General features: G+C 36.3%; 4 protein-coding genes across 5 annotated transcripts in view; 1 reads left to right on the top strand and 3 right to left on the bottom strand.

Moving 5' to 3' along the window:
* Nucleotides 1-12,434, bottom strand: part of LOC117342810 (neurogenic locus notch homolog protein 2-like) — a 40,450-nt gene extending 28,016 nt beyond the window's left edge. Inside the window, exons 1-2 of one of the 2 annotated variants that reach the window (XM_033905068.1) lie at nucleotides 11,922-12,434; nucleotides 1-100 (exon numbers count right to left, since the gene is read on the bottom strand). The exon at nucleotides 1-100 is cut by the window's left edge and continues 207 nt beyond it. In XM_033905068.1, the coding sequence (XP_033760959.1) occupies nucleotides 1-100; nucleotides 11,922-12,011 (190 nt within the window). In that variant the 5' untranslated portion in view covers nucleotides 12,012-12,434. The remainder of the gene's footprint in view (nucleotides 101-11,921) is intronic. The other variant, XM_033905067.1, reaches the window with a different exon arrangement.
* A 5,177-nt stretch (nucleotides 12,435-17,611) lies between these two features.
* On the bottom strand, nucleotides 17,612-20,920 carry LOC117341813 (centromere protein M-like). Its single transcript, XM_033903676.1, has 6 exons — nucleotides 20,846-20,920; nucleotides 20,471-20,550; nucleotides 19,693-19,791; nucleotides 18,930-19,009; nucleotides 18,106-18,197; nucleotides 17,612-17,737 (listed from the first exon to the last, which is right to left on the bottom strand). The coding sequence occupies exons 1-6, from the start codon at nucleotides 20,918-20,920 to the stop codon at nucleotides 17,612-17,614; spliced, it is 552 nt and encodes a 183-aa protein (XP_033759567.1).
* A 1,296-nt stretch (nucleotides 20,921-22,216) lies between these two features.
* LOC117342809 (leucine-rich repeat protein soc-2 homolog) lies at nucleotides 22,217-45,626 on the bottom strand. The gene is made up of 2 exons (XM_033905065.1): nucleotides 45,514-45,626; nucleotides 22,217-27,744 (listed from the first exon to the last, which is right to left on the bottom strand). The coding sequence occupies exon 2, from the start codon at nucleotides 27,674-27,676 to the stop codon at nucleotides 25,256-25,258; it is 2,421 nt and encodes an 806-aa protein (XP_033760956.1). The 5' UTR covers nucleotides 27,677-27,744; nucleotides 45,514-45,626; the 3' UTR covers nucleotides 22,217-25,255.
* A 6,099-nt stretch (nucleotides 45,627-51,725) lies between these two features.
* LOC117342808 (von Willebrand factor C domain-containing protein 2-like) lies at nucleotides 51,726-60,876 on the top strand. Its single transcript, XM_033905064.1, has 3 exons — nucleotides 51,726-52,055; nucleotides 53,018-53,317; nucleotides 60,668-60,876. The coding sequence occupies exons 1-3, from the start codon at nucleotides 51,800-51,802 to the stop codon at nucleotides 60,829-60,831; spliced, it is 720 nt and encodes a 239-aa protein (XP_033760955.1). The 5' UTR covers nucleotides 51,726-51,799; the 3' UTR covers nucleotides 60,832-60,876.
* Nucleotides 60,877-72,089: the final 11,213 nt, after the last annotated feature.

The following is a 72,089-nucleotide window of genomic DNA, read 5'->3' as shown; positions in this document are numbered from 1 at the left end:
TGTGGGTATTATAGTGATGGTGGTGGCGATGTTTCTCTGTTCTGTGATAATTGCCAAATTCATCTTCATAACCATCGTTGTCATGGTAACGTCTTTGTAACTGTAAAGAAAGAAAGTAAATATAAATACAAACCATATACATTAAAGCAACCATATACTGTAAACGTGGAAATTGACGCGAGGGGATATTTACGCGAATTACGCGGAGACCTTTTGATCGCGAAAATTTTCCCAAAGCGTATTAACTTGATATCAATTTGTACAAATCTACAAATAGGTGGATCGTTCTCGCCCAACGCGTATTAAACAAATGGAGATCGAGAAATTAAACCCCCGCAAAAATAATCATGTGTACAGTATATGAAATGAACCATATACATTTAATTAAATCAATCATTGTGATTTGTATACCTGCTTCGGATTAAATATTTTTAAGTATTTCGTTTGTTCATGATAAATTGAATAAATATCACAACAGTTTCTGCAGGAAAAGACAAAGAAACATGGATGTTTTTCCAATGATTTTTCTTCTGTCATTACACTGTACCCGTCAGTGCCGTTATGTTATCATTTGGATGGGAAACCCATGAGTTTGGTTTGAGTTTTGGCAAGGAGTCTGAGAAGTTAGAAACAGACCATAGAAAACAGTTTCTATTATTGGCCTTGCTGATCTGCCGGCAGGAAACGGGGATTGAAACCTTCGGTATAAGGCGATTTCTACATTGATTCAGCTTCAGATACTAAGGAATGGTTCAAAGTAAGCATCATACATACTCTCGGTAAGATGTCGATCTCAAATATAATTATTACATATCGAGACGAGTTACTTAAATTACAAAGGGGAAATAATCGTGGAAAAGGGGTAATTTATATAGGAATTGCCTTGTAGGGATGGGGGTTGAGAATGGTACTTTCCAGGAGGAATGTTGCCATTTTCATATTTTCTTGGAAATACATAGCATTTGTTACTCAGAGACATTGTATTGAACATAGCATGTAACAGCCGTTTGATCAACTACAATGGGTGGTCGGGTAGTAACACACCCGCCTATCCCCTATAGGCAGCAAGGGTTCGATTTCTCGATCGGAAGTGTAAAAGTAAGGGTGATCTGCCCGACCACGTGGGTTTTCTCTGGGTTCTCCGGTTTCAAACCCACTCGGGTAGTTCCATCCGGGCCAACACGCGTTATTAGTAAAAGGTGATATAGCTTGTTACACAATTGTTATAAAAGAAAATTTTAAGAAAGTTTATATTTGAAAACATTTATTAACCAGCTTTAGCTCAACCCAAATCAAGACATATTAGAAATATTATCTCTTGGGCAAACTAGTTCTGACAGCTTGCGAAATGTCTTATTAGACAAGTGTAGCATGTTTCTCTATTGACGAAGAGCTCTCTTCGGTATGAAGTTAGTATTATGCAAATCTTATCCTCCGAATCGAGTGCGAATATAAATTATCAAAGAATATCATGTATCCCCAGATACGACATTTCCTGCCTTGTCCAGAACGTGTTTGGACAGAATGCTGGACATGATAAACAGACCTCAAGGACGTCACTACAAGTGTAAGCTGTCAGCGAGATTAATGGCTACGTCAGGAAGTCCCGCGGAGTGGTCAGTGCATATTAGGTTCGGTTCATTACGTATAGAGGACGGCGAAACAGAAAGTCTCGCGGAGTGGGCAGTACACATAGGCTCTGTTCATTACGTATGAGGTCAGGTATTTGTTTTTATAAACTACATTCAGGTAACAGGCAACAAGCATTCAATTTTGTGAAAAGAGTTTTCTAGCTTCTTTCTCTCTTGCTTACACCAAGTATTCGCTAAAAAGACAAAATTCAGACATAAAACAAAACCGTGATTACAACTCATAATCGATAAAAAAGAAATAGCAAAATACGAACAAAAATGTAGATTAACATGGGGATCATTGAAAAGAGGAATTGGACCAAGTGTTCCGTTAGAGTAAGCGTCTTCTGCTTCATCGACGACACCCGCCTTACACATCTAGATCAATCCGAGTAAAGTTACTTTCTCAGGGTAAGAACTAGAGAGGATGTGATGAAACCTTTAAGTATATCGACAATCACTGAACATATCTGACGTCATATCTCACAAGGAAATGGAGTATGTTTATGGTCTAACAACTTGCATCTCTCGAAATTTTGTGAATTTTCCGTCAGAAGTCAATATCTGTCATGGAAATCATAATGCTAACAAGTCCTTCCATATCGCATATAATGGGACATGTCGACACTAGTAAGAAGCAGGGATGTTACTATCTAGAAATGGAAAATTAACAATTAAGACATTGAAAGCATCACGTTAATCATACGGTGTAGATGTTGCAGCAACAGCAATGATAATACACGAGTTTTTGACGAATTTCTGTTCAGGATCGAATCCGGGATCCGAGCTTTTCAAGCTGTAGTCTGATATTATAACGCAGATACTTTACTTCTACTTCTGCCAAGCCGAGTTGTTCGGAAGTTAGCATTTTATCAGAATGATATTCCGTGGTCGTTGGTTCGTAAATTCTATCTCTGAGCGCTATAAATGACAGAACATGGACAACGCAACGATCAGTCGTTTTCGCTTATAGTTGTTCGTTCATGAAATAAGGACGGACCTTGTGCTTTTTGTCGTTTTGAGACGAGCTTTGACAAAGACTGTCAATGCCTGCATTGATATCTACAGGTCCGTCAAGATATATGCCTGAAACATTACATTTAAGAAAAGACGAACCGGTTTGTCTGCATAAACAAACAGGCCCTTGGAATCGAATCCGGGTCATTTGAACTCTTAACCGGGCGCTCCATTGACAACATCAAATTGTCTAGTACATCATGTACATAGAGAAGAAAAAGTTCTACGATTATATTAAGTTTTTGTTTGTTTTGACGATTTTACCAGTAGCTGACCCGGTATTGCACGGTTCGAGGTCCGCTTTGTGTTTGCAGTAGTATGTTTACTATTAATCAATAAAGCACTTCCTGACCATGTCGCGTTTCATGTGAACACGAATCTACAGTGTAAGAAACCAAACATGTATGTAATACATAGTCATAAAACGATCGTAAATTTCCGGAAAACATGTGCACGCCGGTCACCGCGTGGTCACTGTTATATCAAACCGCGGTGTAGTTTCTGAGAAATGTCTAAACACTAGAAGAATGAAATACATAACTACGAATGGTTTGTGAGAGATGTCTTGTGTACAAGAAACTTACAATGCCTAGCAGTGCATATATTTTATGACAGGCGTCAACAAACGCGAAACATACAGAACCAGCATGTATTAATGCCATGCAGATGTTAATAGAATGATTGGTCTGTTTGTGACATGTGACATCTTCATAATGTTCATAAACGTGAATAAACATGTAAAAAGTCATAAAGGGGTTGTCAATATGAAAGTACAATAAGATAAATATTTCACTATGTGATTTCAATAAACTACTATTTTATTAACTGAAATTAAAAAGTACATGTTGTATTCCGCGTTAATAAGGGTGGCTCCTACAGTGTTATGGATGGAACCGCATTGCACTCTGAAAGGTATTGCAACAAGGACTGTATTTATTTACTATGGTTCCCATAGTGACATACATAGGATTGACATCAATATTACTGTATGTATATGACAAAATGAATATATTACTCACGGAAGAAGTGTGACCGGACCACAATTACTAATCATAATATCCCCATCCCAAGCATCAGACTCTGACGCCCTTCTTCACGGTCTGGCGATGGACACGAGACAATTTTGGGAAATTATATCACAACTCGGTTTGGCTTCAAGTAGATACAAAATAGTGTCTGTGACTCCCAAATATGAAATTTGACTTTTGAGTTTGAAGCTTAAGGGAAATATTTTACTAGTGTTTTGAGCCAGTTTCTTAGCGGTAAGGGTTATTTGACGTCTCTGATATTGCTTAAACAATTGAGGGTCAAATGCGTGTCTTGCTGGGAAGAAATAACTTGACCCCGAGGTGGACAGGGAATTATTACATTCTTTCTACTTTATTCTTAGACGGGATCTTTTGTAAGATTACAGTCTACATGGCAGAGAAATGGGACCAAACAGTAAGACGTGCCCTAAGTCATCTGGAATTCCCGAATGAGTGACGATATGTTTTGCCGGAAAGGCCCGAAGATGACAAAAATACCTACGACATGCAATATGTCTTATTTATCATAGTAGAATAATTAACTGCTTAAGTGTTCATAGATCAATACCCCGTTACCGTCGTTATAGCTGCTGAACGGAATTAATCAGGACAGTGATAGACAGATATGGCCACTCGTCGACCGGAAGTACAGTTGACTCGCGCCTGACTTCTGACCACAAGAGGATGTTGACGAAATAGTGTATGGTAATAGACACCTATATATATATCGTACATCAAATATAGGAAATTCCAAACATGTAATTTCTATTCAATGCACTTCCGCTGTCAACATCAATTAGTGATATGAGCAATTAAAACGTCAAGATGTCCATGAACACATGTTCTAGGCGATTCCATCATCACCATACCTTCTAACGTCCTCGTTGTTTCTCTTTGTCGCGTGTTAACGAATTATTGATAATGTAAGTCTGTTTGAATCCTCCTGAGGCGGAACTATAACACAGTAAGTTTTCCAACTGCAATAGCTCAATTCATGAATAACCTTGTGGTGTATTCATTGATTAAAACAGGTGTTATGAAGTAAACCCTTTAGGGATTTACGATTAGGTCGTATTGGAAGATACAGGTAGGTACATGTATAGTAGGCCTATGAAATAAAAAAAAATAGAAAAAAGTACATCATTTTGTCATGCAGAATGTCGCCATTATTTTGATTTCAAATGGGTTTCTTAAGATTCTTTTTAGATATTTGTACCACGTAGTTTACATGTCTGTCCCTACAAAACCATCTATCATGTGCATTTTATAACAGCATGACCTTACCGCGTGTTATATGTATGTCACTATCATACACGTGTTTTACCTGTATGTCACTACCACACGTGTTTTACATGTATGTCACTACCATACACGTGTTTTACCTATATGTCGCTACCATACATGTGTTTGCCATGTATGTCACTACCAGATACGTGGTTTACCTGTATGTCACTACCAGACACATGGTGTACCTGTATGTCACTACCATACACGTGTTTTACCTGTATGTCACTACCAGACACGTGGTTTACCTGTATGTCACTATCAGACACATGGTTTACCTGTATGTCACTACCATACACGTGTTTTACCAGTATATTGTCACGTGTTTTACCAGTATGTTCCGACCATACACGTGTTTTACCTGTATGTCACTACCATACACGTGTTTTACCTGTATGTCACTACCATACACGTGTTTTACATGTATGTCACTACAATACACGTGTTTTACCTGTATGTCACTATCACGTGTTTTACCTGCATGTCACTACCATACACGAGTTTTACCTGTATGTCACTACAATACACGTGTTTCACCAGTATGTCCCTATCACGTGTTTTACCAGTATGTTCCGACCATACACGTGCTTTACCTGTATGTCACTACAATACTCGTGTTTTACCTGTATGTCACTACAATACACGTGTTTCACCAGTATGTCCCTATCACGTGTTTTACCAGTATGTTCCGACCATACACGTGTTTTACCTGTATGTCACTACAATACTCGTGTTTTACCTGTATGTCACTACAATACACGTGTTTTACCAGTATGTCCCTATCACGTGTTTTACCTGTATGTCACTTCCATGCACGTGGTTTACCTGTATATCCCTATCATGTGTTTAACATGTATGTCACTACCATACATGTGTTTTACGTGTATGTCACTACCATACACGTGTTTTACCTGTATGTCACTACCATACACGTGTTTTACCTGTATGTCACTACCATACATGTGTTTTACGTGTATGTCACTACCATACACGTGTTTACTAGGATGTCACTACCATACATGTGTTTTACCTGTATGTCACTACCATACACGTGTTAACCAGTATGTCACTACCATACACGTGTTTTACCTGTATGTTCCGATCATGCACGTGTTTTACCTGTATGTCCCTATCACGTGTTTTTCCTGTATGTCCCTATCACGTGTTTAACCTGTAAGTCCCTATCACGTGTGTTACCTGTATTGCCCCATTATACCACGCGTTGATTTCATCAGCACTCAGGTATTCCATACTGTTTCTGTTTCACTTATCTCGTGTATTTCCATCTAAACAATTTTTTCTGGCAGTTTTTTTTTTATTTCCCTACCTTTATACAAAAACAATCGATTAATGATCATGTGATCACATGTAGTACCTCCACAATTTGTTGGTAAACATGACCATATTTGGAAAGAATGGCCCACCTTTTGTACTTAGTCTGACAGCAGTAAACCAATCACTGTGTCGGTATGCTAGATAGATACTGACCATCCTCGCCGTCACCTTACTAACAATGGACTGACAGGTTTGTTTTATTGGGTGTTGGTCGTTATTAATCACACTTTGATTCCGGCAGGTAACGCTTGGTCAAATCAGTAGTTTATGGTCCTACTTTTTATTAAACATCAAGGGGGGAATCTGACCTTGAATAATCTTTAAAGGTGTAATATAGATAATAATAAATCTATGAAAGTGATGTTGTTGTTTACAGTGCGTGTGTCCTTTGAAAAGTATTTTTCAATTATTCATGAATATGACCAAAACACTTCCGACGTTAAACCCATTAACCATGTGAACGGTCAAACGGATTATGGAAATGACGTCAAGAGCTTGTGACGTGTTCGTGGTCAACGGATAAAACATGTTCTCACTACAGTTTGTCCAAAATATCTGTGTGTCATCTTTTAGTATTCGATATCGATATTAAACACACGCAACAATACCAAATATTTTCAAAATAAATCCAGCTGAAATTTAGACATATATGACTAAATATTGTGATTCTATTGATTCAGTGCACAGGGACTTGGCACGAATTCCCGACCCACGGTCCATATATATATATTACAGTACTATGATACATATATGTACGGATCGTGGGTTGGGAATTCGCGCCGAATCCCTTAGCTGCGATAACGTAGCTCTGGACGACGGACGGACAATTTCTGACAGATGGTCGTCGTCAGAGCTACTATTCCCTCCCATTGCTCGTAATGTAGCAAAACAGTGAACCTCGAAAATGCTACAAATAGCGGATATCGTTTAACTTTGGAGTTATAGTTCGTATAATTAAACATTTCTAATACAATTTTGCAATGTATTAGCCTACCGTCTAATCTAGAAATCTTTAATTCGCATATTCTGATATCATACTGCTCGGAGTTGTCTCCGTGATCTGCCATGATACTTCTCGAAGAACTCTCGCGAGGATTCTAACCCAAATATGGAACCCGTGATCCATATATGGATGAAGCTACTACGATAAATAAATACATAATCAGAGATATTTAACCACTCTTTTGTAACTCTTGTGAAGAAAGCGAATCTTACTTTGCGTAATTAAATAATTTCAGAATGAATTGACCTTCCTTACCGAGATATATTACTCAGAATCTGTTTTTCTGTTGAAATCTCGCGGGAAACCTCATTAGCGTCAATTTATTTTGATTTCCTTATAAGGAAATTGACCTTTACACTTGTATCAAAGATGGCGGTATGTTTAAACTGATATCTCCGTGTGTCTTGCTCGTTTTGGATTTTACTATTTATTGTCAAACATTTGAAGTAATGTGCAGGTTTGTTGCTTGAATATTCATAATAGATACCAGAATCATCAATTTACATGTGTTTTTTTTATCCGAGAATTTTTTTACCACTGCTTATACTGCCCAATGTGAATCACATCGGGGCTTGCTACACTATCGGCAATGGGAGGGACTTCTTACCCTGCCGGAGAGCAGTGTAGGCAGGGTATGAATATTCGTTCTACGAATCCCTGTGCATCCAGTGACCTGCCACAGAACTATCAAATATTAATTCCTTAAACTACATTTGTGTGATGAAATAGAAGGGGAGGTGTCACATTCAAGTTTCAAACAAATTTTGATTAAATGTACTGGAGTCTTGTCTTAATTCTCAGACAAGTGGTCCCGTTGACCAATACATTTTTTATTCGTGGCATATATCAGATTTTACATAATCTATTATTTACAATCTCATGCATCGTCGGATATACCCACGGTTGATTGCACTGCGCTATGTGTAGTAGCGTAGCGTAGTGCAATTAACCTTCGGTATCCGACGATGAACCTCATACAGAAATTACAATATATGTACAATAAAAGAGATATATATCTGCTTCCCACCAATAACTTTATTTCTCCGATACAGCGGTATAACACCATATCGAGAGACAACAGCGTGACCTTTACACTCTGGTGACCTTTATAGTGACCTTTATTGACCTCCCCATTGACGTATGAACATGTAATACCACAAAAGCACGTGTAACAGTTAGCAGAAAGGCTTTGATGGGTGACTTGATTACCTTGTGGCGGTCTGCCTTTACTCAGGATTAGGCTTTGTAGTCAAATATATGTCATTGTCTTCCGGCATTATTCCTGCATATTTTCCGAGTAAAAAAGATCTAAAACAATGATGACAATGTTTTGTTTTGTTACATCTGAGATAATGTCTGTTTACCTGTAATAGCGAGTAATTTGAGGAAGACATCAATGCTACACACCAAGCAAAAGTTGGAAGGTTTATTCTAACATGAATAATGATAATGATGTTCCTGTCAAAATGTAGTTCAGTGTCGATTTGTAAATTCATTATCCACTAAAAAGCAAATCTTCGAAAGAACATAACTAGTAGGAACAATAGAAATGTATTGTGGCCCTGTTTTGACGTTAAATAAAAAAAATAAACGGCATGACAAAAAAAAAGAAAAAAAAACTCCGCACGGTACTTCATTACAGGTTTCCTGTATGTCATCTTACTTGTTCATATATCTTAGGATTTTCACTATCCAAATGGTTTGGTTAAGTATTGTTTAACGTCCTATCAACAGCTTTGGTCACTAAGAACGGTATAAAAACGGTCAATTTAGATAACACATATCTTTATTTAAAACTGACAAACTGTATATATTGTAAACAAATTGTATGTATACATATGTACATTGTATTTTTGTTGAATTTATATATTATATGTGTGTGTATGTGTTTTCTCTGTACAATGTAGTTTTGTAAAGAGGATTAAACAAATAAAGCTGAAGCTGAATTATTTTGTTTTCTCAATTAAATCGCAACAACAGGATATTGATGTGTAAGCTAAGCCGCGAATCTAACTCAAAGTCGGAAAACCAAGGGCAAAATATCAGCAAATTACAGCTTTAAAAGGATACAGGAAATCAACACCTGCTTCATCTACAACGCCTGCAATGTAAGTCTAGGTCGAATCCAGGTTATTTATCACTAATATAAGGAACAGGCTCTAGAACACCAAAGGTTGTGGAAGCAGGGATATTACTATCTAGCAATGGAAATGTTTTCAATAAGAGAAAATGAAATCACGCTTGTTATATACTAGTAGATAATTTATCAGTATTTGTTACGTTTAGATCGAGATAGACTAATGTTGAATAAAACTCTAAAGGTGTTCTCGATATCAATCCGAAGACATTTGCTACTTAAATACACGGAAAATATACAAGGACAAACTTCAAAGGCGAACTTCTGAATCGAAATATTTATAAATCATATTAGGGTTAAGGCTATATGCTACCTTACAGATTGTATCTATACAGTAGTGGCGTTGGAGTTTTTAATTTCACCTCCAAAGACTTGCATCATTAAATTGTTAACAACTAACTTAAAATGTCAAAAAGATATCTTGTCATTTATTTTAAATATATCCTAGTCAATGAACCGATTCAAAAGTAAATTAATGAACATCAATAAACAAATAAATAAACAACTTTAGTTAGATAATCAATTATCACCTATTGGTTAAATAGATTGTCTGTGCATCAATTAAATGATTAAACCTAAGCATATTTTAGTGCGCAACTCTACAGTAAAAGTTTTCACAGGAGGATTACACCTACTTAATATATCCTTGTTTATTTTGCATTCCTGGAAGAATTGTCATGTCTTTGGATTTCTGAATTCCAGAAACTTCTTCTTAACTCACTATCGTGAACTTGCCTCAGAATGGGCATTATAACTAGATACGACATTTTGTGATTGACCACTGAGCAATTAAACATAATTGACCCCTTCTAATTTTAAAGAAAGACTATCTTCTTTTTTTTTTTTATCCTAGCCCGAGTTTCCCCAGCCCCTTACACCAGACACAGACATTCTGACAGCTAGATGTCTGGTGTAGTTTTATCCATTTTATGTCCCTACACGACGAAGTCAGAGACGTACTGTTTTATCCCGATTCTGTCCACCATTCCGTGCGTCCGTCTGTCTGACTGTCCTCTGCAGCAATATAGATTTAATTTTAACGAGTTATTTTAGGCCGTTGTGGGAGTCGATATAAAACGCGAACATTCATATTGCACAAATTTCTAGTTTTATATATACTATTTATTAAACATTTTATACCTATAATTCTAAAGCTTTAATAAAACCATAAAGTTTAAAATATAAAAATTAAAGGTAATAACTAGTGAAAAGAATGTCTAAAGTAATTCTTGTATAAGATTTGAAAGTTTCAAAACGCACACCGCCCCATGTAAATTCCACAAAAAGTTCGCAAGTTCGTGCTTATGTTCACAATGACCGTTTTTATAGGTTTTGTAAGTCCAGTACTCTTGGACAATGGTCAGCTGGTCAATACGTCACGTTAAGGTCATCAGACATCGTAACGAGGGGTAACGACGACAGCGATGACAATAAAGACATGAGAATGTATTGACAGGTGACAGTTGAGGTATGACGTATCGATAAGTCTATATAGGTGGTTAGTGTCTCCTTATCGTTAAACCTAGTACGACACTGACTTATTATCGACTGCCAAACTTTTACAATGCTATGACCAATGTCTTCATGACTTAGTCAGTTTTTATTAAACATATTATAAGCATACATGCACAAATATATATTGTTTAGGCTCAAACAGTTTTTTTTATGTCTATTTTGTTTCAAGATCACGATAAGGAACCGCGAGAGATGTTATGTCTATCGGGAAAACTGGCTCCAGCTGAGTAGAAGTTCTTTTTAAAATCGTGGTTCATAATATATCCATTCAATTTTGTACGAGATCAAAAGAGTCAATTCCAATCCTTAAATCTCAGTCTCCACTACCAACGCCAATCCAGGGAACTTCTCCCAATTTCGCCCACCCGGAAATAATCTTATTAAAGCAATAGAATTTACTATGTTTTTTAGTAGCTGTAAGTTTTAGTTTTCAAGGGGTATTTTTCATTGACTATAAGAAGAACACAAATCGTCAAAATGTGCTTGTCAAAAATTATGGTCTTTAATGCTAGAAAAATAATATTAATATATTTTATTATGATTTCATGTAATAAATTTATTTACGGAAACACAATGAAATGGAGTGTGTACTAACAGTGATGTATGAAAAAACTGACGATAATGAAAGGAATTGTATGAGGCCGTTCTTTTAACATTTCATTTCTTTTTCAATTTTATCACGTTGATTGACTTAAATTAGAGGGTGCTAAAAGGCAAAGACATTTCAACAATATGTGCATTATGTGTACAATGTCTTTTGTTTTCAATATATGAGCTATTGTGACAAGTGTCTATTTCATGCTTTAAACCAGTTATTTTGTCGGAATAGGATTTTTTTTTTATGTAACGAATACATGTTCTAAGATCTCGGGAGTAAAAATACTAAACGTATTTTCATTTGGAGAGAATAGTTTCGCCGTTTTAGCTAGCATTTCCCCCTTTTTAATCTAAAAACATGGAAATTTACTTACGGAATTTCCAGATTTCCAGTATCCTTCATCCGAAGGTTTCGCGACTGTATCCTCTCTCATGTGATCTATCCAGTTCGGAGTGCGATCCATTTTCCGGATGGAATTAATATGTCTCAATTAAAAACACAAATTACACACACATAACTATTCATCCAACATAGTTGAAAAAAAATCGAAAATCACATATTAATATCTTATCCGAAAATGTCCCCTCTGTCTTTCCGGGAGAATCCAGATGTGCACAAGAAGATATATCAGAACGGGTATGGAGTTAGCCTACTTTCCTTCCGTCTTATACATTTGATCCACAAGAAATATTCTTGCTTTCTTTCCCCTCGTCCAAACCGCAAATGACGTTCTACGGGAAATATATATATTAAAAACGCCAACGTTCTCGTGACTTAGGGATGAGCACTTTCAGCAGGGAGTTGTCCTTATTTTCTTCCTCACAGGTGTCAGCGTTTGAGTAACCAACCCGCCATGTAACATCACTGCACTATCTTGTCTTCATCGCCTTCAGGGGACGTAACTCTCTCTCTGCTGTAGCGCGTGTTCGCTCGGCCGTGACGAAGTGCCATTGTTTCTTGGCCCCGGGGATGGGCATACCTGCATGTTGCGACGCGAGAGATCTAAGGGCTAAGCCATGGCTTACAGCGAGACATCTACACTAATCACCGTATATACCGTCGTGTGACTGTTACACTACGACAGGTGAACGACATAGAGAGGCTTATATCACGAGATATCATCTCTTTTTAACACATTATTTCAACACTCTTAGGGTATAATGCAGTTTTAAATTAATTATTCGGCAAATACCGTTTAATTTAATTCATTTTAAAGGTACAATGTATGTATGTATGGCGGGGTGATCAGTCCTCGATATTTGACGTCACCTTGAGCTTGCAGCACCGGTTCAAAACAAGACACTTTATGTGGGTTTTTTTTTGTTTTTGTTTTTTTTTTTTCAAAGTTTTATTATCGGCATATACATTCATTTCCAAGTTTCGCAAATGTCCGAATAAAATTATTCATAATTTTCACAATCCGAAAGAAGAAACAATCTGCATTCTCATAACGATTATCGAAGAAATGGGATCATTGGTATTGGGCCATTGGCTACATCGATGTCTTAACTTACAGTATCTAAAATAGTCATCCTTCTCTCTCAATACGAGAATATTATAAACTGGGTATTAATTACCTTAGAAGCGCCTGTCAGACTTCTTTTAAAGGTTGCTAGTGAAGGCGAAGAATGAAGATTTGGTATGAGAAAGTCTGGAATGTGGGGTTCTATAATTATTTCTAGTGTCAGAGACATATGTCTCTGCTAGTGTCGCTAACTTTAGGACGTGTACAAGTCAATAGAAGTAATTTGGTGGTAATATCCATTTTTTACACCAGACTTGGTTTTCTTCTTTTTCCCCCTCGGAAAGTGTCTCACGGCTCATTTTTAGACATAAAGCTTAACATTTACATATGACGGGGGTAAAACTGTGATAAGGCGGACGGCCTTACTTTGTGTTATTTCTGATATCAATCTGATACTGAACATCCATCCCAAAGTTCACACTCACATTGTATAGAATAAAAGACCATATAGAATAAATCCTACGTAGTACATCTCGTTTCAATTATTGATATTCTTCATGATTTGTAGATATAGCCTTGGCATGAACACCCCCCCCCCCCCCCCTTTCCGCCTTTGTTGGATTAAAAGTCACTAATCATGTTTTTTTCTCCAATTTGTTCGGTGATTCAAGGTCTGTGCTGTTTAGTACATGTTCAATTTCTTCACAGAAAAAGAGGAGGACAAAAGGGAAGTAACGTGAGGAAAAGGTAGAGAAACTATGTATAGATAATAGTGCACATAGAATCAAGCCTTGAGGTACCATGCTTCAAATGACAAAAAAACTGAATATCAAATTTAACAGCAACCTCTAATGGATTACAACCCGTGTAAAGTATGTGGTTCATTATTCGGCAAACTATTAAATTAACAACCAAAAGTGTTAAAATTCGTCTTTTATACATCTCCGATTGCTGTTTTCAGTCCCAGATGTCTGCCGCGAGCGTTATACTGTATAGCACTTTTATATAACGAGTCCCAAATTTTGAAGACTTCAAAATAAATGTCTAAAAAACTTATTGTATAAAAAATAACACACAATGAATTTTTTCAACAACAAACTTTGTCTTTAAGACATCCGTTCTCTGATTACGGACACTCGGTTACAGTCCTTGTATTTGTGTTTCCGGGGGGGGGGGGGGGGGGGGGGGGGGGAAGTACGTCACAATTTAAGGTGATAAATCTCGATAATGTTTACTTCCTCCACCCAGTACCAGTGAGTTATACATGACCCATTATAAATTCAGTACTGCATGGATACCACAATGCCTTTCGAGGAATTGGCAGTGACCGGAACAGGAGATTAGCAGTTTTAATTTTACATTTGCAAACATTACTTTTTAGTCTCTGTGTTAGTGAACCTATCCTTTGTGTGTATGTAGTAATTGCACTAGATAAAGTGATACGGGTCTAATCACCTCAAGTATTCTTTATAGCAATGGGACAAAACCTATTTGGGGGGGGGGGGGGGGGGGGGGGGGGGGCAATAAGCATTTACTTGTGTTGCAGTTCAATGGGCCTTAACGATCACCTGATTTTTGAAATATTTCAGTAAATTTGAATGAAAGAATGAATTTCAAAACAAATAAAACAAATGATAGTCAAAAATGTGATTTCCCTATAACTATAGTAAAGTTTATCCCCTCCCATGGGGCAAACGCGAGACCCCAGGGCTAGGAAATTCACAATTATGGTAAAGCACCTTAAGACCCTTCGATCTGTGAAGAGTATTTAATTCTACCTTATTTGGGTTGTAAGAAGAAGATTTTTGAAATTTCAGTTAATTTGACCCTTTTTGGCCCCGCCCATCAGCCCCTGGGGGTCAGTCAGGGCCAACATGTACATCAAACTGTCATCCCAAGCTGATAACGTTAACGAAGTTAGAATGAATTCCAATAACAAGAGGCCCAAAGGGCCTTAACGGTCACCTGAGATTTGAAATATTTCGGCCAACTAAATTGACCCTTTTTGGCCCCACCATCCAGGGTCATGAAATTCACACTTTTGGTAAAGCACCTGAGGAGCCCTCCATCTATGAAGAGTATTTGATTCTAACATATCTGAGAGTAGATCGAGAAGAAGATTTTTGAAATTTCAGTCAATTTGACCCTTTTTGGCCCCGCCCACCAGCCCCTGGGGGTCAACCAGGGCCAACATGTACATAACATCAAACTGTAATCCCATGCTGATAATTTGAACCAAGTTAGAATGAATTCCAATACAAATCCAACAAATAATAGTCAAAAATGTGATTTCCCTATATAAACAATAGTAAAGTTTACCCCCTCCCCAGGGGCAAACGTGAGACCCCAGGGTCATGAAATTCACAATTTTGGTAAAGCACCTTAAGACCCTTCCATCTATGAAGAGTATTTGATTCTACCATATATCTGAGAGTAGGGAAGAAGATTTTTGAAATTTTAGTCAATTTGACCCTTTTTGACCCCGCCCACCAGCCCCTGGGGGTCAACTAGGGCCAACATGTACATACCATCAAAGTGTCATCCCATGCTGATAATTTGATACTAAGTTAGAATGAATTCCAATACAAATCCAACAAATAATAGTCAAAAATGTGATTTCCCTATATAAACTATAGTAAAGTTTACCCCCTACCCAGGGGCAAACGTGAGACCCCAGGGTCATGAAATTCACACTTTTGGTAAAGCACCTGATGAGCCTTCCATCTATCAAGAGTATTTGATTCTAACATATCTGAGAGTAGAGAAGAAGATTTTTGAAATTTCAGTCAATTTGACCCTTTTTGGCCCCGCCCACCAGCCCCTGGGGGTCAACCAGGGCCAACATGTACATACCATCAAACTGTCATCCCATGCTGATAATTTGAACCAAGTTAGAATGAATTCCAATAGAAATCCAACAAATGATAGTCAAAAATGTGATTTCCCTATATAAACTATAGTAAAGTTTACCCCCTCCCCAGGGGCAAACGTGAGACCCCAGGGTCATGAAATTCACAATTTTAGTAAAGCACCTGAAGACCCTTCCATCTATGAAGAGTATTTGATTCTACCATATCTGAGAGTATAGAGAAGAAGATTTTTGAAATTTTAGTCAATTTGACCCTTTTTGGCCCCGCCCACCAGCCCCTGGGGGTCAATTAGGGCCAACATGTACATACCATCAAACTGTCATCCCATGCTGATAATTTGATACAAGTTAGAATGAATTCCAATACAAATCCAACAAATAATAGTCAAAAATGTGATTTCCCTATATAAACTATAGTAAAGGTTACCCCCTCCCCAGGGGCAAACGTGAGACCCCAGGGTCATGAAATTCACACTTTTGGTAAAGCACCTGATGAGCCTTTCATCTATAAAGAGTGTTTGACTCCACCATATCTGAGAGTAGAGAAGAAGATTTTTGAAGTTTTAGTCAATTTGACCCTTTTTGGCCCCACTCCTCAGGCCCCTGGGGGGTGGGGACCATATAATTCACAATTTTGGTTGACCTTCAGCCATAGAAACTTTCTGCCAAATTTCATTGAATTTTGTTAAGTGGTTCTGGAGAAGAAGTCGAAAATGTAAAAAGTTTACGGACGCACGACGGACGACGACGGACAAAAGGCGATTAGAATAGGTCACTTGAGACCTCCCTTTTTGGCCCCGCCCCTCAGGCCCCTGGGGGGTGGGGACCATATAATTCACAATTTTGGTTCACCCTCAGCCATGGAAGCTTCCTGAAAAATTTCATTGAATTTAGTTCAGCAGTTTTTAAGAAGAAGTTGAAAATATAAATTGTTTACGACGCACGACGCCGGACAAAAGGCGATTGCAATAGGTCAACTGAGACTTCGTCTCAGGTGACCTAAAATTTAATAAGGAGCTTCTCAGATGAACAAATAGGGTTGCACCACAGAGAGTTTGGATATGTCAGTTATATTTACTACTAGAAGTGAGATCATCTTAGAAAATATTTGTAAATATAGTTGAAGAAGACAGTAATTACGCATCTATCATTTCTGGTATCATATATCCTGCCAGCCGATGAACACAAGTCAACTCCTTCCTGGGATCTGCATCTATTAAAGACAGAGTCAGGCAAACTGGATTATATTTTAATACATAGAGATTAGAAAATGAAAGTACTATTGAAGTTGTGTGGTTTCCTAAGATAAATTACAAAACAGACGACAATAAATTCATTAACTTTTATATGGTTTTGACTATGTACAAATAAGGAAATCCTTTCTAATCAACTACTCTGCTATTGCACTGTACAAACTTAAATACAAGGGAAGTAACTCCCATTAGGTTTTTAACATACATTTTTATTATATTCTAGTCCATATTTAATGTTGATAACCATCAACAATATAGAAAATCTCTACCACACGACATCTTTTTTGAAAATGATCCAAGAAGTTGTGGCAGAGCCATAGTTGAGCATTGAAGTGGAATGCTCTTTGCATCATGATCTCTTACACATGTTTATGTGTAGCTGATCAAGGGTATGTCAAATGACTTGATACTTCAATAGTTCCACAGAGGTGGACATCATATCAAATTAACACATTATCAAGTGGCCATCTAGTTTTTCATATCAGATTGTAAGCAACCCTTGTAGCCTCTATCAAGGCAGGTGAGATATTTTTCTTGAATCCAGCAGCAATCTCGGTCATGGTCAGAATTTGACGAGCCAATGTCATACTCTCTGCATCCGTCTGAGGAAAAGTAAATTTTCAATATTAAAAAGTTATTTATCATATAAAAGAAGGGATGTTTTTGATAAATATTTGTATTTAAATCAATGTAATAACTTACATCTGTAAGAGTAATTGATAGAGAATATATACAGTGAATATACACTTGTATCATAATCAATAAATATCACAATATACAAATCTGATTCATTTTCAGCTTATATGTACCATATTTAATAATCACACAATGGTTACTAAATTAAATCTTCTACAATGATATTTTGATGGAAAACATGACTGTTGTAGACAGAGAACTGTTTCAAACAAATCAATATAAGAATTAAATATGTAAAAGTGATCCTATAAGTGATGTTTTAATGAGTACAAACCTCCAATCCACCATATAAGATGGGGGCGCCACAGTGATCTGCCAGGCTGGTCAGTATCTCAAGGTGTACACATCGGGACATGTGGTTTTTCACTGAAGAATAAGATGGTGAAACATCTGTACATTGTATAATATTTGAAAAGAAATTTTATTTTAACTACAAATATTTACATTGTTATTTTTTTTTGATCTTACAACAACTGTGAAACAAGTTATATCAACTTATATCAATCACGCTCCGGTCACCTAGGTGAAAGGCAAGTGTGTTACCACTGTGCCACCCGACCACCCGTTATAGTATCAATATGATGAGCTTTCTGAATTTGTTACTCTTTAGATATTTTGTTTGTGCTGAAACCATTTTATGAGCTGCATTGTTTATTGGACTTTGAAACTACCTAGGTGCATGTATATATATTATACGATGTACATTATTTTGCAGGAAATACCAGCTGTCCTGGGAATAGACTTTGTTGACATCAGCAATTTGGTAAGAGACAAATTCAAACTCCGCTTTTGTTTCAGGTTAACAAAAATAAGCCAAAATTTACATACACTATATCAACATTGAACTATATAATAGATATCTATGCTAGTATACAGTCGATATAAATACAAGTTGGGTGATGTATAAATAGAAAGTCAGCAGCAACGCTTATATAGATACACATGCATCATGAATTATAAATTGATATACAAGATATTGAGACTTGTTTATAAATACTCGTGACCTTTCAGCCTGTGCCCATAATTATAAGTCATCTGTTTGAATTGAATTGATTTTAAATTGGGATTTTATGTCAATATTAAATAAAGATAACACACCTTTGAGGGCCACAAAACAAGCTCTTCCGAGAAAGTATCGCCCATCAATGTATTTTAGTGACTCTTCCACATTGTTAAAACTGAAAACAAAAAATTTAAAACACAAAGTGATATTTAACAATTTTAGATATACCCCAGCCACCTGGCTCATCAATAAAATAAATTTGCCAGGAGTTCATGAGCTATATAAAAAAATCATGTACACCAGTTTTTTTAATAAAAGAGGTCAAACCTTAAATTAGTGTGACCAATGCCCACAATCAGGTGTGGACCAAAAACATGGTGTGATGTTAAATCTTAATATGAACTAAATCTGAACAGGCCAGGGTTCAAGAGATAACTTGTACACAAGCATTTTACTTTGAAAGTGGTTCATTAAAACTTTGACCTTTAATATAACCTTGCACAAGTTGGGGTTTTTTTCAGATGGAAGAACAAGAGCATAGATGACGTGATAATTATTTTAATACTAAATACTACGAACGAGTACAAAAAGTATAATTCTGTTCAAATTTCATGTTTAATATCAAAAGGTTTAAAGTTAATAAATAGGCCAATGTAAAATATGATGGTATAAAAAAAACTTTGGGATATGCTTACTGAAGATTTAATACAGAAATAAATAATTGGAATATGCATATGCTTATTGCAGATTTAATACAGAAATAAATAAAATTGCAGAATCTGAACAAGATATGGTGGATATGTATACATGTAGTTTTTACTAGTTTATAAGGTAACATAGTATTTACAAATGTCCTACCTTTCTTTATTGGTTAGGTCAATAATGAAACAGACAAAATCAATGCGAGGTCGGGATGGTTCCTTAATAGATGGAAGTGGTAGGCTTACAGTTGTACGACTGAAATGAAAAGCAAATTCATCAATATTTTCATTAAAATAGCACATTAATGATCATTTCTTATTTACCATAACTCTGTTATTATTCAACATTATCGGCAAGGGTCAAATGTAAATACTATCTTATTCTTCTTCGACTGACGGATGAAGCCCAAGTGAATTCATTTTACCAAAAGTTAAAAGAAAAACAGGAGATATTACAGCATCCCTGACCATTCAGCCCAGCCCACTACATTAAAGCTTTTAAAAAGATGTCTATTTTGTTTTAATAAAATTCTTGAGCAATTTTATTATGCTATTGGCCCAATATAGGATTTAATCTTAGGGAGAGCATCAGACATAGATGAAAATCTGTAGTTTGTGGATAAGTTACTTAATATTAAAGTGACATTTGCATTTCTTAAAAGCTGTGATCATGATCAGGAGCGGATATTACAATTAATATAATTAAATTTTTACTAGCTAGTGAAATATAAAAAAAAAAATTCTACATTCTATAAAATTGATATTTATCGGTGGTGAAAAATATCACTTTTTCTGATTTGACTAATCAAAATTTAATATAGGTCAAATGATTTATGAATACTAGATTAAGATTCTGAGCGTTAGCTTTCTAAACCTGAATCTTCAATATAAATCTTGTTTCTGAATTTTTACAGGTTTGATGAAAAGATACTTACACTTGGTAGGAAACATCTGTATCAATTCCAACAATACTTTTGGCTAGATCGTGTTTGCCCACACCCTCAGATCCAATCAGCTGAAACAGTAAAATTCATAAGAAAACATGTACATCTCTGGATCTTCTTTCATTACAATGATAGGAAGGGAGACAACTTCGATTTTGTACCATATGTCCCTAGCCTGGTCAGATTGACAGATGGCCACACCTTCCATCTTCTCATAATCATTCACCAGACTACAAGCAACTACGAAATCGTACGTTTTGACAAATAGTCTATATGTACATTATAGGTTATTAGGATAAGTCTGCGCGACCGACTTTTTATGTGTTTATGGTCAGTCAACATTAGTCCCTCTGTTGTTATGCTTACCAAAATGGTTGCAGTGTGAAGTAAAGGTAGTTTGTCGAAAGGTTTCAGGACAAGAGATTCGTCAACTGTCGTCATGATGACGACTGCCGAGTCAGTATTCTACTGACTTTTGTAACTTGTACGGTCGATCATCTTCGAACTTGGCGGGAGGAAGTACAACCGGAAGTTGGATTGTAAAACTAAACACAGCCTCGTATCACAGAAGACATTCGGGAGCGACAAGGTTCTGCAGACAAAACGCAAGGAATATGGTACTATTATATCACACAACCAATGGACGAAAGATTAATATAGTTACGAAACAGATATCTGTAAGTAAATTGAATAATGAAATAGATATAACAATAATAGTCTTAAACGATTTATGTATATTCATTGGATAAATAAGAGTTAGCTCCCTTGTACCAAATCTGCTGACTTCGGGGAACTATTTCGAACTAAAACATTGTTTTCCCATTCACAATAATGTACATATCATTCAGATTAATTGCACATCCTACTCTTTTCACTCTCTCTTTCTCTTGCGATATCCAGAATGAGTTTAACGGACCTCGTTGGATTTTGGTAAGTTGTTTTTTTTTTTGTTTTTTTATTTCTCAGTAACATTTTGACTAACGGTCTTCAGTTTACTTCAGTACCATAATCTTGTCTGGAGATGTTCGCCCAAGGTTTCAACTAATCTGTTTAAAACTGAATTGGCTTAAAATTCATGATATTTGCCTTTTCCTTGATAGAGTCTAGCAGTTTGATCCTTTTATTATTATTATTTTTGTGTGTGTCAAAGTTAGAATTAATATAAGTTCTTTTACTTTTTAAAATTTTGTTCGGAGATCTAACATTGCTTTTAACCAATATCTGAAATTTACGTGTATGCTTAGATTTTAAGCATCACTTTGCCTGGACAGGTCTCTGTGCTTCAATCCATGTCGCCTCGGCATCTGACGGCGTAACTATACAGTATATAACACTAGACGTAAAATAATTCAGGTGAACCTGGGGCAGGTTTCATTAACTATCCTCAGTGACGTCAGCAGTTTCTGCGTAACAAACCGCCTCTCACGTGGTCTGACTAAGGACTGTTTAACAGATTTCCTTATATAATTTGGGGCATGGGAAGTGTTCTCCCCATCCCACCCTAGCGGAATGTTGATTGGGCGTCTCCCAACACCTTGTATCCACTACTTAGTTGCAGTTATGGAGCTTTCTCTGATATGAGAAAAAAATAAGATAAGGCATTTCCTTAAGTTAAGGAATTTTGATGAATCCAGGCTTTGAATCAACACTATAAGCTTGGCGTAATGTCTACTCTCTCTCTGTAGTCGAACTACATAAACAAGGCTTATTTGTTTGAGAAAATAATGAAAACCACAATTCGAAAGTTATCTAAAACTTTATTAACAAGAAATAGTACATGTATATCTACTAATTAAATTGTATCACAGCGTTTTGGTTTTGTATATATATAATCCATTCTAAACTTAAAACAATAAAATGCAGACTATACAAAGAGAAGCCCTTAAGACATTGACCAAGTTTATGTCGACCAGAAAAGTCTAAAAGGCTAATTAAACTAAAGGCGGTAAATAATATACGTATACAGATATACATTTTATAAGAATAATTTAGAAAAAAAATGTTTTAAATGAATTGTTAACTTCTACCTAGGTGTTTTAAAATCGTAGTTTGTCTGATACCAGCGATACCTGGTTGTATAGGAAGATTGTACATGTACACAATAATCAGCAGGTAGCATTTTTTGGTATTTTCATATGAAAAATAAAACCATTTCATTTCATTTGAAGAGGAAAGTCAGATGAAAAAACAAGAAACAAGGTAACCCTTTTAAGATTGTAACTTGATCTAAGAAATTAAAATTCATTAAAAGTTTACTCGAAATCCTAAAGTCTATAAAATAAGACGGTTTAGAATGATAGATTAACAGAAGATTCGAACTCATTAAAAAGACTTTCCATAAATCAGTATTATTAGCACCATGTCTGATAATATGGTACCAATGGGAGCGGAGCAATATATTATATTACGTGAAGATGTCAGGCTACTTAAAATAGCCCACTAACATAAACAAGTACATGCGTTTAAGTATACTGTACACGTACATATTTTTGCGAGCTCACATTTAAGCACATTATCGAATATTGAACAAATTTGCGCATCGATGAATTGACGCATCTTCAATATCATGTCATAAAGATATGATGACTTTTTATTAGCACAATCACAATTTACCACAATGATTTAAGCGCGGAATCGCTAAAATAAGATTACCGCTTAAATATGTATGGTTACAGTATATACATGTATGACAGACTTCAGAAGCAGCCAGGTATACTTTAACTAATAAAAAAGAATATACATGTAGATGTCGATAGCATATGCATGCAAAATTATTTTGAAAATGAAATCCATACGTTTTACAATATTATTGGTTGGCAACAAGTTTCGTTTCATATAGAAGATAAAAAGTCTATGAAATTTTCCTAATTTCTGTAATATTTCCAGTCCAAGTCTCCCGGACATAACATAACTCCTTAAGTTAAGGATCTTATATATGAAGGCATCTCTAAGATGATTATGAAAATTTGAAATAATTTTCCATAATATCAGTAATTTCCGGAAATCATAACGTCAAGCGTTTTCTGTATTAGTTGTATAACAGACACAGGGAACGAACTAAAATCAAAACGAATATGCATTGCAAACTGAAATATGCAACAAAAATGAACGCATAAAATCTACACAAATATCAATGCAATCATTTATAGTATATACTGGTGTAAGATCTCATTATTCCGAAAACAAATGAAAATGACCAGAAAAGTCCACATACTTTATGTTAGAGCCTTAACTTCCGTACGTTAGGTATCTTTTTCAGAAATTCAACGTATGTCATTGATTCCTTCTTTTTAACCAAAAAATCCTTCTGGAATTCAAAGCGTCTGAATGAACGAGATCTTAAAAAATAAACAAGCTTAATGCTTTATGTAGATAGCACCACTAATTTCGTAAAGACTTAAAGCATTAAAAGGCGAGATTTGTGAAATAGTAAATATCAAGACTTCTATAGAATAATAAATCTAATGTAAATCGCAATAATATATAACATTATCTACCAAACATAACTCTTATATGTCTCAATTATTCAAATTGTCCAATCGTTTTAAGTATTATAACCAAATTTTTACAAACCGGCCAAATACTATACACATATTTTTATAAATTAGGTAACATTACCCAAGCCATGCCAATGTTTTAATTGACCAGTTGCTACTGATATCGTCACTTAATATAACCAGCTAATGATATTCCATTATACACTACAGTATATCTAGGGCATTCATATAAAAAGTTAAGACGATATATATAACTGTCCCCTTTACATATATATATTCCAAACTCTGACTTCACCATTAAGTCTACTCGCTGTTTAAAAAAAACTTATGCAAACTCGAATTTTACATACTGGGAAAATTTCGCACAGTGTAGAAAGAAAATGAGTTGAGCATTACCAGCACATATTTGAAACATGGGACATTTCTTAAAATTAAAATATAACCTTATGAACATAACTTTGTCAACAAATGAGACACGATGAAATAAGCCGACAATTTTGTACATTTGCAAAACTTCACAAATATCAGCCGATAATTCCAATTGAAGGTATTGCAGAAACCATGGAGAACGTTCTGAGGTAGAAACCAACCATTGCCGCGGCGTCCCGATGACACCGACATTGCTGTCCACTGTTTCGTTTGGGAGATCTTGTCAACGAATTCTGGTATTGCAGTAAAACTTCTTTTAGAGGACTAATGTGTCATTGGTGTGTCACTTGAGTATGGAAGGGGGTAATAAAGGGAGGGGATGAAGAGAGGATGGATGGAGAGGGGAAGAGGAAGAAATGTCTATTTTCCTTTTCTCGTCACAAAACAGTCTTCCTGCACATCGCTCGCCTGACAAGTGATGCGAGTCGAGAAATGGGATGGCAAAACCAGAGATGGGATTGCTTGACCTTCGGTAAGGGTTACCATAAACATTGTCATTGTTGTCCATTATTCTGGTGGTATGACTGGTTATATGATTGAGGGGTAACGCTACCGAGACCTTTATACTGTCACGTTCCGTCCGTTGTTTACTCGATGGCCAACTGTCCACTACGCATCTAAGTCTTACAGCACCGCGATGTTTTGGCGAAGCTTTTCCACAGCCAGACACGAAGGGTCCGTTAGACATGGAGTGGTATTCGTAGGTCGCGTGTCGCCTTACACGGGTGATCGAGTCGAGAAAAACGACGATAGCACAGTAAGGGGTGTACATATAGATAGGCGAACTAACGTCTAATTCTACATATATATGTTTCTGACGATTGAAACTCTTCATTTCTCCATCAACGCGTCACGATGACTTGGGAGGGGCAGATTTCATCGATCTGGGTTTTGATGGCGGGGTGCCTATCGGTGCCACGGACTTTTTCCCTTTCAGCCCTTTCCTCCCGGCCTTTGGACTCATTTGGGTTTCCGCCACTTTATCCGTCGGCCGTTCTCGTGCCTCGCGATTTTTGTACGCTGACTGCTCGGAGGCTCTTACGACAATTTTCGACGTTAGGTTTGCCCAGGCTTTAGGCCAGACGGCCATGATTTTGTTATCACTGACGTCCAGTTCCTTCAGGGCAGCAAGCTTACAAATCCTTTCCGGCAGACCTTCTATAACATTATCAGATAAATCTAGAAACTCCAGGGATTTCATTTTGTCAACATCATTCGGAATGCCTTTGATGTCATTGCTGCTTGCTTGAAGAACTTTAAGCCGATACAGATATGGGAAGTCCATGGGTATATTGTTGATGTGGTTTTTGGAGATGTTGAGTTCAAGAAGAGACGCAAGGACGTCGATACGATCGATAGGGAAGGTCAATAGTTCATTGTTTGACAAGTCCATTAGCGTGAGCTTGTTGAGGTCACCGAAGTTATCCGGAAGGAGGGACATTTTGTTGAACGACATATCCAGATGACAGAGAGATATGAGTTTGACAAGACTAGGGGGGAATTTCTCTATCGCGTTATTGTTGACCTGCAGCTTCTGAAGTTTCTTCAAGACCCCGATGTTAGCTGGGAGTGATGCTAGTTCGTTGTTTGTGACTTCCAAACATTCCAGTGCCTTGAGTTTGCAAATGTTATCACCAAGACTCTTGAGCGAGTTGTTGGAGAGATCTAGACTTTTTAAGCACCGAAGATTGAAGACACTTGGCGGAATCTCATCCAGTGCTAATTTACATAACGATAATGACGTCAGGTTTCGGAGGTGGTCTTTATCTCCCATGACAACCATGGTTGATCTGTGGTCAGTCGGATTGACCATCATCGGGTTGTCCGAGAGGTTGAGACAGGTCAGGGTTTTGGGCAGGATGAGTTCGGTGAGCCCATTACTAGCCGCGTCCAAGGTCCGGAGTTGGTACAAGAAGTCAATTGACTTTGGCATGGCGGCTATTTCGTTATGGCTAATAATGAACGTTTCCACATTCCTGAGCTTGCGCAGATCGGTGGGTAAGGCGGCTATACGGTTGTGGCTAATGTCCAGTAACGTAAGAACCTGGTCATGGCCAATACTGTCCGGCAGCACGGACAACTTATTATTGCCGACGTTAAGAGATTTGATGGTCTTGATGTAGCCAATACTTGCAGGGAGTTCCTTGATCTTGTTATTGGACACGTCCAGGGTGACGAGGCACTTCATGTTGTCTAGTACTTCCGGTATGACCTCGATCTGGTTATTTGACAGATGTAGGTGCTCCAGTGTTTTTAGATATACTGCGAACTTCATGGAGTTAAGCCTGTTGTGTGATATGTTGACTGTTTGTAAGGAATGTATCTCACGGATTCCCTCTGGTACATACTCGACTTGGTTGTGTGATACATCCAGCACTCTCAGTTTCTGTAAGTGGTTCATATCGTCAGGTAGCACGGGAATCTCGTTGTGGGAAATATTCAGCGTGTCCAACGCGTAACCAAGGTTACAGATTTCTTCCGGGAGAGCTTTCAGGCTGTTGTGACTGAGGTCTAAAAAGTGCAGATACTTAACACCTCCGATCTGGGCGGGAAGCTCGGACAGGGAATTATGGGATAGATCCAACCACACGAGACGCTGTAATTTATCGATATTATCGGGCATATACGTGATCCCATTTCGCGCTAAATTAAGGCGTTGGATGTTTGGTTTTTTCACTGCAGCTGTGGGCATTTCTGTCAGACGATTGTCAGAAAGATCCAGCTCCCCCGTCATTTCATAAACACCTTTTTTGAAAGATTTTATCAGATTTCCGGAAACATTCACATATGTCAATGAAGTCGACTTGCCGATATTTTTTGGCAATCCACGTATCCTGTTATTGCGAGCTAATAACGTTGTCAGTCCCGTAGCTTTGTGAATTGCCGGAGGTAGCTTTTTAATGCTATTATTTTCAATATCTAAAGTTACAAGCTTTTTCATTCGCGACACAGATCCAGGAAAAGCCGAAAGTGAATTGTTTTGCACATTGATATATTCAAGATTTTCTAGGGCTGCTATAGCTTTTGGCAGACGCTTCAGACGGTTGTTTTCAGCACTAAATTTCACGGAAAGTTCAAATAGTTCCTCGTTACTATACACTTCTATCGGCAAAGATTTCCAATTCCCAGTTCCGAATTTGAGATGGATTTTCTTTGTGTCTCCAATTTTCTTCAAGTGTTTTTTAACCGGATCCGGAAGCGATATGATTTTACTTCCGGGTCCGGTTGCAGGCGGAGGCTTCTCATCCTTCTTCCGACGACGAGCGCTCATTTTGCTACACTGATGAATACAGTTGGTAAAGCACTATATCTTTCGATCAGTTACGCCGGAAGGCTCATCTGAAATGAACATAAAAATAAGTCGATATTATACAATACAGATAAAATAATCGAACGGATACATTTTCTTTTAACAATTGTTAGATGCTCTAAGAATCGAAGACAAATAGAAAGCGCATGATCGTGTTAATATGACATCAAACATATCACACGCATTGTTATAATGTAAATTCGTAAATCCAAGTTCTCAGATGGCGGAGTTGAATTTAAAGACTTATTTTATCCTAATGGGAAACTTATGTTCCATGTACATACTACATTGTAGATCAAAAGACACAGAAGACTAAAGGTATACAAGTATCGCCTTCGGGATGAAATACAATCACGCCGAGAGAACCCGGCCTTTTAGGTCGTGTTAACAACGATTTCCGTCGTCAAGGACTCAAAACGACAAAAAAATTATCCCGACGTGAATAACTCCGAGATGATTTCTAAAAACACTTTTATTCACAAAGGACTTCCATCTCATCGGAAATAAACCCAATTGACAATTCTCTGTGAGGAGACCCTACAGGTGCATGTTGGTAAATTGATTGCATTTTAAACGACAATCGTGTAGCGTTTATGTCTGGGAGACACTTAATTAAACTATAATGAAGCATGAGTGTTTATTAAAAGCAGGGCGACAATTATGTTGCGATAAAAGATAAAAACATATTCCAAAACAATGTATAACGATGATATCCATCGTTTGTTGTTGATGGTGATATTTTCTTTTCGGAACGAAAATTGATTGTCCAGACTACCATGTTCCGTTCACAGAGACTTGATACTAATTCTAAACATGTATGCATAAACCGAGTAGTTGATAATTGATGCCATGTCCGCGTGGTTCCGTTCACACAACCTCCATTACACCCCCCCCCCCCCCCCCCCCCCCTTTTTTTTATCTGAAATCCGCGATTCTCATAGTTTTATTTTTTATTTTTATTTTACATTTGTATGTTACTACTTAATTGGATTAATTAAAGGAGAATGCAGCTATTGAAGCGCATCAGTTTTTAATTCCACAAACTAATTATCGTCACGAGCTTTGGTGAATTAGCGATGTTACATGTAAACTGCAATAAAACTTATACATATTTTCTTTCTGTCTTTATTTCCTTTTTCTTTATTTCCTTTTTCTTTCTTTCTTTCTTTCTTTCTTTCTTTCTTTCTATAAATGTATATCATTTGTTGTTGTTGTTTTCTTTTTGAAGATTCACTACCTTCATTATTTGTTTATATATGAATTGTGACGCCACACGTTTTATTACCTATAAATAACCAAAACTCGCTGCATAGGTATCTCTACGTACGACACGTGTTTTCCTATAAGCATTGTGTGTATATACATGTTTGGACTCTATGGTCATAGATTTTTGGCAGGCGGCCCCCGGACAGGAATTAGTGACACGGTGGCGTTAAGGATAGTCTTGGGATTAGAGTGCCAAACAGTGCCCCGGTGCTTTCTGACAGTCTTTCAGTGCAGACGGTTTATGTTGGATTTGGATTTCGATGTCGTCTGAATGTTTGTGAATTGTTGGGTATGAGTAACAGATTGGTTTGATAACCCATCAGGGGCATGTATATAATTATCACGGTCAGGATCAAAACTTTAAAATCAAGATAAATTGATAAAAATCGATCTGACTTTTGATCAGATCTACCGCAATCCAGAGTTTATATACTTAAGTATTGGTCCAACGTAGCTTTGATATGCACTGTATATATATCATATTGCATGTGGTACACGTGTACAAGCTCAGTATCCTAATGAACCGTGTATATTTTTAAAGCTTAAAGGACACACTAGTTTACTACCTACGCCCGTTAATTGCGGTGGTACAAAATGTAGGTGAGAGGGTCGCCAAGAACCCTCACACACACAAAAATGACACCGATCCTGTCTTTCGTTGCAACATATCTATTTAACTGTGAACAACAACTTATACTTAATAGCAGGCGGAAATATATGTCTAGATATTATTATGATAGTTCAAATACATTTAAATTTCATACATTATTCAATTATGTAACTCAAAATGAACTTACTTCACTGACTAAATGTATTATTGATATAAATGAGATAACTGATTCACAATACTAATATCAATCCTCTTTTACCATATTATATCCATTTGTTAATGTTCATATTCTCTGCACTGTGCTGTTTATGTTTATGAGAATAAATTATTGTCATTGTCAAAAACAAAACAAAAAATACCACGAATTTCAATATACATGTATGTGACGTCATACAATAAATGTGTTCTTTCAATTAAGTAGGTGACATTTTGATTATCGCAATCAATTCGGTTCAGTTCTTTATCTTCAAACATCCATGTATTGTACATGTAATAGGATGATTAAACAATCGTCCCAGTCGTGACCGTCTGTAAAACGGCCTAAATAACCCCATTGCCCCTCTAAATCCGGATATGTAGTCCAGAGTCTGTTTCGAAAGTTAGTAAACCACGTCAAGTTCTATGTGGTACGAGCGGCTAAGTATCTGTCTTAATATCCGTAGATTTTGATCTATATCCTTTGTATAGGGGATTTAAATTTAGTTTCGTGTGCGAGTAAGATCAAAGATCATATTCCATAGTGTTGCCTTTGGAACGATGGTAGGACATTTAAATTCAACAGGTGTCGTATGCAGTCTACCTGTATAACATTTTTTTTTAATAATGCAGCTCTGAAATGATTATATACGGTTCTATGGCAAGAGAAATGGGTGTTTGTGTTTTAAATACTGAGTACGTAGGTTATATAATTAATACTGATACACACAAATATATATAGCCAACACACACACACGCATTATATTCATGCATTAATTCAAATGGAGTTTACTGAGAAAATAAACTATGACGGAATGTTCGCCAACATATTTTTTTTAGAAACAACTACATCGTAAGGGTTTCTTAATGTTCCATTGACATGCGATATTGAAAATAGCTACAAATTCGTGCGATCAGACTGCGAAAAAATCGCAACATACATATTTACCGTCAATATGGCGTCAATATAGCAGTGCTACTTATCGAACACAAAGTCGAAAGAACAGCAGAGGAGATACCGAAACAAAAGGAAAGGCAACAAAGGCAGCCGAACAGACAACACATGTACCTCGGGTAGAGTTTAAGATTAATATATGGCACCCATAGCAGACAGATAGACAGACAGACAGACAGACTAACAGACATGTAGACAATGAATCGGCCAGACATACTAACAGACAAACAGACAAAGCAAATCAAATAAAAACTCGCTACTGAATTTAAACTTCACTTGTAAAATTCGGAGAGATGTTAGATAGATATGGAGTTTATAATGAAAATATATAACAGAGACTTCATATAGTCAACGTGGTCATGTGGTCCAACCCCCCCCCCCCCCCTTTAACATTGCTTAGATTAAGTGTCCGCGGTACATCTTGTCATTTTGAAGAATTAATTAAAAACATAATTCATCGAGTACAGGTGGTGATTGACGGTAAAAAAAACAACCTTAAAGGGATTCCTCAGACCAATTCTGAGAATATCAATTTGTTATAAATATTCATTACTGTAGTAAATTAATATCATGAACGTAATAAATATACAACATACCTTGATAAGACACACTCGCCTGTTATATTAACTCCTTATAAAATAAATGAATCACTTGGCATTGTAACACGCATAGGTTTACCGTGTGTGTCTTTTCAATCACGGGTACACACAGATAGACATTGTTCAGCCAATACCTGAAACGTTTAAACTACAACCCTGTTCCCCGGGTACGCCCTCATGGTATAACTTTAACACAGCCTGTTTATCATAATAATGTGACATTTTCGCTGCAGGAGTTTGAAATTTAATAACTCAATACCGCAGTGTCCCGTTACGTAACGACAATACCCCATTGATCTGGGAAACAAGTTCAAATTCGGGATTGTGTTTTGCAGTAAACGAACAAAACATGTATCTGCCTACTTGAAATATTCACGACTTTAATACGATATGTGAGGTGTGTTCAACACAAATCGTTCAAGTGTTTCAGTTAAAATTGTTCTCTGTTCTACGTTGTAAGTGTTCAACACAAATCGTTCAAGTTATTCTCTGTACTACACTGTAAGTGTTCAACCGAAATCGTTCAAGTCATTCTCTGTACTATATTGTAAGTGTTCAACCGAAATCGTTCAAGTCATTCTCTGTACAACATTGTAAGTGTTCAACCGAAACCGTTCAAGTCATTCTCTACATTAATGTATATGTTCGACCGAATTTTTCATACCCCATTTTTTTTTTTACTTGCTTTACACATGTCGTTTTCTCACCAGTTGATCTGTATTGGAACAGTGTTTACACCCGATATGAATGACATAAATTTTGCAAGACATTGTGGTATCAGAGACGTAAATAAGTATATCTACAATTAATGTACTTATATTGTCTTTGGCTGTAATGTACTCAAATCATTTAATCTTACCGTTAGCGTCATAACATCCATGTGATAGCGCGGTGGATACCGAAGTGATGCTGACTTTATAGTGCTACACCACTGAAGTATACTACCGAAGAAAACCAGCAGGGCACCCCACCCGGTCACATTACACTGGACGAACCAGTCGCCCCTTTTCCAAGATGCCAAGCGTACAGCTTCCATTTTTAGAGTCTCTGATATGTTTCAACCAGGAGACACAATTCAACGCCTTCCTCAAATGGACGAACGCTCAACTAAATGCCAAAAATGAGGCTGTGTCAAGATAGACAATAGAAAAAAGAGGTGGAGGGCTAGTGATACCTTAGGTATATACATGTATATATTATGTACTACGAACATGAATCATATTTCAAAATGGGTTGCGTAAATAAAAGATGTTTGTTAGATTAAAAAAAACAGTATCGATCTAAGCACTAATACGAATTAATTTAACAAGTATGCTGCTTTTTATCTGTCTGACAAAAAAAAATGGAATTAATCATGGAATATTTTCCATGGAATACTAATTATAGGACATTCGCCAGGGAAGCATATTTTCGCCATGGATATTTGACAGAGTGGGACATTCAATATAAGATATTCTCTTTGGGACATTCAATAGAAGATATTCCCCATGTGACATTCACTATAATATAATCTGTATAGGACATTCACTATAAGATAATCCCTATGGGGCGTTCTCTAGATCAGATATTCTCTATGGGACATTGACTATAAGATATTCCCTAAAGGACAGTCACTATAAGATATTCACTATTGGACGTTCACAATGAGAAATTCACTGAGAAACATTTAGTATTGACATTCACTATGGGACATCGACTAATAAGACACTCACAACAGGACATCCAGTGTAGGCCATTAATTAAGAAATACATTACAAATAAGAAGCTTAATGTAATAGTTTAGGATCCATTAGTTATTCTGTTTGAACACCATTCCTCTGTGTGTGTTTATTGTTTTATAGGTATGATTCAATCTGACGATGATCAATCAATATATATCATGTAAACAATGTTTCTGGATACCATGGACACAAGTAACGACACACGGCAGGTACAAAGTAACAACTGGAACTTAGAAACGACAGGTACACAGTAACGACAGGAACTTAGAAACGACATGTACACAGTAACTACAGGAACTTAGAAACGACAGGTACACAGTAACGACAGGAACTTAGAAACGACAGGTACACAATAACGACAGGAACTTATAAACGATAGGTACACAGTAACGACAAGAACTTATAAACGATAGGTACACAGTAACGACAGGAACTTAGAAACGACAGGTACACAGTAACGACAGGTACACAGTAACGACAGGAACTTAGAAACGACAGGTACACAGTAACGACAGGAACTTAGAAACGACAGGTACACAGTAACGACAAGAACTTAGAAACGACAGGTACACAGTAACGACAGGTACACAGTAACGACAGGAACTTAGAAACGACAGGTACACAGTTACGACAGGAACTTAGAAACCACAGGTACACAGTAACGACAGGAACTTAGAAACCACAGGTACACAGTAACGACAGGAACTTAGAAACCAGGGATACATAGTTACGACAGGAACTTAGAAACCACGGATACATAGTTACGACAGGAACTTAGAAACCACGGGTACATAGTTACGACAGGAACTTAGAAACCACGGGTATATAGTATTTACATGTAGTTTGTGAATCTAGTAGTCGGGCTACTTTAACAGTTTACAAGTTGTAAGATTGTGTGCGATGACAATGTTTTTGCTTGTGTATTTTTAATTTAGACAGATCACATAAATATTGAGAATGCATGATACTGCGGGTCAAAGGTTAAGGGTTCAGTTCCCTGTACAATTTACAACACAATATATACCATTTTTATTTAATGTATTCATGAAAAATACCTCTTTTTTCATGTCTGTTTTAGTCGATATAAAATCTTCACATGAATCGATAATTACGGATACATAATATATGTATGTATATCTAAAGTTTATAATTCCTTGTGTTGAATATCATATTGAGCTTCTGGCCACAACTAGCATGCCCTTGACGTGAAATAAAACATTTTAATTGTATTATTTATCTCTGAAATCGAATGACAGCGTAATCATTTTTGTGACAGCATAATTATTTCTTTTAAAATATTTAACGGCAGTTTTACACGATAATTGGTGAACTTGTATTAGCGTACAACAGCTAACCTTAAACGCCCAAGAACGTCTCCATTCGCGCCATTACATGTAATAACTGAATAACCCTCCGTTTTTTTATTGCAATAATGAAATAATTGGCCACTCTTTTGAGGCAAAGGTATTATTATATGGACAGGTATTTCAAGCAAGTTTAAGTCTGAAAAGGATTCTATTCATAGCTGTAGACAAAATTAACTACCTACAACTTCATAAGGGTATCGTTTTCCGGCTATTAACACCAATTATTCAAAAGGTAGGCAACTAGTCGACGAGTACAATAATTCTAAAATATGTTCGTGTGCAAAGGCTGTTTAAACGATTCGAATAATTCCATAAGTTCCCGCGAATCCTTTGGCGAATTGCATAAGAACCTATTCAACGATTTTGATCGTTTCGTTTTAAAAAATATATTTGATTTAATACTCCGAACTAATTTCATACCTGGGCATGAAATCGGGGTTATACTAGCTAAATCGGGGTTCAAGATGGCCGCTAGTCAAATTAGCGTAAATGTCTATCACCTGGGGATTGTCGTGAATTTTATAATGTAAACATTTGATTTACTGGCACAGGTTTGTTCATATTTGGTGGTAATTGGTACCTTTTAGACAGTTATATGATAAATAAAGTCATAATATCCAGATGTCAAAATCCAAGATGGCCCCCAAAGACTCTGATTGGCTGAAACATTTCGGGTCATAAATATGGTTCTGTTTGTTAGATTTTGTTCCCGCTCATTGTACATGTATGTATTATGTGATACGTATAATACACACAAACAAAACATGTACATAGAGAATACATGGTCAGTGTCTTAAAATATATGCTGTATTTTGGCGAGGGTAAAGAAAGACAAAAGTGGCGAGCCTTGGCAAGCCATTGTTGTCTTTCTGTCCCGAGCCAAAAATACAGCTTATATTTTAAGACACTGACCGTGTATTCTATTTATCCTGCAACAGTCATAAAAATAGTCATCAAAAATAATCATTTTGAAGTGAAACGGTGTCAAAAATGTCAGAAATATGTTCGCCTTTTCAACGTAGTTTCACTTTGAAGTAGGTCAGTCGAACTGACGCACGTGCTAAGATTCCAAAATAGAGCTGTTTTCCGTCACTGCCATATACAGCCAAAACATATACGGTGGGTGTATTCCGACAATGCGGTGGAAGTTGCAAGATAAATATGTATATGTGCCAAGGGTTGGGGACCTGTGTTTATATGTATACGTGTATAACACCGTATTAGCCTTGTTTTAGTCTTAATTCGCGTACCTAATAGTGTGGAGGACAAGCACGGCCAGGGACCTCGTACATTTAGTTCTTGTAAATCTAACGTACATAAAGTCAATCTGATGGTTAATTAACACAACAAGTTAAGGTTACTCGTTAATGCCCTATACAGGTCTCGTTACCGGACCATGAACGCAACTGGGTAACAGTAGAGTAGATTTCTATAAATGGAAAGTGTCCAAAGCGATACAATGCATTTTAAATACATTAAAATGTCAGAAAAGTTGGCTCCTTCAACTTTTAAAAAACGCTGATGAAAATTTTGGTTAGTTGAAGAATAACAAAAATCGCCTAACACATCACCCATCATAAATAGCGGGCGACAGATCGGAGGAATCTGCGGGGCACAGACGTTTGTAATAAACACGTTAATCACTATATGGAAATTAAAAACCCTCAAGATATATGACCGAGATCAATTTTGTTATACTTAAAACCCTTTCCAACAGAAAGTTAACCTGAGGCGGTGGCAGATCAATAGACTGACCCCACAACGATGATTGCGGCTTGATCGAGATAGATCACCGTTAAGTCTGTCCATAGCAACAGGCCGATGGGATTTGATTGCTACATGCAGAGAAATACATAATAAGAGCGCAGCTCATCGCGCCCGAAGGGCGCGAGAGCGAAGCTCTCTTTAAGACAACACGTGTATAAGCTATATTTCCAATCAAATCTATACCCCTTCAACATTGAAATCGTGTCCCGCGGGAAAAGTCGCGCACCTCCAGTAGAGGCAGCCATGTTTGAAATCTCATTCCCTACACGACGAGATCTGACTGGTTTTTCTCTCGTCGAAACAAATAACTGAAAGTTAGTTCAAATTACTTAATTCTCGAAATATCCACACAACCCATGTCAAAGGCCTGATTCATTTAAAAGTTACCATTTCTATTTTTCTTTTGACTGACGAGGTAAATGTATTTTGCGAATTTGATTGGCTTGAGATATTTTGTTAGTTACCTAAATTTGAACCCTCCCAGTTTCGGTGCTGATCAAATTGGATGCGAGAGTGGACTAAGAGGATATTTTGCTGCATATGTGCGTTATATAGAACAGTTTTTAATTGTAGTACCATTAGATAACAGCATTGTAAGCACAACTTTCCAGGTTACAACCGAAAACCCTGAAATAATACTGAGTTGAACATCCCATTCAGAATGGTGCTGTTGTCGTCAAGCGTGACGTCATAAGAAGTCAACGTCAAAGATTTCGCCAATGATTCCCGCCCTTTCTCAGTCCATATATTTTAAGAGTTTTTCATCTTCCAGATGTCTTTGAAATATGTGATAATCTAAGGGAAACAATGCAACATCTTCTGTATTTTCTAAGTGGGTATAGACTGTATTAACTGCAGTAGTTGTTGCATTTTTTTTATTTTAGAATTTTATCAAAACTTGTATTTCATTAAGAAAACTTCATAATCAAAACAATCTTTCTGTGTCGACCTCTTTACACCCTGACCTTAAATTACTAGATATTGTGATTAACAAGGTATAATGAAAAATATATAGCCCAAGTTATCATTGTACAGCGTGTATCAAAACATGTGAATGAGGAGATTTCATTTTGTTTGTATTAGTCTATCCAGAGACGTGTATCTTTCCAAAATCTATATGATGTTCTATTACAAACTTCCACGTTATAATTCTCATTGTCTAAGCATACAGGACGTTACGTATACCAAAATTTCCAGGAGAAAACAGACTTTGTAATTTGTTTCTATGTGTAGAAAATGAAACCTGTTTTTCACAACTTGTTCAATACGCACTCACTTCAAATTAAAAACCTCGATGTTTATAATATATTTCAAATAATAGTCTAAGTGAGTGATTTTGCTTCTTATTACTTCAACCACGGTTTAGATATACATACATGCACTAATATATGTCCGTGCTTCAAAAACAAAACCAAAACAGAACCAAAACCCAAAACATGCATAAAACAAAAGATAATATACATAAGTATACGTCGCAAGTTCTTATTGTAAATAGTTTATATTTTGATACGGTTGTCTTCTAGCCCTTTTGCTCGTCTGTAAAGCGGCTGACTAGTAAACCGGGGGTCGCGTGTTCGATCCCGGTGGAGACTACTTGCTTTTCTGTTATATTTGGTTCCGTTGACCACTCCAAGAGCAAGTTTTAGAAAATGAGAGGCTTCGTTGGGGATAAAACCTGGGTTAATGTGTGTTCGTTTGAAAAGTGAGAATAGTGTGGCAGGTTTTAATTGTAAATAGTGTACATAGTAATACGGCTGCCTTACTTCTAGTGTCGGTGATGGGGGAATATCCCTTTAGCTCAGTCGGTAGAGCGACAGGCCAGTAAGTAAGGGTCGCGGGTTCGATCCCCTGTGGAGGCGCACTATGTTCGCTTTCCTGTTATATATATCATGCCAATCTTGTATCGTCTGCACTTTTACGTTGTTAGTAGCATATGAAATGTGGCAGTAGAATAATGATGTCATTATATGCAGTGCACATGTCATCACGGATATGATATGTGCGATCATCTGGAATCCGACAATGCAAAGTGAAGACAATGCTAGTCACATCAGGACAAACAATAAGAATTTCAGCCGATACATTTTACAAGGTGTTTACATGTTGTTGTTGTTGTTGTTGTTGTTTTGTTTTGTTTTTTTTTTTTTTTTTTGGAATGGGGGATGTATAATTTACAGTCTATATGTATTGGATTAGGACCTATTATTTTGCAGACGCAATGTGGCATAATTTAAAAAATAATGACAAAAAAAAAAAAATCTAAAAATCTTAAAATGTAGTACAAGTTCTTAGACTGTTATTCGCAGGTCCCTGTGTTTCATTTTGATTAACGGCGAGTCAGGTGATTGTAGCTGCGCTCGGTGACATAAATGTTCATTGTATAATTACATTTATAATCCGTCAATGTAGCGGCCATTACTTTGGAAACAGCACAAGGGTACACAGGGACTTCACACAATTTCCCAATCCACGATCTATATTTGATATGCATATGTTGCATCTATATGGACCTTGGGTAGGAAATTTCTTTCATGTCCTGTACTAGAGCGATACATGTAAATTTGAACACGGGGCGCTTGATCTTGGTTCCTAAGCGCTAACTTGGTAATTTATCTGATTATCTTGGCCTTTCTGCGTTTGATCTTGGTACTAGAGCGCTTGATTTTGGTTCTTCAGCACTATCTAGGCGCTATATCTAGGCCTTTCTGCGTTTGATCTTGGTATTAGAACGCTTGCATGATCTTGGTTCTTAAGCGCTATCTAGGCGCTATATCTAGGCCTTTCTGTGTTTGATCTTGGTATTAGAACGCTTGCATGATCTTGGTTCTTAAGCGCTATCTAGGCAGTACATCTGGGCCTTTCTGCGTTTGATCTTGGTACTAGGACGCTTGATCTTGGTTCTTAAGTGTTCCTGGGCACTATATCTAGGCCTTTTTGCGTTTGATCTTGGTACTAGGGCACTTTATATTTGAACTAGTGTTGAGTCGTTTCATATTGGCCTTTGTGCGTTTGATATGAGTTTTATGGCGCTAAACCTTTAAGCCTGTGTACTAGAAGCACAGAGTCTAAGACAGAATTGATAGAATCACTATCAGCACATTATAGACTTGATATCGTACATAAATAAATGTATCTATAATGCCAGGAATATAAAGTTGTATTTTAATGTGTTGGTAATATACAACAGAGTGAGCAAATGGTGTGTATTTCAAATTTCGGGGTCCTCATGAAATATGATAAAGGATTACAATAAACATTATTTTGAACGACATCTTTTCCTGACACTACACGGCATAAGCTCCCCGGATGTGACTGGGGGATCGGAAGATCGATTTCTCTGCTATCGTAAATATTGACGGTACCGCTTAGACAACGCAATCTCCGACAATTGCGAAAATATTGATAAATAGGAACCTACGAATGGTTTTATCTCCGTAATGGACTCGGCTTACGGATAGTTGTACGTCCTATAATATCGATAACGTTACTAGTCTCGTAAGTGTAGTGGCTGTATGATGTAGATTTACTCACTATTCTGTGTTGTGTAGTTACTCGTCACAGTCAAAGGTGTCATTCGATTGTGTTTTTGTCATCGACTTACCACTCACTATAACGCTCATGTCTGTAGTTCACGGAGCCTGAAGGTTCATTAATGATATACAAGTGGTTAGCTTCACTGGAGCTACAAGCTTACGTACGATATACGTATGGTATGCAAGTTAGCTAGAGGTTAACTAACGATATACATGAGGCTACCAAGTTAGCGATCGTGGTCAGTTCACTGGTGTTAAATGTTTACTTACGATATACATGTAGTAACCAAACTAGCTAAAGTTTTACTAATATAACCGAGTTAACGTTCGTAGATAGTTAACTGCATGGATCGAAAAGGTTTACTAATATAACCGCGTTAGCATTCGTAGATAGTTTGTTGGGTCGAAAAGGTTTATTTACATAACCGAGTTGGCGTATACATGGGGTAACGAACTTAACTTTCATGAGTAGTTCACTTGATCAAAGTTTTCTAACAATAGACATGTATGTGTGTTCACCAAATTAGCGCCCCGTTAAAGAAGCGTAAACTTAATGCATCACTTGGTTTCCAATTAATTTGATTTTATCACAAAAATAGTCACAAAAACAACAGTTCCTACGTCCAAAGGGCCATTACTCTGTAGCTAATGATAGTGGACTTATTTTAGAAAGTGAAATTAAAATTTAATTTGTGATTCATACATAATTAATCTTGAAGACAACGGAGCTTTCTGTCTCTATGAAACAAAACAAAAATACAATGACTGGTTCCGGCTTCCTTCCTCTTGTACGAGTTCAAAAAAAATACGTTATCAATTATTTAATCAATCAAGCTGACAAGACACACAGGGTGACGCCTAATGTGTATACTAACCAACGAAACTATTGATAAAAGCAAACTAATCAGCTGTACCGGGGGTTTCATTTCCGCCCCGTCAGCCTCCCTGAGAGCCGTGTTTGTCAGCCAATCAAATATGTATGAGATATATACCCGATAGTGCATACAAAATTGATTTCAAACAAACGAGGTGTTCATTAATGGATAAAACCAGTAAACACGGACAGAGAAAAGGCTATCAGCAGGTGAATAAATAATGAAACGCGTCTGTCACGCCATCTTGTTTGCTCCAGCCGCGTCACACTGATTGACAAGCTAACGACGCAATCAATGTGAACCGAGCCGATTTCGGATCAACGATCGGAAATAATCGGAAATCATCGGCAATTTTTGTAATCTTAAATGTTCTCGATTTATCATAACTGCCACTACCACTGGTATCTTTTTAAGTGTATTAAGACATATCATCGTGCGTATAGCACGTTTTGAGAACAGGTCTTAATACACATAGACTGCAACAATTTATCAGGTCCCTGTGACCTTCCGTATGAAAGCCACCGGGTTTCAAATCTCCCAGAAGTCTGTATTTCCAGTAAACGTTTAGCCCTGTATGCCTCCTCGTCACGAGATAATTTGTTATTTGTATAAATCAGATATCGGTGATGAATTTCATTATATGTGTAAATGTGAACATGAATCGGTGATATGTTTGAGAAGAAAATATATTTTAAAATAGTACCTTCCTTAGGCGAGTCGAGACAAAATACAAGAGGTGTTCAATATTAGTCTTCAAAAATGTTGTACATTTTTAGAGAAACTAAGTAAATTGATTCCAGATTAATGTTTGGATCAAGCAGTGTTCCTCCATTGTTCAAGGTTTTTAGTAGTTATCACAAATATGTATTGCATAAAATATTATTAGACTATATTGTTTTTAATTGTACCCCATGTACATTAGATGTATCATTGTTATTATGTATATGTGACCTCTTGTTGCACACGTTAGTGTGTCAGAGTGATATCAATAAAAACTTGAAACCTTGCATTTAGTGTTCAAGTCATATTCACTGGAAAACCATCTGAATTACTGCTTACAAACCGTTTAATACATGTCCTCGCGTGCTGTAGTTATTATGAACGGTAACCATGAGTACGTAAATTGTGGTCACGCAACTTTCGAAACATGTAAGTTATCGTCACGATTGGAACACCTCGCCTACGTCTGGTTGAGTTACTAAGAAAATGACGAGAGGTTCCGGTTGTTATCGCTAGCGAGTTGTAACAGTCAGAAACGGGTACCGGGTCAAAACTTGATATTATGTAAGCCAGTTAAAACCCAGGACAGATTTTGTATGATTTCTACGGTCAATAATCTGGTGTATTCGGATAGATTAAACGTCTTCTTTAAACGCCAGCATATTTTTAATAAAAGAAAGATTATTAGAATAAAGCCAGATAACAGCGAAATAAAAGATTATAAATAAATAAGTAAATTATGAAATAATAAGATAAATAAACAGATTGATAACACCGATGGATTTGTAAATAAATAAACAAAAAACAAATATTTGAAATAAATCACTTTCCCTATTTTACGATGTACATTCATGTTCTTCAAATATTACAGAAATTATATAGCTAATATTATGGTTCAAACGTGTACCGTTATATGGCACATATAACCACTAACTGGGTTTTGGTGTCCTTTCTGGAGTGGGAAGGTAAACACACTCCGTGTACAGTTAGTACACACTGAACAGACGTTGACTTTGAACTTATTCTCACCAGGTAAAATAGACTTTCAGGGTAAAAATGGGCTTTAGAAAGCCAGTTACGGCTTTAAGTCAACACATATATTGTACTGGAAGCCGAAAGATCAACAGCTGAAGCATAATAGACCTTTCATGACAGGTTTTAATTTTCGTGAAACTTGACCTTTCGAGTGGCTTTGTCTACGTGTGTGTGTGTGCGTGCTTGGTAACGGGTTACAGATCCACGTGTTTTATTGTGTAAACTAAATATAAGAGTCGCGAGATAACCTTACCGTGTTTTATCACAATACAAACAGAATCTCAACACTAGCTGATACAATGGTCGACGGGTCTAATGTGAGGTTAATCCACATCAAATTTGGAGTTTCTTTTGTAAGAATTTTAGTTATTAATCAAATCAATCCAAACTTGGCGTTTATCTTGACTTTTTTTCAGTGCTAAAGTATGTATATATTTAGTTATGCCCGAATATGATTGAACGTGTTCAACAGTTTGGTTTTTCAGTGGTATCAAATTGTTTGGGATCTAAGGGAGATATTTTTATTATGAAAATAAATCTCTTATGTAAATTAATTGTGTGCGTGTCCGTCTACTTTATGCACTAGCCATGTTTTAAATCCCACGTCTAAGTTACCACTGACGGGGATTATTTTCAATTATTATGTGTTTATCATTATGACGTGCGACGAAAAACATCCGATTTGACTATATACCGCAATTAATGACATACATCTAACAGATCGCTGATTATACACTTACTGCATCCCCCTCCATTTGATGTAACGTGATATTATGTTGGAGTATAAGATGTGCACAAGTTCTCTTCAAGCACCAGCCACACAGGACATTGACACGAATTCGCAATCAATCTATTTGTGTGACAGGTGATACGTATACATTGCAAGGGACCACGAGATAGGATTTTTTGTGTCAAGTCCCTGTGAAGTCATTGTGTGTAGTATTACAGGAGTGTCAATCTGCGGTCACCAACGTAAACACGTATTCACGTTTCGAAGATGTTTAGTTCCTTTGGTCTTTCTGCCAATCAGATTTGACATACTGACATATAAATGTATACAGATACGTCCCCAGGATGTAACGGAGTCTATCTTTAATTTATACAATTTATTCCCATATAACCCTTAATAAAAACGTTTCTGGGCGGAGATACTGAAATATAGAGTATAGCCACTTATATATAGTTTAGTTTTAACTCCTTTTTTCGGCACTAATATTTCAGGGAAGATGGGATAAACCGTAATATATGAACCTGTTCTTAAAAGGCCCATGCTAAAAATAATAATTAAAAAAAAAACACATATTAAAAAACCTGATACAAGATTGGTCCTGTGTAATGTAGGCCTGAGGACCACGCACTACAGGTTGTATACTGCTTCAATAACACTTAAAATATCTTCAAAAAGTAATAAATCATGTGCCTGTGTTATGGGCACGTTTATTACAAGTTCGTGATCAAAGTAGATTCAGCCTTTGTTTACCTTCATGTAAGCTGAAGATATGATCCCGGTAGCTAACATTTGAAAAAAAAAATCATTTTTATCAAACTTTCTTTCCTCGTTTTAACATGCATGCTATATCTGAATGTTCACCGTGCTTTTGTTTGAATTCACAGAAATATAGATACATTATATACATTGTGTGGTGTTACGTGTTGAATAAAATAGAGGATAAAAATCTGTGTGCTTTCCAAATTATTTCATTATTTAGGCATTTAAGATTCACTAGTGATAGGGAAAGAAACACATTTTTTTCCCATATAATATCAATTTATTGATCCGCAGAAAATCGATGAACTTTAGCTCATTAGGTAAACCAGATCAATAATTATAAACATGTTAAGAGTATTTACATTGCAAGATTTACACTGGGCCAGCTTGGCAGGTTGTTTTTGACAAATCAGTTAGTATTACTGTTGACAGGTGATGAAAGTTCGACATACAGTCGTGATATTACAACTATGGCTGGAACAACCAAGCTAAAAGTAAGCTTCGTAATCGACATCAAAATCTTGTTATAAGGAATAAATATTTATCTAATTATAGTATATATATAGTCATCGTGTAATAATTAATGTATGCAAATTACAGTACTGCATAGGCGCTTAATTGTTAACTGTTATAAGATTAACATTGCATACTTACAAGACCGTGTGATTGCTTTTCATTTAGTCTACCAACAAGTGCCTGTGCTTTAAGATATGATATAACATTCGCTTGTACATAACCCTGAGGTGATATATATATATATATATACTGTTCGTAAATTGTTAATAAGAAAATTGAAAGCATCGTCATTCGATCAGATCGTTATGGCTTCGATAAAAAGATAAAATGTGATGAGTTTTCACTAGATATGGTACATGCAAGCATCACATAGAATGAGTCTTTTATATTAGATATTAGATCTTGATGTTTAATGAAAATTAACCTCTGTTTGGAAGTTTAATTGTTAGTGTTATACATTAATAAAATCAACTATAGCTTTCAAATGCTTAGAAGAAAGTAGTGAGGAGAAAAGAAAACAGTTAAAAACTGAATTATGAATACAATATTTACTGTCAGACTGTTTTAACTACATATTATACTCTACAAGTATTTTCAATAATTCAATTAAAGTTTTATTTATATAATACATCAAAAACAACAAAAAATCCTACGGATTATTGAATTATGACCAAATTATTCAGTATATTTAATTCAAAGCTTAATGCATCCGATTTGTTAGCTGCCAAAAGTACCTGCCAGATAAGATTAAGTATATCTTTAACTTATTACAATCTCATGTCGTGACATAAAGGTATATACACAAAGTATGTATACATATGTGATCACTGTCACGATAGTTATTTACCTACATAGAACTAACTTTATCTCTTTTAACCAAAACTTATCTCACAATCGAACCAGTCACTCTGTTTTCCCAACAGATTGTAAGAAGTAAGCGTCAACGCCGTGTGTGTGTGTACGGTCTACATCATAAAACCACTGACCCGTATAAACCTTCCCTCGGTGTCAACAGTCAACAACGGCTCATCGGCGGTCGCTAACTTAAACACACTTCATTTTAAGGCCCAAAATTAACGAAATTCAACAGGATCGTAAAAATAATTGCTACACCTGCTATCGTAAATGAAAATACATTGTTTAAGCTTACCTGTGTTGAAGTCGAGCTAGGGAAGCACTCGTGTTAGTCCTAGGTCCGCCATGTTTGGTAACGGGAGAAGCTAGTGTTGGTATCTAGGAAGTGACATTGTGACGTCACAGAACAAAGTCAAAGGGGCACCACGACGGGGTTTCTATTGTACCGTTGCCTGCTGTTCTGGGTCGATATGTCAGTACTGGATGGCGGTCGAAGGGCGATGATCAAGTATATTGACCGGCAACAGAGCAAGATTTATTCGATCAATGCATGCATTATTTAAATATAAAGCAGTAAACCGGATGGGTGCGATTTCGCCATGGGGCCTCAATAAGATTATGATTGACAGCTAAGACGCCTTCCGTTGGCTATCTTGTCAACTTCGTTATCGGAGTTATAAGTTACAAGTTTATCAATATCACGAACACCAATGTATACTGGTGGATCAAGGACAAACTTATATTATGTAATACGGTTTGGGTTTGGGGTACATTTTGTCGCAGTTTAGTTGTATATGATTACACTGGCTTAAAATATTTTCATAATTTAGTTACAATCAACAGAGACACAAAATAAGTCTCTGGTCAAAAGTTTTAAGCTTTGCATAAATTGATATATCTAAGAAACTAATTAACAAAATAGATAAATAAATCATTAAATAAATAAATAAATAATGAATAAATTAATTGACTAAAACTAATTCAATTAATTTAATTTATCTATTAAGTAAAAAAAACAACATAACTATTGGAATCGATGTGTGTGTAGTTAATATTATACTTTGTATAAGAAATGCCTTAAAAAAAAACAAAAAAAACCGCTGCAGTAAAATACTCTGTACGCGAACTTTACATTTGCATTACTAAATTAATGATCGATAATTTTTTTTTTTTTCACAATTTGACAATACATTCGTTCCTTTTACCTTCATCCATTTTTTCATATCACAAATTAAAAAATCTGATACATATAAGCATCCATTGCATACTATTTCCTTTCAAGTAATAATATCTGAATATTTGTATAGTATGGAAGTATATATATATACACACATCATTATGACTGACATTTATATCACTGTTTATATTTGTTTATTTTCTTAGAGAAAGAAATATATTTTATTTGTTTCTTTACAATCAAAACAAAAGATAGAAATGTGTATTTTTTTTTATTAAAGGAGGGAGATGCATGATACAGACAAACACAAAACAGACGGATACCACAGACAGACAACTACAAGGACAGACAGATTGAAGAAAAAAAAATACATATATATATATAAACACATATAAGACATCTATTAGGACAAATAGCTAGACAGACAGACACCCGACGGACAACTATAAAGACATCCAAACACGAACAGATAATTGTAAAGACAGACAGATTGACAAACACAAGACAGACACTTCAGAATACAAAAAGGCCTTCGGAAGAAAGAAAAAATTGATAAGTGAATTGAAAACACTTTTAAGAAATAATTGCTGAAAAAATATGATAGAATTTTATAAATGTCATTGGCTTTTTGCAAACAGTCAGAGTTTGAGAAGAAAAATATATTCAATATAATAAATACTAACAAAAGGAGAACCTTTTTCCATTTTCCCAACCTTTGTTAAAACATTCAAGAGAAGCTTCACCCTTCCCAATTGCTGCATACTTTTTGACATTGTGGTTTTCTCTTATTGAATTGATAAGAGCATTTAAATTTAGGGTAGTGTTTAGACATCTGGTTTTATAGATATAATGTTTAATGATGATGTTAATCTCATTATCAACTTTATTATACACATTTCTAACTGATAATGTTAATTAGTATTGAAATAACCTAAATTGTTATATGTAATTTAATCTTTCGGTACGGCGTACCAGTCCACTGCATTTCCCAATATACGATTAATTTCTTACTAAAATTATGGACAGTTTATATTTTAGTAAAGGTTTATAATTATAACAAATATTTGCAGACCTCTTGATTAGTTTAACCTATTAACAATGATTTATATATAGTGTCATATGTTTGTATCGATTTACATTTCAAGAAAAAGCAGACTTAGAACTTCTTATCAAGTGTCTTATCAATATATATTGTTCAACAGTATTACAGGATCCTTATTCAGTATAAAGTATCAGCATTGTTTAACAACTTAATTTACTCCATAAAATTTGATTATGAATTTAATATCTTATACCACATTACAGTATCATTCATGCATGTATTGTATATAGTCAAATCTTTGTCGGCTACGTTTAATTATCTACTTTGAAAGGGACTTTTTATTTCACACTATAAGCGTGGCCGAGGAAGTAAATAAATATAAAATCTGTACAAGAAAACTGATACGAGGAAATAATTATATAAAACCAACTGGTTATATTGAAATGGCTAAATAATAATAATAATAAAAAAATAAAAAAATAAAAACACCAGTAAATATGTAATCGATAATAAGATATGGATTACAATAAGGACAGACCTGGCAATTTTATTTTTCCATTCAAATGGGCCTCGACAAAAGCTTTCAATGTACTTTTTTTGCAGGCCCATCGAGATTTATTCTTGTAGCCAGTCCATGGAGTATCCAGATACGTATATATCATATATATACCTGATATACAAGTCTCTGGAGTACCCTATCAGGGATCATCTGAACACGAAGCACATGCACAAATACGATTGCAGTATAACCAAGAACTTAGATTAGAATTCTGATATATCAGAGTTACTTCCCTTCATTTCACTCGGCCCAGCGATCATCGACAGCCGATTGAGATGCATCCGAAAGAAGTAAGATATTTGGTCAAGATCACAGTGTTTGTAAAATATAAAACGCACAGCCAACGAAAAGGGATTTCCTGCTTATTTGTTTTTAATTAAAAGCATGTTTTTGTTGATATTTTGACATTAATTGTTATTGATACTTTATTAGATTGGCAGTAAATTGTCCCCTCATCGCCTGAACCACCCGGATGTTAAACTTCAAGCTCAATCCATTAAAGATTTTATACTTTCAGAATATCTATCAGGTATACTTTGTTTTAATTTAGGAAAGACTAAGTAGGCATTGGGGCTGATTTTTAAAATATCTTCAGACCTTCTTGCAACCCTGGTAAATACTATCCGCAATATACCGACTTAGCTAGAGAGATTTTCTCTACTGCTCGATCGATTGAGCGTAAGACTAGTAAGCCAGAGGTCCTGGGTTCGATCCCTAGCGAAGACAGTGATATATAAATCTAATAAATCATGCGCCCTGTTACATTCTGGTAAAATATGCGCTTTTCTTTCGTAGTGAACATAAAACCGAGCCCCGTTTGAGGCTAAAGGGAGACTACTCCTATATAACGAGACCAACAAGGAAATAAAAATCTTATGTGTCGTTCTGTTTTACTAGAAATGACAAGGTATGCGCCGAAGAGTGCATAATTCATGTTTTCGAACAACAATGTGAGAGTTTATTGTATTTCGCAGCGACATAATCATGTCAGAGCAGGACAATACATAGACTCTCTACATATTATTGATTGCTACTATAAACATATCTTGTTGCCAAAATTAATTTGAACGAGGGATTGGGTAAAGTTATTACAACTACAATTGGAACCTTCTCCCATCATACATTTACATGTACATAATAACAATGACATTAACATGGAATAGATATATATCAAATAGCAGGACAAGTATACAGTATAGAAATAACACTCTCAAAATCTATTTTTGAAATTGATGAAACTACGCACACATCTTAACACAACGATGTTGAGGTTTACAAACAGATTTAAGCTACCAAACAAAAGTATTTATAAATTTAAGCCATTTCGTACCACATGTAAATTTAAGAGCATAATACTCCCTTTATTGTCGAAAAAAAGACATCCAAGAAATAGCGAAAGACATTCTCACATGGCTGTCCGCAGAAGCAAGCAGAATCTTCAACTAGATTCACACGATAAAGATCATATTTGAGGAACCTGAATATGTGTCTTAGTTTAGTATGCAGAATGTTCAATTTTTGCTTTCGAATACTGAAGAAAAATGATAGGGATGGCTGTATAGATGTAAGGAGGTCTATGATAGCATTGGTAGACCTAATGAGTTCCAGGTACGTATAGTAGAAGGTATGAAGGTAATATTTGTGAACCCAGATCCTAGTCTATGATTATTGTCGTTTCTAAGAATGTATTGGTTATTTTCTGCTTCAGTAGTTGTTAGGATTAAATGATAGCATTCACCTGACAGCATTTTGCTATAAAGGAAGGAAGACCAATTGATCAAAATCACAGTAAAATTGCACCTTCATTCAGACTACATGCATGGATATTTACATTCAGATTGCTTAAAATCATTCGCGAAAATTGTATCCATAGAACGCGATTCATGGAAGCCAATGTTAGTGCCATTTTTTTGGCAACAAATTGACACGCAATATCCTGTCATGGACGTCCCAATTTGGTACAAAATAGTAATAACAGGTAGTTGTTACAGTGTGTTTGATAAGATTTATTAGAGTCATGACTGCTTTACCTTCACACGGAGGTAGTGATACTCTGTATTTGGAAACCGGATCCGAAACACTTTCTGATTGACGCAAGAGAAGACCAATTACAGTTATCCGGGTACTTGTCGGAAACACGGTTTAACACCAGATATTCCTAATGTTATTCTATTCCATACAGTCGAATAAAATACTCCATATTCTCTTAGAAATAGAAATAATTTTAAAATTCCAAACTACAGACTTTCTACTATAAATCAATCCTTTTTACACCAGCCCCTCGTTTATGGATGGCGTACATATCAGCTATAAATCTGCACCTTCCATTGTTATAATAATACAAAGTAATGTCACCAAAATAGTTCTGCTCAGATACGATTTCTTTCGTGTTAATCTTGTAGAAACCCTTGAATGATTATGTGGTTACCCATGTGAGAATGTATTGCACGAATTCTTTGATTGCCCTCGTTTTGATCTTTTTCACAATCTCAGTGATTAAGATGTAAACATCAACACTAGTTTACTTCTTATCGGAGACGAAAATCTGCCTATTGATAAAATATTATAATTTTTAGAAATGTGCGTTATTTCATTAAAGCCAGCAACATATTTCAATATCTTTACTTTCATGAATTATATCATATTGCTTTTGGTCCGTAGAACAATGCTACCGCAATTATAAGAATCTATTGTCCTCTACTTTTCTTTTGCCAAATGCTGTAATATTTGTATTTGTTTTTGAAGAGGGCGTTGGTAATATTGTAGTAACTTGAGCCCAAACTTATTACTTTTCCTTCTGGCAATAAAATATGTTTAAAGAAATTCAATCAGTTGTGACTGATTTGGACGTTGTAACCAATTGGCTTGCTATATTGTGTCAAGTACAACGTAAGTCCCCATTTGTTACACAAAAGTTAGTTGCTACAAATTGGCACGCAACACAGCACAAAAATAAAGACGGTAACAGTCCACTGCATTTTTATTGTAGGAGGTGTATAAAAATGGCTCCCAAATATAGAATCAGGAATTAGCTACAATGTCTTCTATTTAGAAGGCAAATACATAACTAATGTACCAAAATATGGCTTCCAACCTCATTACAGCATTTGGTATCTCCAGTTTAACTTTCCTTCCTCTCTTTTCTTTTCGTTTTTCTCTTGTGGCTGTTTATTCTGTTGGTATTATCTTGACAACCATCCCTGTAAACCCCATGAAACAAAATAATTGATATTATCCAAACATTCTGGGCCCAATTGTTAAAAAACTTGATCTTGTTGTCAGTTGCTGAAGATTTGTTTTCGCTGATGGCAGTGATTGATTTTCCAAAGAAGTTAACTGTAGCTCAAAATATAAGCTTATTGTATTTTATAACAATTGCAAAATAATTAATATCAACAAATATTATTAAATTACGTTTGTTTGCCCGGATGTTTGCGCGTGAAGAATCTTACAAAACCCACATAATCTGATGGGTGGCCCAAATGCATTTGAATGTCAAATTAGGGATTTGAACCTCGTTCGCCTCGATGAAATGCCAGTGCAATATCATAACGACCTCTTAATACGCCTGCACAATAAACAATAATTCATTTATTGAGAATATCTTTGTTTAATTTTGGAGCCTTTTCACTTAATTTAAACTAGATCTCGACTAACGGCTTATATTTATCTACCACATTCGTAATACCATATCAAGGTTATATGACGTCACGAAATGCATTCAGAGCGATAAGAAGACATCCGTTCCAATACAAAGACACGATGTGGCCAAAGATAACGTTCCTTTTGACATAACGAGCAGAATGTTAGTCACGGTATTGTTTCTCCTTGGCGCCGTTTCCATTGATGGCTCTCCGACCACCATACCCACACATAGTGTAAGATGTTTGGTGAATGGCACCTACTATAATTCAGGAGAAAGTTTCCAGAAAGATCCATGCTCCCCTTGTTTCTGCGGAGACAATGGCTTACCCATATGTGCTATTACAGATTGTTTCTTTACTCAATGTGTTAACCCTGTCCGCGACCCGACAAAGTGCTGTCCAACGTGCCCGGACGGTAAATATGTGATGTGGGGGGTAAATATGTAAATATGAAAAAAATACAATAGATTGTAAATATGCACTACATATGGAAAAAAAAGTACAATAGATTGTAAATATGTACTACATATGGAAAAAATGTACAATAGATTGTTAATATGTACTACATATGGAAAAAATATACAATAAATTTGAATATGTATTACATATGGAAAAATGTACAACAGATTGTAAATATGTACTACATTTGGGAAAAAAATGTACGTAAATATGTACTACATATGGGAAAATGTACAATAGATTGTAAATATGTACTACATATGGGAAAAAAATGTACAATAAATTTGAATATGTACTACATATGGAAAAATGTACAACAGATTGTAAATATGTACTTCTTATGGTAAATATGTACGTCGGATAGTAAATACGTGTAAGATATTGTTAATATATACAATGTCCTATATATGGCATATCTTTGTATTGCTGTCACATGGCTGGATTAAATTGTGGAGGCGGGGGCTTCTATAAGTTGTCATTTCTTGTGGCACATCCTCTTGCTTGATTTTAAGAAGCAATGAAATATGATAAATATGTACTACATATGGTAAATATTTACTACATATGGTAAACATGTACTACATGTGGTTAATATGTACAAATAGTTAATACATGTATGTAGTGCATTTGATTGGTATGTACTGCACATACTTACTGGAAGTACTACATAGTGAAATTATATACTTTATAGTTTAATATGTACTTTTGTGTAAATACATTTGAATGCACCACAAATATTAATGTTTCTCAGAAAAGCGGTGTTTATGAAGGGACAGGTACCAGAAATTTACGACAATTAAGGTTTATAACTGATGATAAAATCCCATTTTATTGTCGAAATGGCTGTATCCTTTAATTGTTTCGTAACTTCATTCAACATATCCTAATGAAGCAGCTTATTTTTCTTTTCATATTTAGGACCTAACTGCCTTGTTGGAAACGTGACAATATCCGCTGGAAAAGACCATATTATTGACAACCAAGTATGCCGCTGCGAACACGGTTTTAGCGGGGCCGGTAGGGCAATCTGTCGTCCTAACGGATGTACTCATCAAGGGAAACAGTACCCGGATGGACCTTTCAAGCCTTCCGCTTGTGAACACTGTCAATGTGACGCAGCTTCCGGTCGTGTGAGCTGCGCAATTGCAGATTGCTTTTTTTCACCCTGCGTCGATGCCATTCACAAACCAGACGTTTGCTGTCCTGTCTGTCCGAATGGTGAGTGACGTTGTTTGTATTAATAAAATCGTCATTGGATAGTACAATGTACTAATATTATGTCCTGGTGCAATATCCCTATAAATGTATAACCTGGGACGAAACGTCCTGCATCGTTCAGAACATTTCTTATATTGTGTAATTAATAAAAAAAACAACAACAAAAAACAACAAAAAACAAAAAACAAAAACAGAAAATCCAACGACAACGCAGTGATGTTTACCTATTATAATAAGTAAAATATATAGAGCACCGGTTACGTAATATCAGGTGTGAAGATCTGCGTGGTTCGAAGTTCCCTATCCGAGTCGGTTTGTGTTTCTCTGGAAGCTGAGAAACGGGTCGGTCTGTGCCATCTTGGTTATATCCTTGAGCAAGACACCCTACTGATATAATACTCCACGTGACGTACCATTAACCTGTCAATGATTTCTTGTTGATACACATCCTTACTCTTGTATTACACTATAAGTATAACAATCAGCTGCAGGTTCGTGCCAGAGATAAGTTTTTTTATCTAGTTCATTTTGAATGTTAATTAACCATTTGTTTTTCGACTCAATTCTTTGTTCCAGACACGCCTTTAATACAACAGTTCACCAACTGTTTCAATATCTACATTTTTGTAAGACCATTTTTCATTGCCACGTTGTCTACCTCCGTTTCATAAGGTCATACTTTTTTTATTTATCAGCATTAAGTGTCAACTTCCATTTATTATTATATATATCAATGCATCAAGCATTTCTTGGAGTAAATGAGGTGACTCTACAATCATAACGGTGTCATCCGCATACATAATTGATCAAACCATTGACATATAATCTGTACAAATGGGTCACAAAATTTTACCTTGGAATTAACCGATCGTGTTTCTGTAGTACTCTGATAAAACAAAAAACAAAAAAAACAAAAAACAACCCAAAAAACCATTGATTCAAGACATTTTCATATCAAGATTGTATGATTTTTAACATTTTATCATCATTGTATGTTTTATAAGTTTAGGCCATAAACGGCGTTTATCAATCAAATCAAATGTGTTCTTATAATCTCAAAAGCAGCAATATAACCACTTTTTAAAGCGTTTACTGTAGAAAATCCAGGCTTAAATCCAAACTGAGCATCTGTTATTGCATTATACTGTTTATCTAATTTAATCAGCCTCTTATGAAGCACAGATGTAAATAGTTTACCTATACAAAATATTATTGTAAAACCTCTGTAAATATTCAGATCTCACCTTTTTTTTTGTAAATTGGAATAATACAACCTTTTGAAAAATACTCTTGGAAAAGCCGGACTGGAAAATATTCTCAAAGACATTTGTAAGGCATGGTAGCAATTCATTCGCAATCTAGACAATCTAGAAAAAAATCATTTAGAAAATGATTTTCATTACAACGTTTGTCCCTTTTTTAGATATCCTATTGCAATAACCACTTCCTCCTCACTGATCTATAAATCTAATTTTGCAAAAATATTTATCACCAGTAGTACTTGCCAAATCAGCATTGTCAAACTCACCAATGTTTAAAGGTGCTGTTGCAGGAATGGTCTAAAACCGCCCACGAAGGAAATCGATCCTTTACCTAATGCCCGGATAGACATATCCATGGGGCATCTGATAGTACATATGAAAACCTTGTTCCGTTCCGGACATGCCAGAACGAGGCTTTTTTTTTGTACAAAAGTCGTAAATACTCACAAGCACACTTTATCAAGTCAGAATCTTATTTGTTTGTAAGGAAAATTGTACTAAAATTACATTTATATATCGGGCAACGTACAATGTAATCGGATATCGATTGTATGAATCTTTTCGTTAGTTTCTGTGAAATTTGACATCAAACATAAAAAAATGATATTTCTCATCAAGTTGAATGCACGTTTAAACGGCATTTTGTCTAATTCAAACTATCGAATTTTGTCGATGGAAAATATCTCCATTCATTTGTGTAACCACAAATCTTCATATAGATCAAAGTGCTGAAAGCACTGCATGCTAGTGAAGACATCTCGTCCGGACAAGAAATACGTTGAAATATTATAGGAAACACGATTGGACGAATTCGCCTTCAAGGAAACTATTTGTTTCAAGATTTTTGTCAGGATAATGTTAGTCCCTTTACCAATTTTCCTATCTCCATGACTTTGTTGTACAACTAATGTGTTTTGTTCTTGCTCATTCAGCTCATCATGTATTATTTGTGTATTTGGAACTTAATATATATATATGAGTATTACAGATCTGTATATTCCTTCACAGTTACATTCTAGACACTGTCGATCATTTTTGAAGAGTGACAATGACGTTACGTTGTGTATATCAGAAACATTCAATGTAGTATCTTCCCTTCATTCTGGATTATATGTATTATCGGGCTATTTACTTCATCAGTGGCATAAACTTAGTTGGTCGAAGTGGTTTTCGAAACTGACTATGGACATAGACCCCAAGGTAGAAGAGTACACTGGCGATATGAGCACACATACCAACAGTCCTATTGACCGGTTGGACACGTACAGTAGTAATTCTGTATTGGTGGTTGTTCGGTAACTGAGTACTGGTTCCATATGTTGTATTTAGTTTGCGATTTATGACGAGATCGGATTTGACATCGAATCAGGTCAGAAGAGTGTTGGTATGCCATGACTTAATAATCTCCATCTGCTGTCAAATGTTGCGATATGTGTCCGGGGGCCAACTTCACCTGGTACGTTCAAAATGCCAGAGTTTCTAGATATTCTTGGTCAAGACGTGGGAACTCGAGCTGGGCTGCCTCTAGCTTCTGCCATTGGGATTTGGCTCTCCGTGATAGGTCTGGCTCTTTCTCAACACGCTCTGCTAGGATGTTGGACTTGTTTAGAAGTGACTTCATCTCCAGAGCAACTTTTTCATCTTCGGCTGCTTTTGTTGATGAAGGCTGACATATGGGTCCACGAAGCCAATTCAGACTTGCCGTGACACTTTTCAGAATACTTTCGAGATTTTTGATGAAGTAGTTTGATGTGAGTTCAGTTTTTGAAAATCTGAATTGCTTGAAACGAGAGTGATAACTTTCGACCACCCAACTTGTTTTAGTGATACACCTGTCTGTGTTTGCCTCTATACCATCATGTTGACTCTGTCTAGGTTTGAGAAATGTCGGCATGTGAGTCTCGTATCCCTGATAGTTTGCTCAAAATGTCTCGGAAACCCCTGTCTACAATTACCTGATCATCTTCCTCTAGGATACCTGACAGACTTTGTAATGAGGTAAGTATCTTGTCAGTGATTTTGGCGTCATTATCACTACCAAGAAATGGGCCGACAGTGTCTAAAACGTAACCGTTAGGGAACACAATACTCATAAACTTCACGTAGTTGCGTTTTTTTGACCGCAGTAACTTTTCCGCTGAAACTTATGTTCTTCACTTTTGCCGATATATATATATGTACCATCCAATATTACAGTGACTTTGTTGCCGAAGAATGTTTTTGTGAAAACTGTATTGTGATCCAACGCTTGCGCCCTAGACACGTGATCCGGACCAAGATGTGTGGGAACTACGGCTTGATTTAGAGCATCTGTAACGATCTGGAAAATGCTGCTGACGCTCGATTTATGAATGCGGAAAAGAGAAGCCAACGTGAAAGATATGTCTGTTTTGAGTTTAACCTAAAACAGCAGAAGGGCATTCTTAGATTACAATGCTTTTGTACCAGTAATATTTTCGGAACATGCATCGTGTATTTGATTGAATTGATTACAATCATCATCCATGTTGTCGAAGTTGAATACAAGCGGTTACAAGTAATTGGACATGTTCTGCATGATTTTGAGAAAATCGTTGATAACAGTTGGTGACTTGGTGGCTAAGTGATTAACAAGTTTTTCCCTCCCTGTCAAAACCGGCTCAATGTCAGGACTGATATCCTTACCAAGAAGATGACTTGAACACACCCTGGAATTCTCAGGCATGTACAGTTTATGTTTGATATGCAGCTGGTGTCATGCTTTCTCACTGATGCAGCTAGAACTCTTCATGTTGAAAGTTCGACAAATGCTACATTTTCTGTTCGAAGAAGGGGCATAGTATAAATCATCTTCAGAAAGATACCCGTCCAGAGTGTCAGATTCGTCAACAGAATCATCATTGTCTACGGAAGCTTTTTTCCGTTCCGGTTCATTGGCATTCTCGGATGCAGGACGTTTCTTGAGGTATCTGAGAAAGCATTTTGGACACATCTTTGCCTCTGTTGATTCAGAAAGTATGACACCTTCAGAAAGGAGAACATCTTTCATCCAGTCCTGAATTTTTCGCGGATTTTTACCATCGCCAACCTGGTTGTACTCGAACTTAACTTTACATCCCAACCCAACGCAGGAGTTCTCCATTTTCCTATTTGAGACAAAGACAACTTTACTACAGAATAACTGAACTAAATATAATTGTAAAACGTAACAGCAATTATAACAACACGCCCAGGAACATTCGCGGTGAGTAGTCAAAAGACCAAGTGGCAAAGGGAACTTTTGTGCGGCACACCCCAACGGAGGAGAAGCTTTGAAGAAGTACTGAAGACGAAGATGGTCAAGTGAGAAAAATGATGAATCATACGTAATACGGAACTACTACAAGTATGTTATACATAGTAGAACATAATACATTGCCATGGACATTGTATCAAATCATTTTCATAATAAATCAATACGTTGTATTGTTGTGTACGACAAGGACCACTTGTATCGCCCATGCATTTTTTCCACATACATATTTCAACATTGAATTACTGCCCTTATCCAGTGATTAGGCACGACTTTCTTTTGCTGGTATACAGAGGGATAGTCAAATATGTTTTTAAAACACTAACATCGATAGTACTCGCATATTATCGTGCCGAATTTGCCGCTTGATTTTAAAAATGAATTTGATGAAAGTTTTCGAATTTTGTTTTCTACGTCATCTTGTACTAAAATCGTTTGTATTTTCACGGTCAACTGTTGATCATTTTAAACTACAATGTATTACAATACCTAGTCGTGAGAAAACCTCTCAGTGACAAACAGAAATACCACTTATGGGTCTGTGAAAACACAGGTATGCTTGTAAACGATAAAGTGAAGTAGATGGCGCTATGGGCGCGCTTATGGGTCAAGTGGAAAACAACATCTTGTTCCTTATGTATTTTTCATAGCTTTACTGGAAAATATCGTCGATTTCAAGAAATCGCTGTGGGCGGTTCTGCAACAGCACCTTTGGTAATGAGTATAAAATTCATCCAATGTTATATAAGACTTCTGGACGTGAATAGGCTAACATCTTTCAAATTTCCCATACATGTTAACACATAATCTAAAGTACTTTTTCCATTTTATTGTAGATAGAGAAGTTTTCTTTCCCTTTGCCCAGCTAACATTTGAATATATCCATGATAGGCGTTCAGATTTGTAAAGCGTATTCAATGTCAAAAATAAAGTTCTCCAAAAGATTAAAGAGTGTATCGTAGGGAAAATTCACGAAAATTTTATTCGAACTACTTCGATTCTGATCTTTGAACTTTTATCCCAATCTCTGTCAGGTAATATAGTAAACTCTGACCTAGATCTCAACCAAGGCTACGTCATTCCGTCCTATTGCCGTGTAGGTTGACACTGTACCTTGCGTACCAAATCTCCATCTTCCTTCTAGCTGAAGACAGTACAATGTAACTTCAACCGTGTCCTATTGTTATAAGTAAGCAATAAAGTAGTTTTTTTCGTGTCTCTTCTGGCTCCATAAACATCATATATATAGGTTTGATGCTCACATGAATTGGTCATTGGCAGCCATTTCATAACTTGGAGGAGGCTTGATATCATTATTACCCTAGCTTGAATTGGCTAACAATTGTTTTTTTTTTTTACCGTTTTAATTCATAACAATAAAACCATATATAATGTTGCTAATCATGTATGTCGTAATAAAACTCCCACTGGTATTTGACCTTTGCTTCCAGGTGTTTCAGGTAACAGAATACGAATTAGATAAGGTCACGCTGCACAGAACGGTGTCTAAAGTGCAATATTTGAGACATTTGTATACAACCTATATCCTTGGTCCCTAAACGCTGCCGTTAATCGAAACTCTGATAGCGTGATTTCTAATTACCATTATTATTAATGGTATTCTAGATGCGATCATTATGGACCGGTATGACTCACTTCTACTAATACAGCTTTAAAAATTATTTGTGTCATTAATGTTGATGCTACATTCCATCATGCTACTGGCAAGTAACCATGGGTCTTGGTATCTAGTTTATCATGAAAAACAAAAGAATTATTATACATATTTGACCTCTGTGGTTTTAAAAGAAGGAAAATGATGCTCATACAAACAACTTGCATGCTACAGACCCAAAACCAGGTCTATAACCATTTAAGTTATTGAGAACAAATCATGTACACATTTTAACATGCTTGACCCTGTTACTTCGAAAGTAGGTCATGGTCTTTCATTTGAACAGACTTGGTAGTCCTTTATCCCCACATGCTACAGGTCCATCATCTGTACCCGTATTCATGAAATAAAGAAAAACCTAACTATTGAAAAATAAAATTTCATTTGAAGTCTTTTCGAAATGCCTTAAAATCATTGAAAGGCACATTTTGCAAATATTTGCTTTGATTTGATGATACATAATTATGATTCTGTTTGATCAACATTATTTGAATTACATTATGTCATAATAATTATACATTAAATGTACAAACAATTCTCTTGAGTTATTCTCAGTGAAAGCTACGCATAGGGTACTTTTAACTTTTATCCAAAAAATCACCATAGCTGTAAAGTAAAATTAAAAGAAAATAATGATAATGCCTTGTATTTCATCAACAAAAGTATTGTCAAAATACACCCATCCTTAAAGATCAATTAAGTAATCAATACAGGGAATGGCGAAAAATGAATAAATCAATTAATTCAACAAAGAATACATTTCAAGGCATTTGACCTACGATATTTCCTCACAAATGCACCGTCCGTTTTAATTGATATAACTATATAATGTGTAATGAAAAACGTATGTAGGTGTTTTTTTTTACTTTAAGATAACGTGAGAAATGAGATTTTTGAATGTTGAAATCGGTAGTTAATTATTATTGGTATAATAAGTTCGCGGGAAACCATCGTCAATATTTCTTAAATTTGGATTATGCCTGTGAAAATAAAACAATGTTAGGCATATTTTTTAATTTACTCCTTGAGAGTCGTTTATCTGAAAACTGCATTTTTGTCACTTCGATGTCGAAGACTATGACTTGAAGAAACACACGCATATTAATCTGATTGCTGATGTACTTCCATACATATATTTACAGGTCCTAACTGTTACGTTGGAAACATAAAGATCCCGGCCGGTAAGGATTATAATGACGGTCATCAGGTCTGTCGATGTCCGGACGGTTTCCACTTCGGATCAAGTGGTCAACAAGCTATATGTCGTGTCAACCTCCCCACGACTGTTCCAGTCACCATGCCGTAGGACATGTATAACGAGTAGTTCTAATAAAATGAAATAGCGTACATATTGTTGTGTTGTTTTCTGGTTTTTTTTAATTAACGTGTCGATGTGCTCACGCTTTCTTGCCTATCAAATATTAGTTCCCTACCGTTGAAACAGGGGGATTGTATGTGTCCGTCTGTCAGTCCGTCTACTCAGAATTCCAGTTTATTCTCAGCCGTTCCTCAATGTGTGTCAGTGAAAGTTGGTATGTAACTAAGGTCTGAGTAACTTCAGATCAATTTCTAGTTTCAGAGTTTTGGGGTCAAAGTCAAGGACACTGTTGCTATTTTAGTGACGAACGGTAGGGGACATATATGGCTGTAGCAATACTACCAGAATGCTTGTTTATAATAATCTTAAAATCGGTCGTTTCCTTAATTTTTTCATTTCCATTGACAAATGAACTTGTAAAGATAATGCCCGGGGTAATTTCTCGGTCGAAATACTCATTGTTGTAGCGATGTATGTGTGTTAATTAATATAACGATTCGAGTACCTGTACAGGTGCACTTGTGCAAAAAGTACTCAAGTTTGTTGGTAGATTAAAGACAACGTTTTGTTATTTTTTATTTTACAGATAATATTAACACCATTTGACTTAAATATATGAAATGAAACAAATAAATGATTATATTGATTTGTTCGGTTTTCTAACCATGTCTTCATGTCAATTCCGGTCAAATTTAGGACAGTTCAGGTCAAATTGACATGGAAAGAGCAGACTAGTCTATTCATGTCAAGAAATTGACCTGAAATCGGCCTGAAAATTTCTTAATGTGAAATGGAATTCATTTCCATGTCATTTTCAGATAAATTAAAGGTTAATATTTTTCAGGTCAAATTTACTCTAGATAAGTCTATTAGATGATTTGAGTAGTGAGAGGGTGTCGTCGAGGTAGGTTTTTTCTTGTAATGGGGTCCTTCAAGGAAAATAACACGATCACAGAACAGTATGATAAATTGCTATTACATGTATTTGCAAGGATAATGGATAAGAAAACACTTATCAATTTTCGTTAAAGAGGCTTACCCGCAGACGGACCAGTAAACGGCACATCTCCGATCACTAAATACACTTCAGTACACGTTTCTATGTGACAAAATTAGAGGCTTTCACAGTAAGTCTGGGTATGACCAAAATATCTCATTCAACGAATCATGTAACGTATACTGCAGAATCCGCGATCGAAATGACCATACATCTCAGAATTTATCGATATTATATATCTTCACATTATTGTAGTCATTTCATTTATAACCAAATTATTTATGATATTGTTCCGTGATCGATTATTTTCTGTGACAGGACTGTATCATCAGATTAAAAACAAATAAAAAAAAAACGTCTTCCGTTAATTTTCTATGATAATTATCGTTGCCCGGGTTCCAAATTCATCGACGCCCAGATATAAGCAACGTCACCCGATCGGTAAAATTGAACTCGGTGGTAGAGAAAAAGCTAGTCTAAGATTATAAATCCAACATTTTGATTGCATGATATACTTTTTTATTTTTCCGTATTCAGTTATAGAACGGTTATTTTGTTGTGTTCACTCTTTTTTTTTCAATAAGTTTTTTGGTAATGTTCGACAATACTTTGATCTGGAGTTTAATTTTTAAAAAAAGAAGCTTATATTCTATCTTGTAATAATGAAGTTGGTGTTGGTTGTCTTAATTAGAGCTAAACGTCTCAATCAATATCAAACAACCAAACGACCTCTTTAATGAATACACTTTATGTTCTAATTCACCAGTTCAAACGAACATAAATTATTTATCAAATAAAACTCAACACACTGTGTTCAGAATACCGCTTACTGTAGCTGACGCTATTTAATTTTGCACTCATTTTCACACACAAAAATCACGACCAATGTCCATAATCACACGCGATACCGCCATACTAGTCCTTGCTCTTCGACCTTATTACCACGTCCTTGTCCAGCTTACAGACCTGTAGCGCCTGTAGAACTCACCTGTATCACAGGTAAAGCACGTGCATCTCACACTACGTTACCCAATACGCTCAATGCCCTATAGTCACCCCACGGGCGCACCTCACTGTAAACACAGTGCAAACGTAACCTTGATAATTTCAATTAGGTTCTAATTCACCAGTTCAAACGAACATAAATTATTTATCAAATAAAACTCAACACACCGTTCAGAATACCGCTTACTGCAGCTGACGCTATCGGAAACAAAGGACGGGCTGGGAAGTGTAACATAATAAAGAAAATTCTCACCAAGTTTTTTCGTGACGGACGTCCTCTCGTCGATATTCTCATGAACGTAACCGTCTTTAGCTTTGTCAGAATTCCATCGACCATGTTTCTTGAACATGCGATCGATGACCCCTGCATTGGCTGCCGCAGTAGCACCTCCCGACCTAAGACTGTGTAACCCGAATCTTTTACTATCTAGGCCTATAATCTCTAATTTTTCAAGGAGAATTTCCCTAGCTCTAGTATACGAGAGTGGTCCAGAATTTCTAAGCCTGTAGGAATTCGAAAGTTTGCAATAAGATAATTGCCTAAAGATATAATCAGTAGAGTTCGGTAGAATCTACGCTGCATTTAAATATCTTTCAACCATGGAAACTGGACAAAGATCTGTAGCTGTTCTGGAAATAACGAGCTCAGATCCAGACCCGTGAACATCGGTCTTACTTTTCGGTATAATAATCGTCATGTACTTTTGAAAAAATTCTAGATCCGATCGCTTAATATTGACCAATTCGGAAAATCTAAGAAATCCAGCGAAACCCAAAAGACACATGCAGACGACCGTGAGATCTGCGAGAGAACTATTTTCCTTAGCAAACGAATCAGATAAACGTCGCAAAATTTCCGGAGTAATTGGGTCCTTTTTACAATGATTAGAACCCAACAATCTAGCGCCACCTTCTCTAACAATTTTAATAAAACTAGATTTACAAGGGTTAGGAACACCTGCTAGATCATGAGCCCATCCTATTGAATATATAGCCTGATCTAACTTAGCCACACTGTTAGCAGACTGAATTATAGACACTAAGTATAAGCTAATCTCGAAATCCGAAGCAGGTAAAACCTTGATATTAAAAGAATTAGCCCAAGTACACCAGTGCTGAAATCCGTATCCGTAACTTTTTTGAGTGTTCCTGGCCTTAGATGCGAAGACAACCTTCCGTAAATCATTGACGAGAGGCGCAAATCTGTTATCCCCTGCACTGTAAGAACCCGCCAAGGCCCAACGTCCATGGTTAAAGACATCTGTAAGTCGTATAACAAAACAAACAAAAATCAATATATGGCTGCCCTATTTTAAGAGTAGTTCCCTATACAAGCACTACGATGACCCTATAAAATTACCTACATGTACCAGCCTAGGATGTCGCATATTTGACTAATATACGCTGCTACCTGAAACTTCCAGGACTGCTACGTATGTCAACACACAATGTCGCATGTACACCACACTACGTGTACGTCGGCCTGTAATGTCGCATAAACTCGCACTTCTACATGTACCGGCTTACAAAACCGCGTACTCACCTAAATGCACCGGCCTATCATGCCGCATACACTACTATTTAATTCATGTACCGGCCTATCATGCGTAACTTAGTATCACACAACAAAACGTATATGATTACTTCGATCATTTAATGTAAACTTGCACGATATAACAAAAATCGTACAAACAGAAAGGAATACTTATACCTGTAATCTTACAGCGAGCACACTTCCTATGAATGAATCCGAGCTAAACCAAGTGGTCCTTGCTGAACCTAACACGAAAATACGAATCGTATCATGAAACTCTATAACGTCCTTCACATAGTCCCTGTATCTCAGTTTGTCAGTAAATATGAGAGGCCAAAACGGGGCCGATGGCCACCTGGGAATGATTAAAGTACCACACGCTTTGGAGATTATAATGTGCTTGATAGTACGAATAACCAAGTGAATGGGTGGGACCAACCAATTATTCTCCCCCGCCCAATGTCTCGCGAAAGCATCCACTCCCTCTGCTCCTGGGTTCCAATACTTTGAGTAAAAACGTGACAATTTGGCGTTATCGTAACTTGCGAACCTGTCCACAGTGTGCTTGCCCCACAATTCGTCCATGAACTCAAAAAAGTCAGAAGAAACGCTCCAATCGTCGAAATCGAATATTTTGCTTATTACATCTGCGCGTTCATTCTTTCCCCTTGGTATCCATTCAATGTCTATGGAAATGTCATACAACGAACATGTCTTGAATATATCCACTGCGATAGCATGTAGATCTTGATTCATACTGCCTTTATTCACAATAGATACACAGTTCAAACTATCGGTAAACCACTTAACCACTTTCCCTTTCAATTTGGGCGCGAATGAAACGGCCGCTTATGCTATAGCCTTCATTTCTCTCCAAGTTGAACTACGAGAAGCCTCATCCTCAGTCCACATTTTATGATTTATCATCAAGTTCTACAGAATAAGCCCCACAAGCATAGCCGCTAGCATCTGAAAACATAACGATGGAAGGGATACTGTAACTTGCTAGATGTCTAACGTTCAGCGATGAAACAGTATCGCGCCAGTACACTAACTCTGAAATAAAGTGATCGCTATTGACCTTGACCTTGGAATCCCACGTAGGTGCACGAACTATGAACATGAGAGAATGCCTTATCATGATGCTACACAGATTACCTATGACTGGTTTAAAAGAGATAACTAAACCTGTAACCCTTGCTAATTGCCTGGCCGTAACCACAGGTAACCCGCCTAAAACTGAATCTATACAGGAGATAAGCTTCACAACTCTAGAGTCCGGAATGGACAGGGTGAACTCAGCAGAATTCCACACTATGCCTAACCAAGTTAACGACTGACACGGATCCCATACGGACCTTGTTAACCAGGAAGCCTGCCAAACTAAGGGTTTTCTTAACGCAAGCACTATCTGACATACAAGCTAGCTTTTGTCGACTACAACCAAACCCATCGTCAATGTACGATACTTTGGTAAATATATAAGGGGCTGACGAGTGGCCGAATGGTACGACGGTAAAACAATATAACCTACCTTCCCACGAAAATCCCAAAAAGGTCTGTTGGGTACAGGAAATATCAATATGGTGGTAACCCGACTTTAAGTCAAATTTAAACAAAAAGGATTTGTCCTCAACATATTCCAATGCTAATCTCCAATCTTCAAATTTTATTTTTTCTTTCCACACGTACAAATTAACTAACCTTAGATCTAATATAAGGCGTCTTTTACCCGAACTACTAAAAGCCACACTTAAAGGATTAACTACAGCGGGAACAAAGGGAACTTCAGTCACACACCTGTTACTAACCAAATCGGCTATGGCCTGTGAGACAAACTCTGGTTCTGATAAGGCGGACTTGTTATTTTTAGAAAATGAACGAGGAGGAGTTGAAATGAAAGGTATGACATAGCCATGCTCTATTGTACTGATTATAAACTCGGGCGCGTCAATGTCTTTCCAAAACTGTAGGTGTTGTTTTAACCTACCCTTTACAGATATAACAGGATATTTGTCCTGATACTCGAAAAATTGTTTGTGTGACCAAAGTTCGTCAATGTCATACAACTGGGGCGTTTTATACTTATCATGTATGCCGCTGCTGTCCTCATTTCGCTCCTCCCGACTGCTGAAACTGACGGGTACCGCCCTGTCTGTACCTGCCGCAGTCCCTCCTCCAGTGACCGAAACCTCCACATGAGAAACACTGGTCCGAAGGGGAACATTCTCTTGGGTTGATAGGTGTACCGCTGAATCACTGGCCACGAAAAAATGGTGAACCGGAGGCTACTGCTGTCCAACTCTGATTGGCTCCCTGAGGCTGGCGGGCACGTGTAGCGTTGCCGCCATTACTGTAAGTAGCAGAGCTACGCTTACGAACATCGTTCTTTTGCTTAATGCTTCGTAAAGCCCTATTCTCTGCCTGACGAATACGCTTTTCATCCTCTGAGTCCGAGGCAAGGTCGTCCGAAATATATTCTTTGACAGTAGTCCAACCGGCCGGAGACTTGTCCGCTAAGCGAATAAGCTTGTTGCGCTTATGCATTTTAAGCCTTATACCCGACACCAAATCAGCACAATTGTCTAGGTCACGTTTTTCCAACTTCCTCTGTAATTTCGCTAAATCAGTGTCTATGTCTTCGTTAAATTGAAACTGTAGCTTGTTCCCCGGAGACTTGAATTTCTAGGAATGGTCGGACCTCGCCTTCTTGGAGTCGGGCTCCTCAATCAAATCCGCCCTAAAACTGTCCAATTTCGTGTCTAAATACTGTCGAAACAGAGAAAATGCTTGAATGGCCTCTAAACCTGTGCCTGCTGGTTCTTGCTGGGTTGGTGCCGAAGACGTATTGTGAACTTCGGAATTGGGAAGCGTCTGTCGAGGTGCGCTGCAAAAGCTCGAATGACCCACGTACCTAGTACGCCTGTAGAACTCACCTGTATCACAGGTAAAGCACGTGCATCTCGCGCTACGTTACCCAATACGCTCAATGCCCTATAGTCACCCCACGGGCGCCCCTCACTGTAAACACAGTGCAAACGTAACCTTGATAAATTCAAATACTATGTTAAACCGTCATTCTCAACACAATTATGTATACCATATATATAAGGAAGGTTTATTTATTCAGGGCATATAGGGAATGTATAGACACCTTGAATAGCGTCACGTTACGTGCTAAAATGGTGTTCTTAATTTTATTCTTTTGCGAGTGCCTCCGTGGTGGTCGAGTGGTTAAGGTGTCCCGACACTTTAACACTAGCCATCCACCTCTGGGTTGCGAGTTCGAAACCTACATGGGGTAGTTGCCAGGTACTGACCTTAGGCCGGTGGGTTTTTTTCCGGGTACTACGGCTTTCCTCCACCTCCTCCAAACATGGCACGTCCTTATATGACCCTGGCTGTTAATAGGACGTTAAGCAAAAACAAACCGAAAATGTCTCCGTAACATTTGTCGACTCTTTGTCAATTTCATACTTTCTATACACATATGAAATGGATGAAGTCTATTCACGACCTTTTGTAAAACATTCTAATGCATACAAATAGAGAACGCCTAAATACAAACTAAAATATCAACAAGATTTATGTTTTACACGGAGACGCTTGGAAAGCATACATGTACAAGACGAACGAGACCAGATGTTTCGGAAGCCTAAGCGTCCTTTGCTTTATCGATGCCACCGGCCATGTACATTTGTTCTCAAATATCTCGTACTGAAAATGATCAACAGGATATTGAAAACAGAACCACCAGGCACATCGTCGGTAAATTGCTATCTAGAAATGGCGAATTGCCAAAATGAAAACAAAATGAAATCATCACACCAAACAAACAGCTTAGTTGTAAGCTGTCCTTGCTGATTACATTGTAAGTAAAGATGGAGGCAATCGGCTGATGTTGAAGAGCCTGTAATGTCCTTGATTTCAGGTTCTACTGGGTATATCAGATCAAAACACTTAATCGAGGACATTACAGACTCTTCAACATCAGTCGCTTACCTCGATATATCTGATGGTATAGCTGAAGTTTAAAGACTTCGTAAGTCCTCTTTATCTCATTATTATACGACTCGTACGAAACAAAAGAAGTCGACCGCATCAATTCCCGTGACGTATTAATAGGCTGTTGGAAGCTGTGAATTTCTCAATTTTGTCATTTTTCTTAAACATAAATGCCAAACTTCCATTAAGTATGTAAAGGCTTCAATATTATTGATAGCTGTTAAAGAATTCCCGTATATATATATACAATGTAATGAGAGTTTAGAGCCTTACTCTAATTATATCAACTATGTAAAATGATCTCTTGTTTCACGCTATCATCATAGCCAAGTAAATTAAATATACCTGAAATTTGAAATATGTACTAGATTTTCTAGAAAACTTAAAGTGGAAAATTATTAGAAACCAGTTGATGGCCAAATAAGAACTCTTAAAATACCTAGGTCTGGAAATGGAGATATATTCCTGCTAATGATCATAATGAAAGTTTACGTTATCGATAATAAGAATCGAATTTGGTCTGGTGATTTTTATTCAGAAAGGCTTCGACAAAAACATTCAATGTTCATTATTTACAATTACAAAGTCCATCATGGTTTATTCTTGTAGCCAGTCCATGGATTATCCTAACAGGGATCATCTGAACACGAAGCATATATAATAGAAATAAGCTTATAGTATAACCGAGAACTTGGATTAGTTCTAGATTATAATAAGATTATCTATAAGTGTGATATATCAGAGTAACTTCCCTTCATTTCACTCAGAACAGCGATATATCGACAGCCTTTCATTGTACTTGTAGCTTATGCTTCCAAAATAAGTTTGCTTTTATCTCATTTTTTGCTGCATTTGGTGAAAAACACTGTGTTTCTATCAAACATTAAAATGTACAGCCAACGAATAGGGATATCCTTGTTATTTGATTATTGTAATTGTAATTATTAACTTTGGTCGATAGTTTTGACCTAACCTGTTATTAATTGTTTTTAATGAGTACTTCAATAATTGGCAGTCAATTGTCCCCTAAACGCCTGCACCTCCTAAATGTTAAACTTCAAACTTAATCCTATATTGGGTATACGTTCATGATATCTATCAGATATGTTTTGCTTTAATTAAGGAAAAGATTTTGTAGACTTTCGGGCTAATATTTGAATTTTTTCGACATTCTGAGTCGTCCCCTAGGTACAAAGTGCCTTACATTCATATTGAACATCACGCTTGCCCCTTGTGCTATTATGTTTTCATAAGAATGACGGAAGAAAAAGTGATTTCCCGACTGACATGCGCAGTAGACAGTCCTGCTAGTGTATAAAATATTTCCGAGCAAAAGTGAGAAAATGTATCCTATGTCAAAGGAGGACATTTCATAGAATTTCTATATAGTAATTGATGGCTATTTTAACACATATTTTATTGCCAACATTATTTTGAACATATAAGGGATTGGATACATGTTATCACAAGTTATTGGAGCCTTTACATGTCCATAATAACAATGAAATAGACATAACAATGGAGAAGATGTATATAATAGGTATAACAGGTACTCGTATACAATATAGAAATAACATTCTAAAAATAATTAGGTCTGATAAAACTATGCACAAATCTAAACACAATGGTGTAAAGGTTTACAGAACGATCTGAACTACCAAACAAGAGAAGTTCCAAGTCTAGCTCAATTCATAACGCATTCAAATTTTGGAGTATAATGCAATCTTCATTGTTATTATAAACATTTCATTCAATGAAAAAGTGAAAGACGTTCTCACAAGGATGTCAAGCTGGATCTTCAACTAGATTTACACGCTAATGATATTTTAGGAAACTGCATTTGTGTCTCAGTTAAGTATATAAAATAATAAGGAGGAAGGCTATAATCACTCATTCATAAGAGTTCATTGGTTATTTTCTTCTTCAGTAGGTGTGATGATTAAATGACAGCATTTTACTAAAAAGGAAAGAAGACCAATTGATTGAAATAACATCAAATTCCATTTTCATTCGACCAGTTTACTGTACATGTATGACTTTAGTACAATATATATTGTGACGTCGCATCACTACAACGACCAAGCGAATAAATAATAAAAGCCTAGCAAGAGAATGAAAGTGAAAATCAGTGAAAGATAAATAGACACTCGCATTTGGCAGCATATTGCGTGTCTTTTTTTTAACAACTAGGTGTGTTTCTGTAACTTTTAAGGACGTTCTTGACAGGATCTCTCGTGATTTTCTATTTTGTTTATGTAACAAATTGACAGGAAAAATCATGTCAAGGACGTCCCAATCAGTTATATGCTAGTTATAACAGGTAGTTGTTACATATGGAGACGTCGTGACTTTACATCCTCTCAAATACAATGTATGTCCTAATATTCTATAGAAATAGTTAAAAGAGGTAGTTTTTACCAATTGGGTCGTTGTAACATATTGGCACGCAACACAGCCCAGGAATAAAACCCGTTTGGTTTTTATTGTATAAGGCGAATAGAACTGGCTACCAAATATAAAATCGGTAAGTAACTACGATCCCTTCTATTTAGAAGATTAATACCAAAACATGGCTTCCAACTCCATAACAGTTTTAAGAATCTCTATGTTAATTTTTTCCCTGTATTTTTGTTTTTCTTTTGTGCGCTGTTTCCTTCTGTTGGTATTTTGTTGAAATCTGCCCTGTAATCCACATAAAGCAAAATGATTGGTAGTCAGTTGTTTAATAGTATGTTCGCGTATGGCGGTGATACTAAACTTTCCATATTCTATACAATTCGTAAAATTGTCTATATCAACAAATATTAATCACTTTTGTCTGTCAGGATGTTTGCACATGAGGGATATTTCTGTAGGAGGAAAAGATATTTCTTAATTGAGTAAGCTAGGGAAATTCCTCTATTTAGCAAAAAAAAACACGAAATAACTCTAATTGTTTAATTTACTATATGTTAGTATATTTATAACGTACATGAACTATTGTGTACCGTCATTATAGCGTTATGTTTATTTCTATGATATATAGTAATACTAAAGTGTACGTATACACATATGTGTATATCAAGCGTAATGGACATGCACTTTGGTAAATGTGAATTGTGTCATAATATATTACATTGTATTGTGTCATAATATATTACATTGTATTGTGTCATAATATATTACATTGTATTGTGTCATAATATATTACATTGTACATGTATTGTGTCATACTATATTACATTGTACATGTATTGTGTCATACTATATTACATCGTATTGTGTCATAACATATTACATTGTATTGTGTCATACTATATTACATTGTATGGTGTCATAATATATTACATTGTATTGTGTCATAATATATTACATTGTATTGTGTCATAATATGTAACATTGTATTATATTTATATTTCCACTTAATTCAGACTCAATGAACCTACCACAGTTAACTCAAGTCATTTTTCAATGAACTATATTAGGTCCGGCGTAGGAATACATTTGTCGAGCTTGGACTTTATTTTTTAATTCCTTTTCAAAAGTGATAAAATTTATAAGAAATAAATTCCATTAAAACTAATATTTGTTTAAATTCGGTATTAAGTTTGTTTACGAAAGAAATCCTGAAAGTAATAACCATATGTAGACGAAGAGTGATGACGTACAATTCGGTAAGTTCTGTGGTAGACTTGCACAAGTCCCTATTTGTCAAGGACAAAATAT

Source organism: Pecten maximus, chromosome 14, assembly GCF_902652985.1.
Source record: "Pecten maximus chromosome 14, xPecMax1.1, whole genome shotgun sequence".
Taxonomy (NCBI): domain Eukaryota; kingdom Metazoa; phylum Mollusca; class Bivalvia; order Pectinida; family Pectinidae; genus Pecten; species Pecten maximus.
The sequence above is the reverse complement of the archived record's forward strand: the minus strand, read 5'-3'. Positions and strand labels throughout refer to the sequence as shown.

What these genes read in the sequence shown, in the direction of transcription:
- LOC117341813 (XM_033903676.1), bottom strand. Translation starts at nt 20,920, where the DNA reads ATGACGACAGTTGACGAATCTCTTGTCCTGAAACCTTTCGACAAACTA. An exon ending in TTCACACTGCAACCATTTTG is followed by an intron (nt 20,551 to 20,845) that starts GTAAGCATAACA and finishes TTACTGTTTCAG; the next exon opens with CTGATTGGATCTGAGGGTGT. An exon ending in GACCTAACCAATAAAGAAAG is followed by an intron (nt 19,010 to 19,692) that starts GTAGGACATTTG and finishes TTTTGTTTTCAG; the next exon opens with TTTTAACAATGTGGAAGAGT.
- LOC117342808 (XM_033905064.1), top strand. Translation starts at nt 51,800, where the DNA reads ATGTTAGTCACGGTATTGTTTCTCCTTGGCGCCGTTTCCATTGATGGC. An exon ending in CTGTCCAACGTGCCCGGACG is followed by an intron (nt 52,056 to 53,017) that starts GTAAATATGTGA and finishes TTTCATATTTAG; the next exon opens with GACCTAACTGCCTTGTTGGA. An exon ending in CTGTCCTGTCTGTCCGAATG is followed by an intron (nt 53,318 to 60,667) that starts GTGAGTGACGTT and finishes ATATATTTACAG; the next exon opens with GTCCTAACTGTTACGTTGGA.
- LOC117342809 (XM_033905065.1), bottom strand. Translation starts at nt 27,676, where the DNA reads ATGAGCGCTCGTCGTCGGAAGAAGGATGAGAAGCCTCCGCCTGCAACC.